At 45.0% G+C, this 72,089-nt stretch overlaps 2 protein-coding genes and 2 non-coding genes across 5 annotated transcripts; 2 read left to right on the plus strand and 2 right to left on the minus strand.

Moving 5' to 3' along the window:
• Window positions 1-25,108: 25,108 nt before the first annotated feature.
• LOC123424637 (trichohyalin-like) lies at window positions 25,109-30,784 on the plus strand. Of its 2 annotated transcripts, XM_045108273.1 has the most exons (4): window positions 25,109-25,411; window positions 25,634-28,530; window positions 29,126-29,939; window positions 30,407-30,784. In XM_045108273.1, the coding sequence occupies exons 2-4, from the start codon at window positions 25,648-25,650 to the stop codon at window positions 30,637-30,639; spliced, it is 3,930 nt and encodes a 1,309-aa protein (XP_044964208.1). In that variant the 5' UTR covers window positions 25,109-25,411; window positions 25,634-25,647; the 3' UTR covers window positions 30,640-30,784. The 2 variants fall into 2 exon arrangements, with proteins under 2 accessions (XP_044964208.1, XP_044964207.1); XM_045108272.1 differs by lacking the exon at window positions 25,109-25,411 and having other exon boundaries at window positions 25,478-28,530.
• Window positions 30,785-33,425: 2,641 nt separating this feature from the next.
• On the plus strand, window positions 33,426-34,225 carry LOC123429405. The gene is made up of 2 exons (XM_045113447.1): window positions 33,426-33,864; window positions 33,963-34,225. The coding sequence occupies exon 1, from the start codon at window positions 33,596-33,598 to the stop codon at window positions 33,836-33,838; it is 243 nt and encodes an 80-aa protein (XP_044969382.1). The 5' UTR covers window positions 33,426-33,595; the 3' UTR covers window positions 33,839-33,864; window positions 33,963-34,225.
• A 654-nt stretch (window positions 34,226-34,879) lies between these two features.
• On the minus strand, window positions 34,880-34,952 carry TRNAA-AGC. The gene has a single exon. It is a non-coding gene; the product is annotated as a tRNA-Ala (tRNA).
• A 4,397-nt stretch (window positions 34,953-39,349) lies between these two features.
• TRNAA-AGC lies at window positions 39,350-39,422 on the minus strand. The gene has a single exon. It is a non-coding gene; the product is annotated as a tRNA-Ala (tRNA).
• Between the last annotated feature and the right edge of the window lie 32,667 nt (window positions 39,423-72,089).

Genomic DNA, 72,089 nt, shown 5'->3' on the forward strand with positions numbered 1-72,089 from the left:
AGTCCCCGAGTGCGACGTTTAGTGCACACTCGGAGAAAGTTAGTACTTAGGCGATTCTGGATCGCAGCTAAGTCCCCGAGTGCGACGTTTAGTGCACACTAGGAGAAAGTTAGTACTTAGGCGATTCTGGATCGCAGCTAAGTCCCCGAGTGGGACGTTTAGTGCACGCTCGGAGAAAGTTAGTACTTAGGCGATTCTGGATCGCAGCTAAGTTCCCGAGTGCGACGTTTAGTGCACACTCGGAGAAAGTTAGTACTTAAGCGATTCTGGATCGCAGCTAAGTCCCCGAGTGCGACGTTTAGTGCACGCTCGGAGAAAGTTAGTACTTAGGCGATTCTGGATCGCAGCTAAGTCCCCGAGTGTGACGTTTAGTGCACGCTCGGAGAAAGTTAGTACTTAGGCGATTCTGGATCGCAGCTAAGTCCCCGAGTGTGATGTTTAGTGCACGCTCGGAGAAAGTTAGTACTTAGGCGATTCTGGATCGCAGCTAAGTCCCCGAGTGCGACGTTTAGTGCACACTCGGAGAAAGTTAGTACTTAGACGATTCTGGATCGCAGCTAAGTCCCCGAGTGCGACGTTTAGTGCACACTCGGAGAAAGTTAGTACTTAGGCGATTCTGGATCACAGCTAAGTCCCCGAGTGCGACGTTTAGTGCAAACTCAGAGAAAGTTAGAACTTAGGCGATTCTGGATCGCAACTAAGTTTGTTTTTTTTGAGACCGGAGTCTGTGACCGCGGAAGAATTCTGAATCTGCAAAAGCTCAATCTGCTTTATATTATTTCATCAATACTTGTTCTTTACATCGCTTCAGTCGACGATCACGTGTAGAAGCGCTTCAGGAGATCTCCGTTCCATGCTCGCGGCTCGTCTGTCTCCCTGTCGATGTTGTAGAGTCTGTATGCTCCGTTATTCAGCACCTTGGAGATGATGAGGGGTCCTTCCTAGGCAGGAGCCAACTTGTGAGGTCTTTGCTGATCCACTCGGAGCACCAGGTCGCCTGCTTGGAACGCGCGACTCCTGACGTGGCGTGCGTGAAAGCGCCGCAGATCTTGTTGATAAATGGTTGAGCGAGTCAGTGCCATCTCGCGCTCCTCCTCTAGAAGGTCCACTCCATCTTGCCTTGCTTGTTCTGCTTCAGCTTCGGAGAAGAGTTCGACTCGTGGAGCACTGTGAAGCAAGTCACTCGGAAGGACTGCTTCTGCTCCGTAAAAAAGGAAGAACGGTGATCGCCCTGTAGATCTGTTCGGGGTTGTGCGGAGACCCCAAAGCACTGAAGGTAGTTCGGTGACCCATGCGACAGCGGCATGTCCCACCTCTCGCAGGAGTCGGGGCTTCAAACCTTGCAGAATAAGTCCATTCGCCCGCTTTGCTTGTCCATTGGATTGAGGATGCGCCACGGAAGCAAAATCCACTCGGATACCTTGGCTTGCACAGAAACCTTTGAATCTGTCCGAGTCAAAGGTTGTCCCGTTGTCCGTGATTATGCTGTGAGGTACACCGAATCTGGAGATGATGTCCCTGACAAACTTGATGGCTGTTAGGGCGTCGAGCTTCTTGATGGGCTTGGCTTCAATCCATTTTGTGAACTTGTCGACCGCCACCAACAGATGTGTGTATCCTCCTTGGCCTGTCCTGAATGGACCGACTGTATCTAATGCCCATACTGCAAACGCCCACACAAGAGGGATTGTCTTCAACGCAGATGTTGGCTTGTGGGACTTGTTGGAGTAGAATTGACAGCCTTCACATCGATCGACCATATCTTTAGCCATTTCGTTTGCCTGCAACCAGAATAAACCAGCTCTGAATGCTTTGGCGACGATCGCTCTCGAAGAGGCGTGATGACCGCAGGTTCCCGAGTGAATATCTTCCAGGATTAACTGTCCCTCCTTTGAGGAGATGCATCGTTGAAGAACGCCTGAAACGCTTTTCTTGTACAACTGGCCATCAATGACAGCGAACGACTTCGACTTGTGGACTATATGCCTGGCCTGGACTTCGTCTTCTGCTAATTCCTGCCTTAGGATATATGCAATGATCGGCACAGTCCAATCGGGGATGACAGCAAGAATCTCCATGATCAGATCAACCACATCAGGTACGTCGACTTCAGTCGGATCAATCGAGCTCTTTGGTTGTGCTGGTTCCTCTGTGAAAGGATCTTCTTTGACTGAGGGAAGGTGGAGGTGCTCGAGGCAGATGTCACTCGGGACTGGTCTCCGAGTGGATCCGAGTTTTGCCAACTCATCAGCTGCTTGATTCTTCAGTCGTGGAACATGGTGGAGTTCTAGACCTTCAAACTTCTTTTCAAGCTTCCTCACTGCATTGCAGTATGTGGTCATGGTGGGGTTCCTGACGTCCCACTCTTTCATCACTTCATTAACCACCATATCTGAATCGCTATAGACCATCAGGCGACGGACGCCGAGTGCGATGGCCATACGCAGTCCATAAAGGATAGCTTCATACTCTGCCTCATTGTTGGAGGAATCAAAGTGTATCTGCAGCACATATTTGAGTTTGTCGCCCTTTGGCGATACGATCACAACGCCAGCGCCGGAGCCATTCAACATCTTGGACCCATCAAAGAACATTGTCCAATGAGCCGAGTAGATGTGGGTCGGTTGTTGTTGCTTTACCCATTCTGTTATGAAGTCAGCCAGGGCTTGAGACTTTATAGCTTTCTTGGCCTCGAACTTGATATCGCAGTACAACATCTCCATTGCCCACTTCGCCACTCGGCCTGATGCGTCCCGATTGTGGAGGATTTCCGACAACGGGGCATCGGAAACAACAGACACCGAGTGGTCTTGGAAATAATGGGCCACCTTCTTCGCAGTCATGTAAATCCCGTAGATAAGTTTTTGATAGTGGGGATACCTCTGCTTGGAAGGAGTCAAGACTTCGGAGACGTAATACACTGGCCGCTGAACTTTATATGCTTTGCCTTCTTCTTCTCATTCGATTGTAAGAACAGTGCTGACGACTTGATTTGTAGCCGCGATATACAGAAGAAGGGGCTCTTTACTGAGCGGAGCAGTAAGAACCGGCTGGGCGGAAAGTAGGACTTTGAGGTCGTCGAATGCGACTTGGGCTTCATCTGTCCACTCGAAAGTATCTGATTTCTTCATGAGTCGGTACAGAGGAAGTGCTTTCTCGCCGAGTCGACTGATAAACCTGCTCAAAGCCGCTAGGCAACCAGTGAGCCGTTGAACATCGTGTATTCTGACCGGCCTCTCCATTCGGACGATGGTCCCGATCTTTTCAGGGTTGACTTCGATCTCTCGTTCGGAAACGAAGAAACCGAGTAACTTTCTGCTGGGAACGCCGAATGAACACTTGGCGGGGTTGAGCTTGATATCGTACCTACGAAGGTTGGCGAATGTTTCTGCCAAGTCAGTCAGCAGATCGGAACCCTTGTGTGACTTGACTACGATATCATCCATATACGCCTCCACATTCCGACCGATCTGGTCGAGGAGGCATTTTTGGATCATGCGCATGAAGGTAGCTCCTGCATTCTTCAAACCGAATGGCATGGTGATGTAGCAGAAGCACCCGAATGGGGTGATGAAGGCTGTTTTTAATTCATCGTGGCCATACAGACATATCTGATGATAGCCCGAGTAGGCCTAAAGAAATGACAGACGCTCGCAACCCGCAGTCGAATCGACAATTTGATCGATGCGGGGGAGCGGAAAATGGTCTTTCGGGCAGACCTTATTAAGGTGTTTGAAGTCGATGCACATTCGAAGCGACTTGTCCTTCTTGGGCACCATGACAACATTGGCCAGCCACTCGGAGTGGTGAACCTCGCGAATGAAGTTGGCTGCCAACAGCTTGGCCACCTCTTCTTCGATTACCTTCCTCTTATGCGCGGCGGACCGACGCAGGCGTTCTCGGACAGGCCGAGCGGTGGGATCCACATGCAGTCGGTGCTCAGCCAACTCCCTGGGTACACCTGGCATGTCAGAAGGTTTCCATGCGAAGATGTCCCAGTTCTCACGGAGGAATTGGGTGAGCTTGGCTTCCTATTTAGGATCGAGGGTGGTGGAGATGTCCGTCGGGGCAGCAGTGGCGTCCGTCGGGTGGATGCTGACCTTCTTCGTCTCTCCCGCCGACTGGAATGCAGATTCCGAAGCTGGCTTCTTCGAACGCATCAAGTCAGCGGGGTCGACTGTTTTCTTGTACTCGTCAAGCTCGAGGACGGCCATCTGCTGGTCGGCGATTCTTGATCCCTGCTGCAGACACTCTTCGGCCCGCTGTCGATTGCCCGTGATGGTGATCACACCTTTCGGACCTGGCATCTTCAGCTACAAGTATACGTAACACGGACGGGCCATGAAGCGCGCATACGCTGGGCGGCCCAGAATTGCGTGGTAAGCGTTCTGGAAGTCCACCACTTCGAACGTCAGCTTTTCCTTGCGGAAGTTCTTGTCGGAGCCGAAAACGACGTCCAACGCGATCTGGCCGAGTGACTTGGCCTTTCGTCCAGGGACGACTCCATGGAACTGCATGCTGCTCTCGCTGAGTTTGGACATCGAAATGCCCATCCCCTAGAGAGTGTCGGCGTACATGATGTTCAAGCCACTGCCGCCGTCCATGAGGACTTTGCGCAGTCGGACTCCCCCCACCACCGGGTCGACGACCAGAGCCTGTCCTCCTGGGTTGGGTATGTGTGCCGAATGGTCCGACTGGTCAAAGGTGATCGCAGTCTGAGACCATTTGAGGAACTTGGGGTTGGTAGGGGTGGCCATGTTCACCTCCCTGTTCACCAGCTTCAGTCGACTCTTGCTCTCAACGTTAGCAAAAATCATCAGTGTTGCATGGACTTGGGGGAACGGATCCTCCTTATCCTCCTCATCCTGTTCATTGTCCTTCTCACTCGGTTGCCCTTCGCTGAACCCCTGGATCAGGAGGCGACACTGTCGAGTGGTATGCTTCGCATATATGGGGTTGCCCTCTTCATCCATCTTCGTATGAACCGGACATGACTGGTCCAGGATGGGGTTATTGAACTGCTTCTTTTTGGGGGTGAACTGAGCCTTCCCTTTGCCCTTGAACTTGGCATTGGTTACGGCTGCAGCTTCTGCCTGCGAAGCGGACGGAGCTTTCTGCTTCTGCTTCCGAGTGTTATTCCCATCTCCATCGGCGACTGTTTTGTGTTTGCCGCTTCGGATGCGGTCCTGTTCTTCGCCATTTGCATAGCGTGTTACTATCTTCATCATCTTGCTCATGGAGATGTCGCCTGTTCGGCCGAATTTCAGGTACAGATCCCTGTACCGCACGCCTGCCTTGAAGGCGCAGACTGCTTGATGCTCCATGACGTTCTCCACCGTGTGGTAGAGAGTTGTCCAACGCTGAATGAAATCTCGCAGGGGCTCATTCTGCTTCTGGACGCAGTGCTGGAGCTCCACGAGGCCAGCAGGGCACTTGCACGTCCCTTCGAAGGTCCTGATGAACAGTCGGGCCAGATCTGCCCAGCTGTAGATGCTTGAGGGGGCCAACTGGTTCAGCCACGCTCGCGCCGAGCCGTCGAGCATCAGAGGGAGGTGCTTCATGGCGACATGGTCGTCTCCTCCTCCGATCTGGACTGCTACTCGGTAATCATCCAGCCACGTTTCTGGCTTGGACTCTCCTGTAAACTTGCTAATTCCCGTCGCCAATCGGAAGTTGGGAGGGATGTCAGCCGAACGGATGGCTCGACTGAAACACTCGGGACCAGAAACGATGGTCCTGCTTCCACTCGGACGGTCAATATCGTAACCATCGCGGTGGGCTCGGCCCCTGTCGACCCTCCGCTGGGCGATATGCCCCCTCGCGTCGGGCCTTGGGTCGTAAGTGCCGCCGACTGAACGTCGATCATCATGATGTCGGGGCCCGTAGGGCCCACCCCGCAGAGGGGTGCGCGAACGGCGATGATCTTCGGGATTTATGAAACGACTGCCTCCTCTGTGTCGCTGATGAGAACCAGGGCTATGAACTGACCGATGCGTATTCACATGAACAGAACTATTGTAGATCCTGTTGTGCGACTGGGAGACCGCCGAATTTTGCTGCTGCGCCGTGTGCAACAGGGCGCGGATTTGCTTGATCTCCCTGCCAACCTCTGAATCAGTCGGCTGAAGGGAATCGGCTATCTTGGCAGCCACAACCAAGTTGAGGAGGGGTGTGCGGAACAACTCCACGTTGCTTCGCCGAGTGTGTCGACTGGCAGAACGGCGAGGCGGACGACGCGCACCGGACGTTTCGCCGATCTCGTGCTCGTTCCGGCCGGCTTGACGGGGATCTTCATGGGAATTGGCCATGTGTACTTCTGCTGCAGGCCCGCGACCCGCGTACTCGGAAGGAAACTCAGTCGGAACCGAGCCCGAGTGCTGGGACGGCGGGGCAACCACAACTGACTCTAGAACCGCCACTTGTGAAGACGCGTTCTGGCGCGCCTGGGCGTGTTGCACCCAACGCTGGAGCCGCGGACGGCGGGACCACTTGTTGCGGCGCGTGACAGCGGTGTAGGTCGACACCGGAGCCGACTGCTGGAGAAGAAGAATGCCGCGGGCGCCGGCACGGAAGTGCGTAGCCCCGCGGCAGGGAAGCGCCTCGACGTCGAGAGGGGCGTCCCGAAGCCACGCCGAATCGTCGACGACGAAGGAGAGAGCGCCGAAGAGGATCTCGTGACCATGCTCGAATCTCCGTCAGACGACATGACGAAGTGATGTAGTCGCAAACTCGCCGGAAGTCGCTTAGACGCCAGCCCCACGGTGGGCGCCAACTGTCGTGGGTATAAGCCTGACAGTAGATGTGTAGGGTACGAAAGGAATGTGCAGAGCCTTAGCTACGGCGAGGTTGTATGAGTTTAGGCCCCTCTACGGTGGAGGTAATAGCCCTACGTCTCAGTGCTCAGGGAGCTAGTTGTCGAGTGGAATATCGAATACAGTGAATTACTAACCCCCGCACCAGTGGGGGTGGCTTATATAGAGTGCGCTGCCCTCCACAACGGTTCGGTGCACAGGGGTGGAGTAGTGGCGAATAAATGTCTACGTTACAGGTAACGTACGTCTTAAATGCTAATAAAGGCACATGGAAACGTATGACCGTTTCCCTCCAGGGGGGTTACGATGCACAGAGTGGAATCGAGTCGGTTAGCTTGATAAACTCCGAATGCTAATCTCCGACTGGACGGTCGAGGATCTGTTACCGACTGGATGGAGGGAACTCCTTAGTTCAGTCGAAACTGACTAAGGGTCTTATCCCTTATGAGGGGTAGTCCTTGGGTTGGACCTACAAGGCAGACCTATAACCCTACCCTAGGACTATGACCCCATCAGGTATATTACTACTTATGGTTATTCCTTATGTTCTAAGTGTATTTTCCTACTTTGATTTTTTTGGACTATTAAGGATCAGTACACCTTTGCTACGAGCTTGAATTGCCTGATGCTGCTCACAACACAGGTTTTTGTGGCAAGATCGTTTTCCTTGCCCCAAAATAGTATTATTGTGCACTATTTTCCGTTCTTATTTTTTGGATCTGCTCGAGATGCTCTCTTAGCTCTTTTTGATACTTTCCTCACTTCCTGCAAACTATGCATCAAGCATACATTGTTGATGTACAGTGATGCTCCTTATATGGTGATTTGTTTTCTGGTTGTGCCTACTAGAATCAGGATCACTTTTATGATCAGAACATGCCTATAATATCAGTCGCCCTGTGTTTCCATTATACTCCCTCCGTTTCTAAATATAAGTCTTTTTAGAGATTCCACTACGTACTACATACGGAGCAAAATGAGTCAATCTACATTCTAAAGTATGTCTATATACATCCGTATGTAGTTCATAGTGAAATCTCTAAAAAGACTTATATTTAGGAACGGAGGAAGTAGTACTAAATCTTCTAATCTTTGCCTCTTTGAAATTTTGATGTACTTCTAGAAAAGTTAAGCTGGCAAAGACATCACCGTATGACGCTTTCAGGTTTTGTTGCAGACTATCGTGCACTGCGCTATGTGAATGTTGAATACACATTTTGCATTTAGCTAGAAGACTCATTTGAGTCATTTCCTATTTGGTACAACATATATTAGGATTGTATGTTAAGTGTTGAACCATTTAACATGTATCACTAGATTTCAGCTGGGTGTAAGATGATGTAACTGACATATCAGCAGAATGTCTAATTTTTATATGAGGTACTTTTAGGAAGTATTTATTCTTAATATTGATATATCAAAGTAAATATTGCTGATTTCAAACACCATCTACAATGACCTGGATCCAATATTATTTGCATTGTTCTCTTTTCGAATTCCTCTTCGAATGACAGAAAATTATGGGACACTATCTTCATTGTCAATCCATTTCATGAGATAAAAGTCCCTACATGTTATGAATTTTGATCATCTTGTTTGTTTTCCTGTTGCCTCACCTTTTATGTTGATCACAAGTTTGTCGCTCTTATAGAATCTTTTGGTACCTCTAAATCTCCAATTGGCATAGTCGAACTCATGTGAAACTACATATATGTCGTGTAGGATACTTGTATTCATGCTTTGTGCAAAGTTCATCTTTTTATTTCATGTTTTTTAAAGCATGGTGTGGCTTCCACATGTGCGATTGCTGGCAATGTTTTTGGTCCTTCGGTTTACAGTTTTCATGGCCTTAAGCAACACATTTAGATAAGGGATTAGCTTGCAATATTCATAAGAATTACTCGTTCCGTTCCATAATATAAGGCGTTTTTACAGGCTATGTTAGCTTGCAAAAAAATTCTTATATTACAGGACGGAGGGGGGTATATTTTTAATGTACACTTCTTTATTGTAATTAATCGATACATGCATTGCATGTGCACATCTATTGTGAAATAATGATCCATTAAAACAATGCTACATGAGATAATATGTTCAGATTTCTTTCGTTATTTGTTGACGTTTATATATTGTAAATTGTGGTTCTGGGCATCCCGAAGAAGCTTGTTATGACAATTCGAATTTTCTTGGACCACCGCCACAAGAACATGTCACTGCAGGGTCCAGAGCGATTACATGTCCATCACTCATGATGGCAGGATGCGCATGTATACGGTAAGCTTCGTGTGGAGATGTCAAACCAACACCAATTGGGAGCCCGGATGAAGAAGGTTGCCGACGGGAGAATGAGGAAAAGTGATGAGATGTTTATGGTAGCTAATGAATGATGTTATCTTAGTTTGTGAATTTTGTTTTGGTCGACCCAGAAACCTTGTTTGGTATCTGAAGATCCCCTTTTGCCAACTGTTCAAACCACCCCTTCATTATTTTTGTGTAAATGATCAAAGTGCAATTTAAATAACTAAGTTAGTCCTTTCAAAAATATTTTGCAAAAAAATGTATTTATTATCTGAATCGAGACGTGCATTGCACGTACAAGCTTACTAGTTTCATAAGAAAGTGGTGACAACAAGGAAAATGACGAGTTCTCTCTATTTCCGTAGGTGAGACCGACCGTGTGCTCCACACTGGTTGGATATTGCATTCCTCTCGTTTGTGTATTTTCCCCCAAATAAGCACAAGCCTGTGTATCTTTCTATTGATAAAAAGAAGTTGGAATAGTTAAAGAGATGATTACATTATATGACATACACACGAAAACAAGGACTAGCTACCTAGAGCACATGAACATGGGATGCTCACCCCAACTACCACAAGTCTAACTCCCACATAAAATGTTGTTGATCCCATTGGTACTAACATGCGTCAAGAGTCGTACGTCACCCTGGATAGTCTGCACAAGGTGAGTGTCTGAGAGGTGTTGGCCATCGAAGATGCATTCATTGCAGTGCTTCCACAGACCAAGATGTGAGTAGATAATGGAGGAGAGTCCATGGTGGTATGAGGTGGAGGAGTGGGAGCAAGAGGATACCCACTAGTTCGATAAAGGGACCATCAGATCGGGTGGCGCAGTCACGGATCAACACCAAGAAAGAATCTCATGTGAGACCCCGAGAGAAGGAACAACCTACAAGAAAATGATGCATGTCCTCATGGGCGAGATTCACACAGAACTCATCCTGGGGAAGACTACGATGGTTAAGACAGTCGAGAGTCCAACAGCAACCCAGCAGGGTGAGCCAAGAGAAGATCTTGTAAAATGTAAAAGAGAGAAGGGAACAAATGATGGAACCGTTGCTTTCATTGATGGATTGAGAGTATATATACCCCTGATACAAAGGAAGTTACAAAGAGGCAGTTGCTACAAGTAGCAACCGACATAGCAGGGATTAACCCTTTAATTAATCTAATTAATTTATTTCTAACACTCCCCCTAATCAATGCTTGTCTTGGATATTTATTATCTTGATGAAGACTCCTCTTTGTATGTGCCTTTGAGAATGTCCATCATCTTCGTGAAAGCCTTTGTATAATCTTCAAAGTCTCTCCCAAAAACCATGTGGGAAAAAATATGAGGAGAATAGTGTAGATATGTTGCTAAAACTCCTTTAAACCTGGTGGAAAAAATAATAAGGAGAAAATAGTGTGACATATAGATTATTGTCTCTTGATAACTCAATCGAGGAAACCTTTGAAGAAGAAGAAAATCATTTGTGAGTTTAGAGAACAATTAATATGTCTTAAATACTTCCTTTAAAAACCCAATAGGGAAAATAGAAAATATGACATATGATTTTTGATAATATATTGTCTCATTAAAAATCTTTTTATGAGAAAGCTGATGCAAAACTCATAAAGGAAAAGAGTAAAATAATTATTATCTTGTGATAATTAATGGGTTATGATTCTAGGAGTTTCTCCCCCTGAAATTTGCAAACCTCGAAAACGTCTCATACCAATTCCATGAATATATTTCTGGAATGTTGAATTTGGTAAAGACTTTGTGAACAAATCTGCTAGATTGTCACATGATTTGGTTTGCAAAATATCAATTTCTCCATCCTTCTGTAATGCATGAGGATAGAATAACTTAGGAGAAATGTGTTTTGTGATATTACTTTTCACATAACCCATTTGCATTTGAGCAATGCAGGCTGCATTATCTTCATATATAATAGTTGGTGATCCTAATGAACCAACACCACATGAAGTTTGAATATGGTTAATCATCCTGCGAAGCCATACACATTCCTTAGATGCTTCAAATAATGCAATAATTTCAGAATGATTAGTGGAAGTTGCTACGAGAGTCTATTTTGTTGACTTTCATGAAAAAGCAGTTCCGCCATATAAGAATACGAAACCTGTTTGTGACTTGACATTGTGAGGACCGGATAGATAGCCAGCGTCAGTATATCCTACCATAGTCATATCTTGGTTTTTCTGATAGAATAAGCCAAGATCTTTTGTGCCATGTAAATATCTAAGGACATTCTTTACTCCCGTCCAATGATGTTTTCTTGGAGCAGCGCTATGTCTAGCTAGTAAATTTATCGCAAATGCAATATCAGGCCTGGTGCAATTTGCAAGGTACATTAGCGCACCAATGGCACTAAGATATGGGAACTCAGGTCCTAATATCTCTTCGTCATCATCCCGAGGTCTAAAAGGATCTTTATTCATATCAAGGGATCTGACAACCATGGGTGTTTTGGTTGGATATGATTTATCCATATTAAATTTTTCCAAAACCTTTTGAATATAAGCAGGTTGGTATACTAAAATTCCTGAGGGAAGATGCTCAAGCTGTAAGCCTAACCAGAATTTGGTCTTTCCCAAATCTTTCATCTCAAATTCCGTCATTAGATGATTGTGTGTTTCTTCTATATCAGGTGTACTCCCAATGATATTGAGGTCATCAACGTACACTGAGATGATGCAAAATCCATTTAAGGATTTCTTTATAAATACACAAGGGCAATCATCATTATTTGAGTAGCCTTTTTGACTAAGGAACTCACTCAATCGGTTATACCACATTCTACCTGACTGTTTTAAGCCATATAGTGACTTTTGTAATTTTACACAATATGCGTTGCGATTTCCTTTTGGATTTGGCATTTTAAGTCCTTCAGGGACCTTCATATATATGTCTGATTTGAGTGACCCATATAAGTATGTTGTCACTACATCCATCAACTGCATAGATAAATTCATTTGTACTGCCAAAGATATTAAGTATCGAAACGTTATTCCACTCATAACACGAGAGTATGTATCATCGTAATCGATGCCGGGTCTCTGCGTGAACCCTTGTGCTACAAGCCTTGCTTTGTATCTCACCACCTCATTGTTTTCATTCCTTTTTCGAACAAAAACCCATTTTGCTCTAACAGGGAAGACATTGTGAGGAGTAGGTATTACTGAGGAAAATACCTCTCTTCTGTTGAGCGAGCGCAGTTCTGCCTCAATTGCTTCCTTCCATTTAGGCCAATCAGGACGCTTGAGGCACTCCCTGACGGTCTTTGGTTCTGGATCCAGTTGAAGGGTTTCAGCAATTTCAGAGGCGAAATATATGTCGACAATTGTAGTCTCTCTATTATATGATTCTCCTGATTCTGTATAGTTTATGGAAATTTCTTTTATACCTTCAGACTCTATGTGATTTCCCACAAAAATAGAATCATGGTGTTCCGATGTCCTAGCTATTATGTTTTTATGCGCATTTATGCTAGGTACAAGATGTTGAGCATCTGGTTGGTGTCCTTCAACTTGAGGTTGAATTGCATTTACTGGTAGAGGATTTGATTTCCTCTGTTTCCGCAGAGGCTTTTGAGAAGCTATATTCCGACTAACCAGATTTCTCCCCCGCTTACTCTCATTTGGGGTTTGAGTGGTTTTAGTTGGTACCTCCACTCGTTCTGGTGCATTAACAACGGGAATATGTGATTTAGTGACACATTTATGGTCAGTAAATGCATCTGCCAGATTATTTGCAATGTGTTGCAAATCTATGATCCTCTGAACTTCAGTTTCAGATTCTTTAGTACGTGGATCTAAGGACTGAATGCATGTTACATTTCAATCTATTTCCTGGCATTCTTTGTGGTTTGATTCTCCCCCTAATGCCGGGAAATGGTCCTCATCAAAAATAGAATCAGCGTAACAGGCAGTAAACAGGTCCCCTGTAAGAGGTTCAAGAAATTTTGTTATTGATGGAGAATTATAACCCACATAGATCCCTAGTTTTCTATGGGGGCCCATGGATGTACGTTGCGGTGGTGATATCGGTACGTATACTGTGCAACCGAATTTTCGCATATGGGAAATACTTGGCTGAGTGCCACGTACTAGTTGCAACGGGGAGGTTGTATGATATGCAGTTGGTCTGATTTGTATCCGATCTGCGGCGTGTAATACCGCATGTGCCCAACAAGATGTTGGTAATTTACAATTATGTAATAGTGGTCGAGCAATTAATTTACTCTTTTGATGAGAGATTCAGCCAAACCATTTTGAGTATGAACATAAGGCACAGAATGTTCTAAATGAATGCCCATAGCCATGCAATAGTCCTTGAATGCACGTGAAGAAAATTCAGCGGCATTATCCATTCGAATTGTTTTTATCCTATTTTCAAGATGATTTGCTCTTAATTTGATAATTTGAGCAATTAGCTTGGCAAAAGCATGATTTCGTGTGGACAATAGACACACATGCGACCATCTAGTAGATGCATCTATGAGTACCATGAAATACCTAAAGGGTCCTCATAGTGGTTGAATTGGACCACATATATCTCCTTGAATGCGTTCAAGAAAATTTAATGACTCATTTTTAACTTTAAGATAAGATGGTTTTGTAATTAATTTTCCAGTTGCACATGCGGTTTTTTTAGTTGGAAGGTTGTGACCAATAGAATTGTTAATAATTTTTCTCATCATCCCTATCCCAGGATGACCTAGGCGATCATGCCAAGTCTTGAATTTATCAAGGTCTTGAAAAATTATTTTGTACGCAACATGTGATACACGCTTTATATAACTGTAATATAATCCAGATGAAAGTGAGGGGAATTTCTCAAGAATTTGTTTCTCAGACCCATTACTCTTTGTTAAAAGCAAATGTTCAGAATTATTTTCAGATATTGTTTCCAAACGGAAGTTATTTGATCTAAGGTCTTCGAAACTTCGAAGAGTGCGTGTAGATTCAGGATACAATAATGCATCCTCAATTACAATTATAGTACCCATAGGTAGAACGAGTGTGGCTCATCCTGAACCAATAATCAACGCATCGCGACCGGCGATGGTCATAATATTCCCTTTTCTCTTAGTTAGAGTTTGGAAATATTTTTATTTCCCTTAATATTGTGTTAGTGGTACAACTGTCCACCAAACATAATTCTTCTTTCATTGGATTATTTTCCCGTAAAATCTATATAGAGTAAGAGAATATTTTAGAATGAAACTTTATTCATATTACTCACATATAAATATATATATACAAAATATTCATATTACAGTTACAAATATAAATATGATATTATGTTTGAACTACATAATACGATTGGTCCGTAGGACTTTATTCTACTTAGAGTTATACAAATTATAGCATCCATTATTACAATAGAATAGCTGATAACATCGAATGAGTGATGTGGAGATTATATGAGATCTCCATATGCGTCTTGGGTGTATTCCATCATCATGTTGTCAACATCAAGAAGATCTTCATCCTTCTGCCTTGTTTCCTTAGGAGCGCTTTGAGAAGTGCTAGCTTCAACGTTTTCTTCTTGTTGTAAGGCGTTGAAGTGAGCTTCAGCTTTTCCATGAACTTGTTTGCCTTTCCCAGTGGATTTGATGTATAAATCCGCTAGATGCTTGGGAATTCGGCATTTACTAGTACGATGGTTAGTACATCCACACCTTTGACAAATCTCGGAGTTGGTGTTTCGGTCATTTTTCTTGAAGTGACATTTACCTTTAGATTGACCAAAGCTTTTCTGCTTGTTGTTCCTTTTCCACTTTCCATTGAATTTCTTGAAATTCTTTTTGTTGCCCCCATACTTTTTAGTAAACTGAGTGTTAGCATGTGCTTCAGGGAGTGGCATTGAGCCCGTTGGGCGTGTCTGATGATTCTTCATGAGAAGTTCATCATATTTCTCAGCCTTAAGTAAAGTGTATATGAGCTCAGAATACTTTTTGTATTTTTGTTGATGGTACTGCTGTTGTAGTACCCTCATCGAGGGGTGGAAAGTGCACAAGGTTTTCTCAATAAGATCTTCTTTGGAAATTCCTTGATTGCAAAACCTTAGTTTTGAGTTAACCTTGTGAACTGCAGAGTTATATGCTGCCACAGATTTGAAATCTTGGAACCTTATGAGGGACCATTCTCTCTGTGCTTCCGGCAGCATAACTGCTCTTTGTTGGTCATATCTCTCCTTGAGAGAGTTCCACAAAGCTAGCGGATCTTCTTCCATCAAATATTCCGACTTTAAGTCCTGGTGCCTTAAGAAACTTAAAGGTGTATATTTGGCTGCCGTGGGGATTTCTCCGGTGCCTTCAATGGGTGTGATGATAGTGGAACCGAGTTTACGGCTTTCAAGGGCTATCTTCGCATCCATTGCCCATGGTAAATACTTACTACCATCTAGTTCAAGTTCATGAAGTTCAATATGCATGACGCCAGCCATTTCCTGCATGGTATTATCATGCATAATTTAGTTTTACTATGAGAGTAAAATATAAGTACAACAAATGCTTGAAGGAAGCAAAATTTTCAAGTATAGCTGATGCTTTATACATATATGTGTAGACCTCATTTTATGTATATGACACTTTGAAGATAGTCACCATTGCGGTCTTGATCTCACAGTAATGGAGAGCATAATCTGGTTTTGACCCGTAGATGTTCATATGTCCATTACCTTGTGTCATACTATATTTTTTACAAAAACACTTTGAAGGTAATCATCTGTCAAAAGATTAGATGTAGACCTCACAACAAGAGTGGATAATTTGCAATTCTATGCAGTAGATCACACAATTACCTTGTGATTTGCGAGTATAAAATTCGAGGTAGTCACATCAATTTCACATGTTTGGGAGAGCACTCGAAGATAGTCATTTTGCCAAATAAATAGAAAAAGGCAAAATGTAGATATTTTAGTGATGAGTATAATCTGCAAAGTGCAGTAGATGTCTCATCTACCTTGTGATCCCAAATTTTGAATTGTAAAATAAAAATTATTGTACTAAAAAAATGCTGAGGCAATTATATAGAATATATACACATAGTCTGCGATTTTATTTTAGACGATACATAGTCTAAATATATACAAACTTACAATACAATAGTGACAGAATATAAACTGAGGTTCAAATACAATAATATATATCACACCGAACTAAATCAAACAGGCTCCTTTGCAATATACTGCTATGTACTGTTTTTTGATGAAAATGACAACACTAGCGGCCACTTTATTTAGGTACGTTTAGGATTACTAATGCAATCCTTGGTAGGTGAGGCCGTGAGGGATGTGGCTTGGGCTAGCATGTGCACGTATAGAGGATATGGATAAGAGAGAGGATGGCTGAGAGTTTTCCACCACACAGCGCGTCGCATCTCCCATTCCCCATTTTCTCCTTATGCAGAGCTCAAGCACCTCACCACTCGAGCACTCCCGTCCATGGCGTATTCTTTACGGGAGGCGGGGAGGTCCCCGCGCCGCCGCACGGCTGCTCGCCCCAGGGGCGCCGGTGAGGCCGAGGGCCGCCGGTGACCACGCGCCCCTGACAGCAGCGCGGTTCTGCGCCTTGGCCGCGGCGAACTGCCGCAGGATGCGGCACGCCTCTGGTGGAGGCGTGGGAGGGATGGGTGGTGCTGGAGGCGGGGACGGAGTCGCCGGTGATGGTGGAGGCGGCATCGACGACGAGCCCTGGCCCTCTCCTTCTTCTTCCATCTTGATGGCACCGTTCAGATCGGGAACATCGGGGTAACTGCCTGTTTCCGCTGCTGCCGGCGTCGAGGACGGCAGATCCGAGACGGGGCCGTATCCTGCGGGGAAGAGGTGCTCCGGCAGTTCGTCTGATGGCGTTGGCGACGGTAGCCGCGGTGGTGCGCCCGTACGCGCTGGGCACGGTCCGAACTCTTGTTGCATGCAGTACGGGGGTAGAGGTGGCGGCACGATTTCACAAGGGAACATCTCTTCTTCTCCCAGGAACGGTGTTGATGGCCCTGCAAGAAGCCAATCCATAGGAGGGGTGTTGAAGGCGGATGGCGGAGTGGCCGATACGATGTAGTCGCCGGCAACGGCCGGAGCCGAAGGCCCGGCCTGATGTATTGCAGGTATGTCTTCATTTGCAGCAGGGGTCGGAGCGGAGGATCCAGCCCGGTGCACCGTCGGTGCTTGCCCACGTAGTGGGTGGTTGCCTCGCCGGGCATAGCCACGGCGGCGGTTCTACCGGTGGTTCCTGGCGAAAAAACGGTGTCGAGGGCCACTCGTGACACCAAGTCCATGACGGCGTCGTGCAGCCTGGTGATGAGTGCGAGGAAAGCGACGGCAACGGCTTTTCCGCTGGATGTAGCGAGCGAAGGCAAAAGCAAGGGATGGCAGGCTCTCTCCTGCCATGTTCTTACCTTTTCCTCTTCTCTGTCGGCCTTTTTCTCTTGTCTCTGTCGGTAAAGCAAGTGATGATAACGTGTAAAATGTAAAAGAGAGAAGGGAACAAATGATGGAACCATTGCTTTCATTGATGGATTGAGAGTATATATACCCCTGATACAAAGACAGTTATAAAGAGGCAGTTGCTACAAGTAGCAACCGACATAGCAGTGATTAACCCTTTAATTAATCTAATTAATTAATTTATAACAGATCTTAACGCACAAGGGGGCTAGGTCTTTCAAGAAAGCCACCAATGGGGTCCCGGGATGGAACCTCGGAATAGGGCAAGGTAACAGGATTTCGCCAAATATTGTCTATAATTAGTTCAATGCCATCACGACTCATTAGGGCCATCCGAGAGTTGAAAGGGGCACAACGGTCGTTAGAGCTTCACATATTACATCATGATTGCAAGGGCAGATACACCATGAATTTAATGCCCCCAAGAACGTGCTAGCAACCCCTGTCGACCCAAAGAAAACTTCAAATATAATCTGAATGACCTTGGCGAGGATGACCCTTTTGAGCACCATATGGCGGTGACAAAGTGAATAGGCATATTGCAGAGAACATTATGTGCCAACACAAGCTGGTCGCGATAGATAGCATGTTAGTCTTTCGAGTAAGAAGCTTCTTCTCCAACCTGTTTACCAGCAGCAACAGGTCAGTGGTGGTGGCCTTCCGGATGAACAGGGGGATGCCTGAGTATTCCACTAGGAAAGTAGCAATCGGGTATGCCATCAATAAAGCAATGACGTCGATGCGGTCGTCGGAGAAGTAAATGGTATTATCGAGCACTTGGGTGCCATGCTCGCCAGGGCGGCAAAATATGATGATGTCGTTGGCGTAGAGAGACACACTCGAAGCCACGTGACAAGCAGTAAGGTGACATTAGCTGCATGAGCAAATTCAGGACGGATGAGCAAAGTGTAGATCATAAAAAAAAGGGGATCACCCTGGCGAAGGGGCCCCTCGCATGGTTGATCGGAGGTACGGGGGACGTGCGAAGAGGCGGAGGAGAGAAGAATGAAAATACATTCCCTCCAACATTGGCCGACACCCAAATGTCGAAGCGTCTGGAGGAGGAACGGCCAAGAGACCGAATTGAAGGCACGTGCAATGTTCCACTTGAGTAGCACCCAAGAAACCTTGAGGTCATGGAGAAGGCGCGCAGTCTGCTGAAGGAGCAAAAAAAGGTAAATACAGAAAATGGTGTTTCGAAGTCTGGTACGGCACCTAAATTTCGCCGACTGAATTTTTAGCTGTAGGTGGCTGTTAGGGCTGTAAATGACAAATAAGTGGCAGCCACAAGTTTCATTTATTTAGTTTTTCTAGCTTCATAGTTCATTTTCCTCAAAAAATTAAAATTTTAAACTACTAAATAATAAATGGGTTTAAATAGGATTAAATGGGACCCAGCTTCCATCCCTAGTGGCTGTGGCGGCATGATCGTGACGCGACGTTAGCGTCCGCAAAGTAGCATGGCCATGATCGTGAGATTGCGAAACCCCGGGGCTTGAGTTGATCGATGACGATGGTAATCTGCACGGTGGCTGCCAGCAGCTTGTGTTGCCGCGCGAGGGCGGCCACCGTTCCCGTTTACGCACGGTTCCGGGTGCGGCCCGCGGAATGAACCGCCCGCCCGCCCGCGCCTCCACTTCTTTCTTTTTCTGGGTCGCCGCTCGCGCGCGTCCTCGCACGGGCACAGATGCCGTCCCTGTGCACGCCATCCCCACGGTACGACACAGCAAGTGACCCTCACGTATCGCCTTCTTTGTTACTGCACCCGTTTACGTCAACTTGCCCGCAAATATATTCCACCTGGTAGAGCTCCCGTCCTCTATCTACTGAAAGGAATTGCTGCTGCCGCGAGATAGTTGGTGCTGTAACCATTTATGTGAGCGTATATAATTCTTTTCTTTATTAGGTAACAAGAAGTCAAGAACTCTCAACTCGAGCAAAGCAAAGTCGCCACATCGGTTTGTTACTACTCCAAAACCTCAAGAATAAAGGGAAACATTTGTCCACGACGCGTCGGCTAAACCGTTGCGCTGGACGCGTCCGACGCGTTTGATGAAGGGGCGTTCATGCGGCCGAGCGCTTGCCCATGTAGGCCCACCCTTATTCTCTCCTCGTTGTCTTCCTCTCCCATTTCTTCTTCGTATCTATCGGCACATTTTCATGACGTTCTCGATGTCAACCTCGCGTGTTTCAGCGTTACCGGCGAGCCTTTCATCATCTTTGCTGCACCGGCACACCTTCGCAACTACTCTAAGCTTTTCATGTCGGGTTTCTACAGCCGACGGTGGCGCTACAACGGACTACCCTTTTTTTTGCTTCAACCAGCATGGAAAAAGCTTCAACCGGCATGAAAAAAACTTTAACCGGCAGGTGAGATTGCTGCACAAGGACTTACAGGGATGGCGTTGCGAATGCTACAACCACGTACCACAAAAGCTACAAGCGTTAAAAAAGAGTACAACCGTTGATAAAAAAGCTACAACCACGTTCGTCAGAGTTGCTCCCAAAGTTCGTCAGAGTTGTAGCCGCGGTCATCCAGCGATTTTTACTCCAAAACCCCAAGAATAAGGGAAACGTTTGCCCACGCCGCGTCGGCTGAACCGTTGGGTCGGACGCCCTCGACGCGTTTGATGAAGGGGCGATTATGCGACCGAGCGCTCGCCCCTGTAGGCCCATCCTTATTCTCTCTTGGTTGTCTTCCTCCTCTCCCTTTTTTCTTCGTATCTGTCGGCGCATCTCCACGACATTCTCGATGCCAACCTCGCGCGCTTCAACGCTGCACCGGCACACCTCCGCAACTACTCCAAGCTTTCCATGTCGGGTTTCTACAGCCGGCGGTGGCGCTACAACAAACGACCTTTTTTTTGCTTCAACCGACATGGAAAAAGCTACAAACGGTGTGCGAAAAAGCTTCAACCAACATGAAAAAAAGCTTCAGCGGGCAAGTGAGGTTGCTGCACCAGGACCTGCAGGGATGGCGTCGCGAATGCTACAACCACGTACCACAGAAGCTACAAGTGTTCAAAAAAAGCTACAATCATGGATATAAGAAGGTGCAACCACGTCCGTCGGAGCTGATACCAAAGTTCGTCAAAGTTGTAGCCACGGTCATCCAGCGATTTTTGCTACAACCTTGTCAAATTTTTGCTACAACCATGTTAAATTTTTGCTACAACCGTTGACGGAAAGTTTGCTACAAGCGTTGGCATGGCCGAGATGCAACCATGATGAAAAAATGGTACAACCATTATACAAATTTGCTACATCCGTCATTCTATTTTATTGCAACTATATTGTTTTTATGCAACTGTATTTTGGCAGTGGAGTTCATCCCAGAGCTTGAGCCCAAATCCATGACAGCAAGTAGTTGATTTCGGACGTATGACATGGTTGAAGCAAACCCCAGATCCTGTGATAGATGGGGAAGACCCTCCTCGAGATAATCCTGTCGCTCGCAATAAAAATCCGGCGGATCCGCCCGTCGCCGCCGTGGATCGGGGACGGGCCGACGCAGGCGTATGAGGCTCTGTTTTTCCTCGTGCGTGCCTGTATGGGGTGAGGTTGCAACATTAGGTGCAACATTTTTTGCTTCAAGGCCTTCGATGGGATCACGCGCGGATCCAAGAGACATGGCTGACTGCATCCGACGGTCTGGACTGGACCGGCCATACTGTTGCGCCGATCAGCCGGTGCAGATCGCTGCCCCAGAATAAAACAAAAAATCTACTCGAAACAACCGTCACCTAATCCAAACGTGCACCCCGTTTAGTAATCGCCACATTAAACTTCGAGTCTAGCGGCCACACTTCAAGTCTAGGTCTATTGCCGCGCATCTTCAAATTGATCCTGGTGCTGTTAGAGCATGGTTAATAGTATAGGCATTGACATGTCATTTATAACTTACTTTTTAGCTAATATGTATAATAGTGGATTAAAAGAATGTATTATTTTTTATTATATTGCTCATCTTTCACTCTTACAAAGTACCTAGTAGTACGTGCTAGAGTTGATTCTTAACTAAGAGCCCGTTTACCTTATATCTTCTCTTCTCTTTCCTCCAACTAAGCAAAAGTATACTACTTTATTTCTTATAACAGTCGACCCAACTCTATTGTACTTACTATCACACTACTCACAATGGGGAGTAACTAGTTTAAGTTATTACCTCCAGAGTAGATAGTCACATAGGGGTAGTAACATTGAGCCTTTCATTTATTAGCTTAGGCTGTCTATAGTGGGGAGTATCATATAGTACTATCATCCATACGATACTATTGTATGATAATGCATAATAGTATCGTAAACTAGTATCATAGATGACCTCATTTATTGATATTCATGACACATAATAGCATATCATTTAACATGTTACGGTATCTATCTATGTCACTGATGACCCACAAGTGTAGGGGATCTATTGTAGCCTTTTCGATAAGTAAGAGTGTCGAACCCAACGAGGAGCAGAAGGTACTAACAAGTGATCTTGAGCAAGGAATAACTGCAAGTACTGAAAGGTAAATTTTTATGGGTTTTCTAGTGATAGCAACAAGGAAATAAAAGCAAGTAAAGTAAATGGTGCCAAGGTGCAGCAAGTGGCCCAATCCTTTTGAACGCAAAGGATAAGCCAAGGAACTAAACTTATAAAGACTAAGGTGTTCCTGAGGACACACGAGAGAGATAGTCAAGTGCTTTCGTCATACTCTGTCTAGTACTATGTTTTGTATTGATAAGTGTTATGTGGGTGGATCGTAACTAGTGCACTGTCTAGGCTAAGACAAGTACACTCTTATGATTAATCCCTCTTGCAAGCATCCGCAAATACAAGAGAGAAATTAAGTCAAAGCCTAACCATAGCAATAAGCTTTAGGATCCAATACTCCCTCATGCAAAAGTATGCGAACCGGGGTTCAGGTTTCCGTCACTCCAGCAACCCACCATAAGCATTCTTTATACACGATGCATTCCCCTAGGTCCTTAAAAAGGGGAAGTGTTATGTAGTCAACGTTCACATAACACCGCTAGAAGAATAACACCATAACTTAAATACCAATCAACACATATTACTTCAACATCATATGACTACTAGCATCTAGACTTTTCCCATGTCCTCAAGAACTAACGGAACTACTCATAAGACATAAAATAGATCATGATCAGAGGTGATGAAAATATGATTAACAATCTGGTCATAACAATAATTCTCCAACAAAACTCAATATCATTCACCACAAAAGAGTAATCAACACCGGTAGAGTAGGGGGGATGAATAGTGCAAGGTACAACTCCGATTGCAATGGTGAAGTAGATGGGATGAAGATGGAGATGATGCTGGTGATGGTGATGATGGTGATGATGATATCGATGATGCCCATGACGATGGTGATGACGATGAGGACGATCTCCCCTTCCGGGAGGAGTTCTCTCCGGCGGAATCTGCACGTTGGAAAGGTCTTTTCTTCTCTGTAGGTTTCCGTCGCGTAGCGGTGGCGGAACTGCGAAAACTCTTCTGTCCCCGTAACTTGTGTCCCATGCAACGTTCCCCAACAGGTCTACACATTATATGTAACCCGCACGCGTTGTTGTTGCATACCACATGAAAGAGGGACGACTATTTACGTGCACACACTGTTGACTAAAGCTAAAGGGGCAGTATTTGTGGGCGACATGAATCATTGATCAAAAACTTCTTGGACATTTGATTAATGTAGTCGAATTTAAGACATTGTTGTACTAGACTTAATTTGCATGATATGTATGGATGATTTGGGCTATTTCCTATCTGAACTTTGATGAATATCGTTCGATTTGCATTATTTTTGTGTGATTTGTTAAAATACGGGTTGTAATGTATGCATCTACTATTATATGGCGTCCTCCCGCATCCGTGTCTGTGGACTGGCCCCCCTCTTGGCGGACGAATGCGGAAGGAAATTTGCGGGTTGCCGTTGGAGATGCCCTTATAGCTCAACTGGCGCTGGTGCCGGTCCACTTTGTCCTTGAAAGCCTTAAGGCCATGGAGGCCCCAAGTCTTTACAGCCGGGAAGGATCCTGATTCATTTTCAATTCAAATGCGGTTTGTATTCTACTTATGAAGGCGAGATGATGGTGGCTTTCTGAAAATGAAATAAGATCCTTCTTACCTTGAGCCTCCAACAATGCATCTAGGGTCGTCGATAGGTGTGCAAAGATGTGTCTTTGATGAATCTCACATGATTTGGTGGGTAGTAATCTTTTGATTGAGCTGTTGGATCCCGTTTTCGTTTGTGTGTTTACACGTCGCATACTTCCTATCTAAACTTCTTTTCATCAACAAGAGTACGTTGTTTTGGTGCGCCAATACCATGGGGCCTTATTATGAAGACTTCCCGACTGTCTACTACAACAAAGTTTGCTCGACTTTAGTGAGAAAGGGGTGATAACTTGGCGTGCATATGGCTCATTCTGATGTTTGTAGTTGTCGTTATTTAGACTTGGATACAATTGTTTGTTACTTGTACTATTATTTGTACTGCAATTATATATGATGATTAGATCGGAAGCTCCCACCCCCACCCCAAATCAGTTAGGATGGAATCGGGGCGACGAAGCATAGGATGGCTGGAACCGGCATGGCGGTGGCGGGATGAATATTCATATCTGACTGTCGGGGCTTGCATGCTAGTTATTTTATGTTTTGGCTGATTATTACATGTGAACCAAATTTATATCACTTTTAGCAAAAACAAAAAAGGGACCAAAAAATGATTGGTCGCCATATAGATTTAGAGTTGTTGGATTTCTACTTTGCCCAAGTGACTGAGCAATTCCGACAGTGTGAGGCGCAGTGGAATGACTGAAATTAGATGAGATCTGGCGGCGATGCAAGCTCAGTGACGATGACCCCCACCCCTCTAGTGGAAGAGTGGCGATCGAAATTGGTCCGCACGCGGATGATGGAAGTTTAGAGAGGAACAATTGGGATTGACACCGTTAACTTTTCATCGACGACGACTGTTGTTCTGATGCACCTGTTCTATGAGCCATTAGCAGAACGAGAGGGAGGGGGGGGGGAGGAATGACGGCGGCGTGCATCATATAGTGGCGGATCTTCATGAAGGCCAACCTGGGCCATGCCCCTCCTCCCTCCGGCTCACAAGTAAACAACTATACATCCCCTTCCCCCCTCACAAGTAAACAACTATACATTCCTTTTTATTAGGCGAATTTTCCACAAAAAAAAACACCTTAAAATAAACAAGAACTCGAGCGGTGAGAAGGAATTGAAGTCGCCATATTATTTTCCTACTGGCCCAAGTTGAAAGTAAAATAAAACCAGTCAGTTGACAGACATCTAAACGTACGCACGCACCCGGTTTAGCAGTAACCGCCGGAGTAAAGTTCAAGCCCAGCGGCCGCCCGGCCCCACCACGACGCCCCCTCCCTCCTCGTGACGCCATGGATAAACATGCCAGGCCCACCGCCCCCCTTCCTCTCGCTTTCTCCGTTTCCTACTCTCCTTTCCCCTCCCCTCGCTTCCGTTCCGTTCCGTTCCGGTCCGCAGCGGCGCCCTACCCCACCAAACCACCCTCCCTTCCCCTCCCCTCCGTCTCCACCCCCCTTCCTTCCCAAAATTCCAACCCGATTCCATCCAAAACCACCGCCATCAGATCGTTCACAACTCTTCCAAGATTTGAATTCCACCGTAGCAGCAGCAGCAGCAGCAGCATCATCTCCTTTCCTCCGCCGGGGAAGGAAGGGAAGAAGGCAAGGGGAAGGGGAGCCCCGTTTCGAACCCGAGGGTTGCCTATTTGGGTGCCTTTTGTCGCCCACTGTTGGGTGCGCGGCTCCTCAATTCTCGTGCGGCGAGGCAAGTGTTTCCGCTCCTCCTCTCTACCCCGAAATGGAACCCCCCCTCCCCCTCCCCCATCTTCCCTCTTCCTCCTCCCTTTTCGTCTTTGCCTCTCCCCCCACTCTTCTTCCCCCTCCCCCGTAGTTAAATCCGTCCTCCGATTCGCGTCGCGGGGTTCCGATCTGCCGCTCCTGATGCTCTTAACTGATTTGGATTCGTGGCGTGCGTGCGTGCGTGCAGGGATCTGCCCGTACATGGTCGCCGGCGGCGGGGCGGTCCTGCGGCGGGCGAAGATGGCCGGCGGCGACGACGACGACGACGAGTACGTCGTGGACGAGGACGAGGAGGTGGAGGACGACGTTGAGTATCCGGCGGCCGCGTGCTCCGACGAGGACGCCGCCGAGGACGAGGCCGACCCGGAGCCGGAGGACGAATCTGACGCCGACTTCGACGGGGAGGCGGAGGCGGAGGAGGGCGACGACGAGGATTTCGAGATCGACAAGCCGCGCCGGCCCAGGCGCCCTCCCAGGCCTCGCGGGCGGGGCAGGAAGGCTAAGCCGGATGACTCCGACGAGGACTCCGACGAGGATTTCGACGGGGACGAGGAGGACGACGAGGATTTCGAGATCGTCGCGCCGCGGCCGAGGCGCCCGCCCAAGGCTCGCGGCCGAGCCCGGAAGCGGAGGCGGACGCGGGAGCCGGAGGAGGAGTCCGATGCGGATTTTGAGGAGGAGTTGGAGGAGATGGAGACGCCGCGGCCCAAGCCTCGCCGCCGGGCCAGGAAGGCCAAACCGCGCGACGACGACGACTCCGATGCGGATTTCGACGAGGACGAGGAGTTCGAGATCGACACGCCACGGCCGAGGCGTGCGCCCACGGCTCGCTCCCGGGGCAGGTCGAGGAAGCAGGAAGACGAGTCTGACGAGGAGTTCGACGGGGAGGAGGACGAGGGGTTCGAGATCGAGACACCGAGGCCTAGGCGCGCACCCAGGGCTCGCTCCCAAGGCAGGACGAGGGCGCAGGAAGTAGAGTCTGACTCGGAGGAGGATGGATTGGAGAACGAGGAGGTGGAGGTCGAGGTGCCATGGCCGAAACGCCCAGCCACGGTTCGGTTCCGGCGACGGAGGGAGGAGCAAGAGATCGAGCCTGATGAAGATTTCAAAGGGGAGGAGGAAGAACCGGAGAACGACGAGTTGGAGGTCGAGACGCCATGGCCGAAACGTACAGCCACGGTTCGCTCTCGGCGGAGAAGGGAGGAGCAAGAGATTGAGTCTGATGCAGATTTCAAAGGGGAGGAGGAAGAACCGGAGAACGACGAGTTGGAGGTCGAGACGCCATGGCCGAAACGTACAGCCACGGTTCGCTCTCGGCGGAGAAGGGAGGAGCAAGAGATTGAGTCCGATGCCGATTTCAAAGGGGAGCAGGATGAGGAGTTGGAGGTTGAGACCCCGCAACCAGCCATGGACCCCTCCTGGGGTAGGAAAGGGGAGCAAGAGGATGAGTCTGATGCCGATTTCGACGGGGAGGAGGAAGAACTAGAGAATGCGAAGTTGGAGATTGAGACGCCACTGTCAGCCAACTTCCGCTCTGGTGGCAGTAACATGAAGCAGGAGGACAGATTTGATGTGGATTTTGATGGGGACGAGGAGTTTGAGGATAAGGAAGAGGATGAAGAGTTGGAGATCGAGACGCCACAATCCGTCAAGTACCGCTCCAGTGGCAGGAATGTGAAGGAGGAGGATGAGCTTGATGCAGATTTCAATGTGGCTGAGGAGGAAATTGAGGATCAGGAAGAGGATGAAGAGCTGGAGATCGAGACGCCAGAGTCAGTCAAGTATTGCTCCGGTGGCAGGAATGTGAAGGAGGAGGATGATGATCTTGATGCAGATTTCAATGTGGCTGAGGAGGAAGTTGAGGATCAGGAAGAGGATGAAGAGCTGGAGATCGAGATGCCAGAGTCAGTCAAGTATCGCTCCGATGGCAGGAATCTGAAGCAGGAGGATGAGTTTGATGCAGATTTCAATGGGGCGGAGGAGGAAGTTGAGGATCAGGAAGAGGATGAGGAGTTGGAGACCGAGACGCTACAGCCAAGGAACCTGTCCGAGGCTCATGGCAAGGGCAGGAAGGTGAAGCCAGCGGGCTCTAGCCGGCAGAGGCATGAGGATGATGATGATTACGAGGAAGAGATCGAGGATGAGGATGAAGACTTTGATCCGGAGGTGGACGAAGATGACGAAGATGAGGAGGAAGATGTTGAAGAAGAAGATGATGATTTGGGGGATTATGCCCCAACTCGTGCCACAAAGGTTAAACCTAGGAACCACTTGGCCAAGCGGAAGCCAGCAGCTGGGCGCCAACACCGTAAGAGGAATAGTGGTTCCAGGGTTTCCAAGGGAAAGACAAGGAATGGCACGTCAGCACGTCGGCGTAGGAGCAAGCGGCGGGTGGCTGACGACTATGAAGACGATGAGGAGGAAGAAGATGATGATGATTTTGTTGTCAAGGACGATGTGGAGGAAGAGGTCAATTACCGGCCAAGGAAGAAGGCCAAAGTTGGGAGGAAGACGAGGGAAGGCACTGCAGAGCCAGTTGGTGTGGGAGAAGCATGGCCGTCGGTAGAATCCGACACATCAGAATTTGAGTTTGTGACATCTGAGGAGGATCATGCTGAAAATGAAGCACCAGTGGCTGAGCCTGTGAGGATCAAGAGAAAGAAGGGTAGGAGGAAGAGGGGTTCTGAGTCAGACTCGTCTTCAGATTCTGATTATGTCATATCAGAGGAGGAACTTAAGGATTTGGGGATGCCTAGGCCCCAAGAGGCTGTGCCACAGCTGCCTCCACCCCCAGCACGAAGGACCATTGCTCCTAGGAGGGTAGATGAGAAGGGAAAAGAGCCAGAGGAGGCTTTGAAACAGATATGTGGGATCTGCCTCTCAGAGGAGCAGAGAGCTACGATACAGGGTGTGCTTAATTGCTGCTCGCACTACTTCTGCTTCGCGTGCATCCTGGAGTGGTCAAAGGTGGAGTCGAGGTGTCCACTGTGTAAACGGCGTTTCAACACAATTACCAAGTCATCGGTGGCAGATCTAGGATTGGGGTTGAGGAATGCTCCTGTTAGGGTAGAAAAGCGCGATCAGGTAATGGTTTACTCTCTTGGTCATTATAAAATTACATATCCGCAGATCTAGGATTGGGGTTGAGGAATGCTCCTGTTAGAGATGAAATGCATTGATGTTTGAACTACCACTAAAATACATGAAATCCTGTCCCCGTAGGAATAGGACATACATTTTGCTGTTACTTATTATAAAAGTGTGCTGTGTTGTTTCTAGCGACCATCCAAAATGTCGATTAGTAGGTTAAAAGTGTTATAAGCAGAGATGACACGGAAATTTACCAATTTAGGAATAACAGATCCATTACATTCACTGTGCCATTCAAACTCAGGGTTCAATGATGTAAATTCATATTTCTGTAAATAAGAGCTGTTCTTGTTGCATTCACAACCTTGATATTGATGTAAATCTGGAGATGTTGAGAACTTTATAACCTTTTGAATTTTGGATTATGTTTCGCATGACAACAATTTGATGTTGAGAAATCTATAAAACCTCTTAATTCTTAGGATGCTAATTGAAACTTGTGCACTGGTTAACTTGAAAGTAATGTTAACAATAAACTTCGTGACAGTTTGCATGGTTGTCTCATTTGTTTTGTTTCTTCCTTGAACAGGTATACCAGCCCACTGAAGATGAAATGAGGCGTTGGTTAGACCCATACGAAAATGTTGTATGTATAGAGTGCAATCAAGGTGGTGATGACAATCTCATGTTGCTATGTGATATATGTGATTCGTCTGCACATACTTTCTGTGTTGGTCTGGGAAGAGAAGTACCAGAAGGCAACTGGTACTGTGGTGGGTGTAGATCCAGTGTGGAAGGGCCTTCTCATGCACAAACACAGGAAAGGGTGCTTCCCCGTGGAGAAAGTAATATGAACACTGCCGATAGCAGTTCTAGTTCATTTGGCAGATCTATATCAAATGGAGTTTTCCAAAGACCACCACCAATAAACGTTCAGCCTTCTTTGCAAGGATTTGATCTGAATCTCTCTCCAATAGAAACCCCTGAGGAAGATAAGCGAGCTGAGTCACACATCTCAGCTGAACCCGTGTCAACTCCTACTGGGAGGCACGCAACTCTTGATAGGAGGCGTGCCTTGAACCGGCGTATTCGTATTCTTCTATTTAGACCTAGGACTGCAACTAATCCTTGGCAGAATAGCATTCAGCATGACAGAAGCACACCAGGAGCAGAACAAAATCAACGGAACGCCTGCACTTCTACAGATGTGAGCCCATCCTGTTCCAGGGCTGATTTCATGCAGAGCCAGCAGAGTAGCTCACAATTTGTTCAGTCTGCAAGTAATCTTAATCAATGCACTGATGAGGGTGGAAGCAATTTCCGAGAAGTAGCAAATGCCAAGGACCAGCTGATTCCTATTGTCAAGAAGAGCATCAAGCACATTTGTGCCCGGTCCCCATTGGGTATGTATAGCGGTCTGAGCAAACTGTTTTAATTTATCAATTTTATGAGTTTAACATTTGGGTGTAATAGTTTGATTTTATCCATAACATATTAGATTGCCCAGATATTGAGTATGTTTTGCTCCGAAATGTTTTGCTCCGAAATTTCTGACATAGCCTTGTATTTGTCATATTTAAAATGGTTGTTTAGAGAAAATTATTCAGTTTATGGTAGGGCATCCCATTGTAGCAGCTGTGGTCCCAAAATAAATTAAGTAGCTACATCTATGGTGGAAATGTGTCAATGGTTTGTGGCTATTAGTAGCCTAAATAATAATTGCTTGTCCTTTTTATAGTCCTTTTTTCTGCTACTATGCTGTTGGCCATTGTACAGCGAACTAAATGGGAAGACAGCTGTGTTAGACTCTGCAGCCTTGCTGAAACATGGGTATTTAACTGGGACTAACCTGTCATTCTTCATGTTTCAGATCAATCTTCTTTCACGAACGTAGCACGGCGAGCGACACACACCATCTTAGCGTTGTCCGGGATTGCGCACAACAAGGATAGGGTTGTTGCAACACCTTTTCCTTTTCCTAGCCATTGTTGCCATGCCTGTGACGGCCGAGAGCCAGCGTTTCTCATGAGAACTATCTGCTCGTCATGCTTCAACTCATTCGTCGGTGATGTTGTCAGTCACATCGCCAGTATGTTTTCCTGATGTAGGTGGTCTTTTTAAGCTGGCATTTCTCTCTCTCTCTCTCTATTGGTGTCATTCTTTCAATTATAGACAGTTGGAAAGATTATACGGATACGAACGTGTTAATGAATGTTGGATAGCTTGAAATACAGTCATTTCTAAACCATGCACTTTCTCTTGGAACTAACTTCTTAATTGAGTTGTCACCAACCCCTATTGGCCAATGTCAGGTCTTCCAGTATCTTCCTGAGAAGGGGGGCACTGATGATCTCTTGTCTTACAGTATCTTCTATGAATCTAACTCATCAATGATATGGTGTCCTCTGATGATCTTTTTGTTACAAACTGTCAACTTTGTTTCCTTTCTTTCAGTTGTTTATGTCCTCCTCTTGAATACAGTTTGGAGTTTCAGTTCACTAGTAGGTTGATTTCTGGAATTATGCTTTATCCCGTCTCTTATTTATCACAAGAGAGAATACGGATGAGATTTTTTTGTTTTGAATATTTAATTAATATTTTGAGCATAACCTGGTAAACATTAAAAATTGAGAATCTGATATATAGGGCCAAAGTTTGTATATATACAAGGCCCTGTTTGGTTTCAATAAGTCAGGTGACTTAAAACCAATGACTTATAAGTCATGCCTGTTTGGTTGTCATCTGACTTATAAGTCACCTTTCATGTAAAAGTGGGTAACTTATAAGTTTCAAGTTGGGATGGAGCAACTTATGACTTATAAGTTGGGGTGACTTATAAGTTGAGTCTGTTTGGTTAAATAAGTCACTTTTTGCACTTTTCAACTTATAAGTTGGTGACTTATTTGGAACCGATTGCGGTGATACTTTTTGCTGGTCTTAATTTGTCTTTTGAGGGAAGGTCAAGCTGTCAAAGCCTATTTGTTTATCATGTGCTAGATTTGATGTACAGTTTGTACATCTCTGCAAAACATGTCATTAGGCAAAGCTTGTGTGCTTTTCACTTACTGTCCATGTGTACGGCTTGTGTAATTATGTTAAGATCTTCTTTATTTCACTGTCGATCGCACTGTTGTTACCTTTTCGGTCAGATTAACCCATCTTCGTAGTCCCCAGCTTGCTAAAGAGCTGACAGATTTGCAGTTGGCATGTGTGCAAAAAAATTATAAAAAATATGTGGAACGATGGAGTGGGTTTAATACTCCTTGAATTGTTCCTGCAAGATCTGCATGCAAAAATTTACTGGCATCCAGCAGCATCGCTCATTCATTGCCTGCCAAATGGACAGATTTTCCATGTCAATCAACCACCCTGTTTTTTTTTCTTGAAACTTCTGCTTTCCTTCTTTTTTGAAACTCAATCGCCAGCCATGTATGTCGGTGAGCGGCTGGAAAATCGTTGGAGACAATCTCAATCTTCTGTCATCAGTGGCATATTCGTGCATTTTTCTGTCATGGTGAGGTTCCAGTCACGGACTCTGGTGGTCCATGGAGGCTTTCAAATTCAAACTTCAAATTTCATGAAAATGCATGGTATAATATTTCAATTTTTTTTAAAAATACATAAATAGATGATGGTATAATAGATAAGTGTGTAAATTTTCAAAACTAAATACGTTGAAATGAGGGCTATGTAGAAAAGACAAATCTAAAGCTTTTTAACACATACCATTATTCATCTTTTCAGATCATGAATTTGTCTTTTTTATACAGGACACGTCTCAAAGTATTTTGGTCTGGAATTTTACACACGAGTCGCACATTTGTTTATTTGTGCAAATGTTTTTCAGAGTTTTTGAAATCATTTTTTTTGGATTTTGGATTTTTTTATTTTTTTTGGCTTTCATGGCTTCCGGGTGCCGAAACGCCATTCTGGGGTTTAAGTAACACTCCTTGAATTGTTCCTGCAAGATCTGCATGCAAAACTTACTGGCATCCAGACCAGTAGCATCGCTCATTCATTGCCTGCCAAATGGACATATTTTCCATGTCAATCACCCACCCTGTTTTTTTCCCCTGAAACTTCTGCTTTCCTTCTTTTTTGAAAATCAACCGCCGGCCTTGTATGTCGGTGAGCGGCTGGAAAATCGCTGGAGACAATCTCAATCTTCTGTTCGGAGCGGCTGGAAAATCGCTGGAGACATATTTTTGCTCAATCACCCACGACCCAGTTGCAGCAGAGGGGGTTTGCGACTGGCATCCCAAGCTAGCCCGGCGGCGTCGGAAAGGGATAAAGCAGCAAAATCCTTGCACAAAAGAAGAGAAAAAAATATACATTCTTTTTTGTAGACAGTAAAGCAGCTAGCACCCTAATCCCTAGTGCTTCTTGTATGAAGCAAGGTATGTGTACACAGCGGATATGCAGCCACGGCTGCTTGTCGTCCTCGGAGAGGAAAGATATCTCCGGTCTCGGTGCTTTCGGCTCCACTACGCGCCGCATCATGGTGTGGTTCCAGTCACGGAGCACACGCCATTGCTCGTCATCCAGCCTCCTCCATCCCCGTTCCGTTCGTGTCCGTCGACGAGCACAAGTTGAACATCGATCTGCTAACAATTTTTTTAAATACTAGACCTGTAAAATATTACTGTATTATATTATATGGTATGTATGGAATTGGTGAAACGGACACATTGCTTGTCTCGAGGTGACGAAAGGGACAGTCGTGTGGAGGACTTTGAGAGAGAGAGAAGAGGGCATGTGACGCGGAAAGGTATACAATGCGACTATCTATCCGGCGTGGCCTGTGGAGCGGCGTTTCCGAGGCATCAGATTCCCGATCGGACGGCCGTGGAGGCGACGGCAAGCGCCATATGAGCCGAGGTCCCGAGCATAGGATGCCGCTGGCCGCCAGTTGGGTCGCTGCGGCCTCTTCATATCACGCACAGCAACGGCCCTCTGCCTTGCGCTGCAGCAGCTAGCTGCCCTTCATTGTCGTCGTGCCGTGCCCCTGCCTGTACCTCCCTCTCCCCCGCGCGCGCTCCTCCAGCCTAGTGAGGGATAGATGGCGCCGACGTACCGGCCCTACGCCGGCGAGTACGGGGCGGTGGAGCGGAAGGTGGCGGGGGCGCGGTGGGCGGCGTCGGCGTCGTCGGTGGCGTGGTTCGTGGGGGACCAGGCGGAGATGAAGCGGCGGGGGAGGGTGGCCGGCTACAAGGCCTACGCCGTGGAGGGCAAGGTGAAGGCGTCCCTCCGCAGGGGCCTCCGCTGGATCAAGGCCAAGTGCTCCCACATCGTCCACCGCTAGCCCGGCCATCTCCTTCCTTCTTCCTGGTACAGCTTCTTCTTCTCCCCCTGCCTCCCTCCCTGCCTGCCTGCTGTTTCTTCGTCCACGCCGGCTGGTCTCATGGATTTCTCGCTCGCCGGATCAGTCTTGCAGGTGCGCCCTTGTTAGCCGGAGACGGACGATGGGTGGACGGTGGTGGTCACGACGGATGCGCGAGGGATGCAGCCAAGAGACGGACGGAGTCATCGACCATTCCTTGCGAGTAGATTAGTCAGTAGTGTAAGTCTGTAAGAGAGAGATCATCATGCATGGGTCCTTTTCTTCTTCTTCTTCTTCTTCTAGTTTTTCTGTTGTCGAGAGCGGGAGAATGTTTGTTTCCGGGGTATCAAGCAAAGTTGGCCGGCATCACACGCGATTCCTTTCTGCTTCAGTTTCAGATAATCTGCTCGTGCGCGCGATTCCTTTCTGCTTCAGTTTCAGATAATCTGCTCGTGCGCGCGATTCCTTTCTGCTTCAGTTTCAGATCACCTGCTCGTGCGATTCCTTCCTTTATAAAGGAGTATGCTACAGTTTGCCTCCGTTTGATGCCCTCAGACCTGAGTGCTTTGGAAAACAGATTAATCACCAACTGAATCCATCGTGCAATGACCGAGAACACGCGCGAGGGAAATCAATGCAACGGGCACACGAATGAGGATGGATCCCATCCAACGGCACACGCTCCAGAATCACGGGACATGAGCAAGGTCGGCCGTAAGGCAGAACGGTACTCAGAAAAGCTAGAAAAACTAGAAAAAGAAGAAGAACTTCAGATTTCTCTAGTTCGACCCTGTGGCACATGGCGCTGGTCGCCCTGCCACGTCGTCCTCCGCTGGTCCCAGTCAACGCGCCCAGCAGGTTGTCTACCCGGGCCTGGCTCACCAGCCCATTGCCGTCAGAGACCAGAGCCCATAATCAGCCATTTTTGGCGTCTGTTTCAGGCAGCGGACGGCCTACGGACGCGACAAAAGTAATTGCATCGTCCTTTGACGTGGCAAAGCAAAAAGAAAAAAAAAGGTATGTTGGAGAAGTGGGGTATCGATCCCCATACCTCTCGCATGCTAAGCGAGCGCTCTACCATCTGAGCTACATCCCCTTGTTGAGTATGCAATTTCTCTTCTATAATTTAACTTTGGCTTCATGGAATGTTGTTGAACCCCCAACTATTCCGAGGTCGACAAGAAGGCAAAACGGTACTCCTATATGATTGGTTCTAGGAATCATTTGCACTCCCTCTATCTTTAAATAAGTGACTCAACTTTGTACTAGTTTTAACATAAAATTAATATAAAGTCAGGTCACTTATTTTGGAACGGAGGAAGTATTATTTACAGAGAATGACCAATTTTACAAGTTATTACCAACAAGTTAAAGAATTAAAATAGATGCAAATGGCAAAGCTCCACCATAAAAAAACTAGATGTCACATCAAAGTACTTCAAATGACACATGCCAAGACTGATCGGGTCCACGTGACAATGGTTGCGGTAGTCGGCTCTTCTTTGATATGTTCATGGTTTTGTCTCGGTTTGTTTGTTGCTATGGAGTCGAAGCTGCGGCGACGGTGCCCTGTAGTATACGATGACTGGCTGTAGATAGCCCGTCTGGTGATCTCCCGTGGTGTCGGTCGTTCCTGATTTTGTCTTACAGAGTTCTTCGTCAGAGTCAGAGTTGCGTCGCCTGGCCGCAGGTGGTTGAGGTTTTGGCATATATCTTCATGCAGCTTTACGTGTCCGCTACAGTGCGGGTTGAGTCAACGATCGTCTGTGGCGGAGTCGGGTCGTTTGCTCATAGTGTAGGGATGACGATGACGCCTCTAGAGGAGGAGTGATGACGACGACGCGTGTGTGCTGTCTCGCCGAGGCCTTCTTTGGAGTGGTGCGCATGGACATTTTTTGTTGTGTGACGGTTGTAACAATTTTGCCCTTTTTTTATAATTAACTAAGCAATCTGGTTTCCGTTTGGTTTTCCTTAATTGACTGAGCAACCTTTTCTTCTTAATGAATGCAAGATAACTGTTATTTTGAAAAACAGACTGATCATGTGGGATGATCCTTTATCACCCATGTTATTCATATTCGTCATGGAGTGCCTCATTGCGCTCATATCCGCTGTCATCAATGCGTGTATGTTCAAGCCCATCGGCAGCCAATGATGTTGTGATCTTCATCGACTTGACGTCCACCGAGGTCTCCTCCCTGAAACGGTTGTTGAAAATATTTGGAGAGGCTACGGACATGCATAACAACTTCAAAAATACTTCCTTCGTTTTAAAATAAGTGACTCAAATGACTTAAATTTGTACTAATTATAATATAAAATTGAGTCATTTTTAAATCATTTATTTTGAGACGGAGGGAGTACTATTTATATTTATCAAATTTGACGTGAGTACAAAAACCGATCGGTGTTCACGGTTAATTTTAATATATTTTTCTGCATAAATAGACACTACCGATTCCATTAAGATAGTAGAATGATCAAGGAGTGTAAGATTATGTACATAACGATGAAAAAACTAAAGAAAAGATCTACATTACAATGGCCCAAGCCAACTTCCATTGTTCCTTCACTAGGTAAATGGCGTCCAACACGAAGAGGGAGGCATCCTAAAAATCCGACGGTTTTGCTCTTTCTAGACATTCCAAAGGATGCAAATCATAATTTTGCTTGGGTATGCCCTTGCAGACTTTTTTCAAGCTAAAGAAAGTTAACTTTCAAGATTTTCTCACGAAGTGAATAGATGGATTGGTCCGCATGTTGCTGGATGGGTGCTTGATCCTGGTCAAGCTCGACCTTTTTATAAAGAGGGTGGGTGGCTAGATGGGGATTTCTTTTGAAACTTGAAATCCCTCGAGCCCAACAGTGAAAGCAAACACATAAGTAGACAAACTGGAGATAAATTGGCTGCATTTACTCGAAAGGTAACAGAATAGAAGTAAATTACTAAGAAAACTATTTATGAAAGTCATTAGAGCAACTCCAACGCAGCGATCTAAATCGTTCGACCTTGTTTGTTTGGATCGGCGCAGACAAAAGTAGAGGCCCAACGTGTCGATCCAAACCCAAAACGCGTCCGCACAGATCCATTTCCAGTCCAAAACCGCGCATGAAATGCGTCGGCGCAGACACGAAGCAAACACAACGCGCGCCTTCTCATGTTCGCGTCTGTCCACACGTGGCGCCCGATCAAAGCGAGCGTCGTCTTTATTAACAATGACCTTCCATCGCGGGCCCATCCGTCAAGGATCCATAGGCATCCTTTTTTAATCTAACCGTGTGGCGGGACCGGCCTCATCCTCTTCCAGAAGCCGCCCCCATCCACATCTAGCCACCCGCTGCTCCCTCGCCAGCGGCAAAACCATAGCCATCGTGGATTTTTTCTCCAGCAAAGACAAGGGCAAGTCCCCGCCCGATGCTCCCGTCGCCGGCATCTTCCTCCCGTCAGCCTCGGCAGCGAGTGAGCGTACCATTGCACCAGGTGAGGTGGCAGCGAAGGCGGCGTACCAGAACGCGCCGGCGACCGTCCTGCGTGCAAGCGAGAAGGGAGCGCGTCTCAAGGAGGAGGAGGCGACCTACCAGAAGGTGCTGGCGGAGGCCATGGCGCTCTTCGCTGCCGGCGACTGCATCGTGCCTCCGCTGGCCCCGCTGGTCCCCGCCGAGCCAGGGTCGCTGGTCCTCTGGCCCGAGTTGTATGCCTGGGACGGGGTGCTGTGCGAGTGGGTCAACGTGTCACCCGTCTGATTGGTGCGACGTCGAAGCAGGAGGCGGTCTACGTGGAGCACTGGCAACAACGGCGGGTGTCGGAGGAGGACACAGAGACCCGACTGATCGAGCTGATGGAGTGCGAGGCCGAAGCTGAGGAGGAGGAGCGACATGCTGCCCAGCGAACGTCGGTGCAACCACCGGCGGACGACGTTACCCCTGTCTGGGAGACGGCCTTCCGTGGGATGGCCCGGCACCGACGCTGATCGACCTCATCGACCCGATGACGGCAACGAAGAGGACGTCTAGGACAGCACACCTCCTCGTTTTTAATTTATTTAATTTTATATTTAATGTAATGTGGACTATCGTCGGCCTTTCGTGGTGACATTAAATGTTTAATTAATGATTTCTATATATTTGAAATGTTTACTTATGTTTTTTTTGCGGCGCCTAAAATTAGACCGTGATCGTATTAATTAAACGCAAGCAGCGACCCAATTGCAAAAGCGGGTACAGATGTCTGTCGGACCGACCCAAACGGACAAAATGCGAACATAGTAAGCGTTTGTTTGGATCGGCCGGTTGGAGCCTGCTTGGTGTACTAATCGATAACATTCAAATAGACAATTGTGATGCAGAAAGATAACATCTCAAGCAGAATGACTATGTAAGCTCGATAGAAAATCACTGAAGTGCTACTAAGAAATATCCATCGATACAAAGTTCAGTTGAATAACTAAGTGAAATTAGAGGATCAACGGTCGAACATACAAGCATATGAATTTGAGCACAACAAACTGAAATACACAAAACAATACGCCCATGCCAGAAAATATAAATATATGCAGACAAGCGATCAAAGATCTCTATCGAAACATGTAGCACCGAGGATTAACTATTGAAAGAATTGCAGTAGAATAGAATGAACCGGTGATGCTCGATGGCGACAGATGACTTCTTGGTATTCGTCCTGCTCTGTCTCGTATGGATTTGGACTTTGGACTGCGTTATTTGCGTGCTATTCTTTCTCTGCCTTGCCTGCCTGGGATGTCTGGCCTGGTCTCATGGGTTTTTGGCTCGCCAGATCGATCTTGCAGGTGGCTTATCAGGCGGAGGATCGTTCAATGGCGGCAAGAACGAATGGGCGTGGGATGCAGCCAAGAGACGGACTCATCGAGCATTTCCTTGCGAGTAGATTAGTCACTAGCGTAAGATCATCGTGCATTACATGGCATGGCTCCTTTTTTTCTTCTTCAGTTTTTAAGTCTTTGTTCCTGGTGTTGCAAGCAAAGTTGGCCATCAATCCATCATCAGATCACACGCGATTCCTTTATGCTTCAGTCTGAGACGATCTGCTCGTACGTCCGGTTTCCTTCTGCTTCAGCTTGCTTCTGCAAAACATACCTGATTTGTTGCCCCCGTTTGATGCTCTCGCCTCTCGGCCTCTGTGTGCTTGCAGAACAACACAAATTAACAGCCGAACCCATCGCGCAATGACACGAGAAGAACACGCGCTAAGGGAAACCAATGATGGGCACACGAATGAAGATGAGTCGAACAGCAGACGCTCCAGAATCAACGCGGCCATTGCCGTCAGTTGTCAGAGGCCTCGGAGCAGCCATTTTTGGCGTCTGTTTCAGGCAGCGGACGGCGTATGGACGCGGCAAAAGTAATAGGCAGCGGACGGCGTATGGACGCGGCAAAAGTAATTGCATCGCTCTTTGACGTGGCAAAGCAAAAAAGCATCGCTCTTTGACGTGGCAAAGCAAAAAATAATAATTAAGTTGGAGAAGTGGGGTATCGATCCCCATACCTCTCGCATGCTAAGCGAGCGCTCTACCATCTGAGCTACATCCCCTTTGATGAAAAAAGGTTTCTCTAAATATTTTGTAACAATTTTCCATGGAATGTTGTCGAGTTCCCACCTGCTCCAAGGTCCACCATGTACTGCCCTAAAAAAAAAAAAGCACAGTCAACCATAAATCTGAAACCTTTAATCACATATCTCAAGGTCTAAATTAAGCATTAGCGAAACTAAACACGCTAACGAAACACTAATCCCATCGATAGAAAATAACGTCCCGGTATCACTTGGTCTCTCTCACCACTCATTGCGAACCGCCCGCTGAGCCCACACGGCCGCACGTCCACCCCCACATACGAGGCTCCACTGCCCAACTGCCCGAGCCCCGACCCCACTCCCAAACTGCCCAAGTGCCCAGCCACACCTTCACAGGGGCCTTCCCTGCCGCTCTCGTCGCGTCCCATCACCATCACCCCAAGACACCGTACTGCCGTTTCCACCGGGGCGGGCCAGCTATGGAATGGTGTGTGTAAAGCCGTTGAAGGCCTTAACCTCCATGCCGACCGTGCTGGCGCGCACGATGGCCGCGATGGGGCAGTCGGCGCTGTCGCTCGACCAGGCACCATACGCGTTCGAGAGCAAGCAGCCCGCGTCGCCGCAACGCACCGGCTGGACGAAGAGGGCGGCGGAGACCAGCGAGCAGAGCACGAGTAGGAGAAAAGCGGCCATCATTGTGTTTGCTTGAATATACTATAAGCATTGTGTGTGTGTGTATGTGTAACTTTTTTGGGCGGGTTTGATGAGCTTCACAGGGCCTCCTCGCACCCCTCGCCACACCTGGCGCATTCTCTGCCATGCTCACACCCCTGCCACCCCATGCCTATCGTCGTCGACGGCACGCTTCGCGCTGGCCTCCCTAAACTTCAGCAGCAGCTTCTGCGAGAAGACGCAAATCCGCATTCAGGAGAAGATGTGTGGTACACTCGGGCTCTTATTTGTGTGATTGATTGTTCTGTATGTATTCTATGATGCCATCCATAGTAGGTATTTCAGCCAAAATTATGCAAGGTGCTTGTGATGTACGCATGAGGAACGAAACAGAGCAGAGCCATGGTGGGGAGATCGGCAACGTTGTGGCTGTTGTGCTACCTATATGAGATTAGGTCTCCCTAATCTCGCATCTCCGTTGCTCAGTATTGACTAAATCCATAGGTACTTCTTCACCAATCCCACTTTATGTTTGTCATATTTCCTATATACAGTCGATTGACTCTTGCAACCATCCTTCATGAGCAATTGGACGAATCGGATCATTATCGCAGCATCGCTATGTGATTTGTTTTTATTTTTCAGTCCTCTTGACTTGATATGAGGTCTTTATTTTCAAAAGATGGCTCTATTTTAGTTATGGTTTGTATTATATGCAAATAAACAAGTAAAGTAAGAAGACACGAGGGAAAAATTACTCTTGATATCCTTTCGATTATGGTAATTAAAAAATAGAGGAGTTACATATAGAAGAGTAGACTTTTTCAGTTTTACTGTGGATTGTTAAAGGAGCACTTTAAGTTTATTATTTAGGTTGGAAATTATCAAGAATCTGCTTGTTCTGTTACCTCTTGTCTCTTTCACTCTTAAGGTGAGAAGACCTTTCGTGAATTAATTCCGGTATTGCAGAGCCTCTTCTATTTTCTTCTTTTGACATGGACAAGGATTCACATTTAGTACTATTATGTGGAGTACATTTCCGATCTTTATTGTTTTCCTATGCACATTTTATTGATGTAAAAATGGATAATAGTAGTTGAATGGTAGTTTTCGTTTTTTGCTTCGTCATTGTCTATGAGACAAATATGACCGCGTGAAAAATTCCTGTTGCATGTTGCATTGTGTGTTGCTCATAAATATCCTTCTTCACTGACATGCCTCTCTTACATTCACATGTTGCCCCCCCATTCTGTAAGTACTAAGTACATACCCCTCATTAAGTTTCATTTTAGCCATTACATGAACTCTATGTGACCATTCTTTCTTATTTTTCGTTCTTTCCCAGTTTGTTACCTTATAGATTATTCTCATTTCATATATTTCACGTTATGTGATTTGTAAGAAGAAATTTCAGTTTGTACTTCATTTATATTATTTTCTATAAAGATAAAGAGTAATATAATATTTATCTTTTCACTTCAATAAAATATTGAGCATAATTAATTTGTCTTTTGAAGTTTATTAATCATGTTGTCGTCCATAGTATATTTAATTGAAATACAAGATTGAAACCAAATTGCTTTTGGGGAAGTCAAAACAATTTAGTCTCTCCTTTTATTTGCATATGAAGCAAGTCTATCACCAATCGTTGTTCTTACTTTATTTTGCATCATGTATGCCACTTTTAGTGCTTGCACATGACTATTGTAATTTAATGCTTTCTCCATATAGTCACTCGGATTGGATGCATGATCATGTCATTTTCAAGCTTGTATAGTTTTTTTTGCAACACTGCAAGTTTCTTCAAGCATTTTATTTCGTTGTTCTCACCTGTGCAGTGAATCTGGAATTCGTACTTGGTAAATTGTCAGTTATCTCATTTCTCGTCCACAATTTACAATTCTATATATGTAGTTTCATTGATAGCGCCTCTTAAGTTTATTCCGTGGAATCCTTAGGCTAATAGAAATCGGTGGGCTTAGTCCCATCTGCACATTATCACCAAACAAGGGAGATGAAAATGTCCTAAGAGTCTGTGCATTAGTGAACTAACTCTGTTGTTCAGTAGGACCAGCATACCTTGGGTCAGCTTGATGTAGCTGATGAGTTATTTTTATTTCAATTGCAATGTTTATTTGACACTACTGAAATGTTGATTTAGTCTGTTCAAGATCTTGCTGTCAAGAGATAGCCACATAAAAATGATCTATTGGAGAATACTTTCTGTTATCGGAGAGGTACAGGGAACTATGTATAATGTCTGAGTTTCTTGATTTTCCATAATATGAGAACATGTGGATTTTCTTAATATATGAGCTATGGATAATCTGAGAACCCCCCAATTTGCTTTATCTATGATCCATCCATAATATGAGAACTTGCAACCTGTTTTTTTGGATTATTACATTTGCACGCATGCGTATTGTTGCATTTGCATGCGAGCGTGTAGATATCTATGAGGATTTCCTCGATGTTTTCTTGTGGTTTGGTCATTTCTGAGATGATGGTTGGCGGATCAGTAGGTTGGATTGGAAGGAGCAAAAAAACACCTCAATGAATGGATATACACACAATAATTTTTGTGTTGCCAATCTGCAGTACTGGTAAAGAGTAAATATATGTAACATATTACAGATTGCGTCCAGTATAAAATATGTGGGCCATGGAAAATGGTTATGTATTCATGAGGTTTTCAAGTAGTTAGTGATAGTTGTGATAGAACAAAATGTTAATTAGTGTTCTCTGATCTGGGGTGCTTGGAAACTTGTTATCCATGTGCTAGAACCATGAGTTGGTTGCGAGATCTTATCGGTTTTACCTCTAGCCTACCCAACTTGTTGTTTGGGAGTTTTGTTTTTAGCTATAGTCACATGTAGGATTGGTACAATAATTAGAAGGGAAAGCATGTCCAGCAAATAATAGTTGCAAACGTTAATTAGTGTTCAGTGTTCTTTTTTACCTATAGTCACATCTAGAAATCGTACTATAATTATAATGGAAATCATGTGTGGCGAATAATACTTACAACTAAAAATTGTTTTCATCCTGAAGATATAAATAATTCTTGTATTGAATGTATATCACCTTACTTGTTATTAATTCTTGAACATGGCTATTGGAAGAGCTCATATTCTAAAAAATGAATTTCTTCATTCCCGAATAAATTTTGTCCAACTAAAGGCCGTCAAAATGTAGTCTACTTTAATGATATGCCTATCTATAGGTGGATGCAGCCTTGGAGGCTAGAAATGAAGACTCAACTAGCTTGATCTCTACAACTGACATGAAGGTATGTAGATTTTTGCTAAAAGATTCAATGTTTGTTCCATCTGCCGTGTTCCAGAAAGGGGTAAAATAAGGTTGTTTTGGCATATTTAGTGCTTCATTATTAAATCCTTACACTGCCTATAGGAGTTAAGTTTAGAATGAATAGTGTTCTGCATTATATAGTTGGGTATGGAATCTGCAGGTTGGCAACATATATACTTGTTTCTTTTCTTCCTGCAGGTCCTCGATGACTGCTGCATGTTGGGTTATTTTTGCCTCAAGAAGTTAGGAGTATGCTAATCATGACAGCTACGTGATGCGAACCATGTTTTTTTTGAATCATGGAAATAGTTCAAAACATCTTAAGGTGTCCAATTCCCCTTCTTCATTTCACTATCAAATGTAATGCTTTACTAAGACATTTTTTTGGCTTAAAGAAGCCATGCAAATACTCCCTCCGTTCCTAAATATAAGTCTTTTTAGATATTTCAATATGGACTACATACCGAGCAAACTAAGTGAATCCATAGTCTAAAATACCTCTATATACATATGTTCGTAGTCCATCTTGAAATCTCTATAAGACTAGTATTTAGATACAAAGGGGTTATATAGTAAGTACTGTAACAGATATTGTATGTCTGAACCGTAATAGCACACCAAAAGAAGTTGTGAAAAACTGAAAACATGGAAAAATTGTCCCAACTACCGGTAGACTCTTCTAGCTCGCTAACAGTGCCTATCGTGGTTTCGTCACAGCAGATATCATCGTGAAAGGACTTAGTGGTGAGGCAATTGTCACGGTGTGGCGACTCGAAGGGGTCGATTGGGAAACGAGAGGCGGATTTACCCAGGTTCGGCCCCTCCGATGGAGGTAAAATCCTATGTCCTGCTTGGTGTTTGTATTGATGGGATCTCGATTACAAGGGTGCAGAATCACTAACCTAGCTCCCGAGATTTTCTTACTTTATCTTTCTAGGTTGGCGGTTCCCCTTTATATATAGGTAGATGCCCCAAGCTTACAACAGAGTCTGGTCGAATAATACCCGTGTACTGCTACAAATCTACCTTATCTTTCTTCAAGTTAGGAAAGCTTCCGGCGCCTCTTGTTTTACGCGTCTTTGAATCGTCGTCTTATGGTGATGGGCCGCTTGGTGGCCGGTAGGCTAAGTTCTTCGGCCCATATTCTCATGTTGAACTTGCAGCTTGACCTGCCCCCATAGGGCGGGTTAAATCTTGGGGTTATACCCCCAACATTAGGCCCCAAATTGACTTGAACTTGTTCACGTCAAGCTATTTTCAACAGCCAAATGAGCCGACGACAAATGCTGGGTCATTGTCTCTTTCTTCGAGACTGGTCATCCTTTTAATTTTAATTGTCGTGATGTCACCAGGCCTACTACTGTCGTCTTAAGTCATCATAATTGGTCCTACATGCATCCTTATCCCGAAAACCGAGATGTCGTCCCATCAATGTTTTTACTACAACTCCTCTATTCCCGCGCCTTGCAACTGTCCCTTCCGGTATTATAAAATGGATGAAAACCTTTCTTTTTCACTTTTACCTTCTCACCCCTTCTTCTTCCTCCAGCCCGAGCTCCCAGTGGCACCATTGCCATCGTCTTGCCTTTGACAACCGTTCGCCATTGTTATGATACCCTGCTCCTTCTTGGTTTCACTCAGGCCACTTTCACATCCCCGTTGATTGACAAGGTATGTTACTCCTTTTTCCGTAAGTTCATCGTCTAAATTATCCTGGGATTCATCGGAGACCTCGAGGAATCTTTTGTTAGTTCATCAACACTCCTACCTTTTCATGCTTAGAAACCTTCATTTCTACCACAACACGATAATAATCATGAACGGTTTCTTCTTCCTCGCAGTATAGTTCAGTTTCTCCCCAAAGCCTTCATGATACAGATTGACTTCCCCTGCCATGCCTCTAGGTTTTAATAATTTTCCTTTTCCAAATCTTTTCTAGATCCATGATTGTCGCAAAGTTTGGTGGAACCTGTTTGCCTTATATTCCATAGAGCTTTTCTAAAATAAAAACCTTTGGTTACTGGCGAGGCGCCTCCAAGGCTGTCGGCTTTACCTTCTAGGTTACTTTAACCCTCCATATGAATAATTTGTCTTTTGTCAATTTCTGGCTTAGCCTTGTAGTGCTTCCTTTCTTTATGATGTTCGGTCTTTGCTCATAATACGGATAACTGTTCGTAACTTTGCTACTGATGTCCAAACAGGTCATTATGTCGAAGACTTCCACCTGTAATTGGGTGGCTTCGCAAGTTTCAGAAGGTCTGTTTCAGGAATACGTAAATCAAGGTTTATTTTCTACTAAAGAAATACTCGGATGGCGAGCTCCTCAGGGAGAAACAAGGCCGAATCCTAATGAAGGAGAGGTTGTGGTTTTCATGGATCATCTTTTCAAAGGCTTCTCGCCTCCCGGTTCAAAATTCTTCCGAGATGTACTTCATGATTTCCTCCTTCATCCACATGACTTGGCACTCAACTCCACATCAAATCTTTGACAATTCCAAGTCTTGTGTGCGGTATATCTGCAGATAGAACCCACTGTTCCCCTTTTCTTAGAATTTTTCTATCTGAACCGCCAAACTGAGTGCACAGACGGGCTTAGCTAGGAATTGGGTGGAATCTCGATTCAAAGACATATAAATCGTGTTTTTCCCTTTGTTGCTTTGCCAAGCCATCCTAAAGGGTGGAACAAGACTTGGTTCTACTGTATAAACATTTCCCCAAAGAATGAAAATCCTATGCTGGTTACAGGCCAAGTCACCTTCTAGTGAATTTTGAGCTTCCTGGCTAGATTTCTCACGAAGAACGTGAAGAGGTTGCTTTTGTCTTCCAAAAATTGGCGTCTCCCAAATATCACGATCTAACTGGAGTAGATTTGACTCATTGCTGGGCATCCTGGATGATCCTTCCGTTGAGTCACCGGAACTCTATTATGTGCAAGTACTCCGGTCGTGAAGATGACCCTCAAAGGTATAACACAACCATTTTGACAAAAGACGATGTAAGTAAGGTTGTGAAAAAGCTACTTGGGGAAGCCCAAGTCGTCTATGATCAAGTTGGTTTGGAGCCTTTCAATGCTCTTAACCCAACTGCTCCAATAAGAATCCTATCTTATCATCTGAGTACTTATGCAATACTTTCTTGAACTTTCTTGTGCACATTTATTTAATTTGGCCAAATCTTGCAGGCTTCTTCTTTGTTTTGGAAGAAGAAAAGGAAAGTCCCGGCTAGTAAGCCAAAAATCACTTCTATTAAGAGGAGCAAAGTGGCCGATGCCGCCTCAACAGTCCAAGAGGAGTCTCCCTTAGCCGGTACATCTGATCAATCCGCTCCTCGACTACTCCAAGACAAGGTGCCAGATAGTCCAACTCTTTCTCATCCAGAGGCTGGTCTTTTTAAATAACCCCTCAATCATGCTGATTAGGATTATAAGGAATCACTTCCTTCGTTTGGCGACTCTTCTTCCGCGAAGCTGCCGCCTTTCATTGTTAACCAAGGGTACGCTCCCTCATTTTTGGTGATATATGCCTGCCTATATAGATTTTTCTTTAAAGTTTACTCTGTATTCTTGGTTTTATAGAGCCAGGTCCAAGACACAGAAGGTTCACAATTTTTCTATTACTCTTGAGCCGGAGGATTTAGATACGGCGACTTCTGCGGGCATCGGGCAAGGTGACAATTGTTAGGAAGCTCCTGTTCATCTACCTCAGCCTGAGGTTGAGAAATATATTGCTTTCTCTCTGGGTGTCGAAGATGACTCAACTATCCCTAATCCTCCTTCCCAAGATATCCCTTCTGATACTGCTACAGAAGTAGCTATCCTTGGGTCAGACTATGTTGGTCCCGGGTCTTCTAATATTTTGGCAAAGCAAACCACGAAAGAAGGAACCACCCCAAGGGGAAAGCTAAACTTCAATCTCTTCCCCTTGGTGTTGAAGAATTATACGCTGGTTATCTTGAGCGTCTTTCTTCAAGCCGTCAAATGGAATCTGGCCTTGTGATTATGATAAAGATGAAGTGTGAGGTAAGATATGCACCTCATATACACATATTCTCTTGTAGCCTCCAAGGGTCGGCTCATCTCCTTGAGATGCACTACTAGGGAAAACCCTAGTAGTAGCGCCGGAAATATGCATAGCAGTAATGCTGGGCCAAGCGCTACTGCTATTGCGCTACAGCTAAACCCTAGTAGTAGCGCTCGTATGGGCAGCGCTACTGGTAGCTATAGTAGTAGCGCTTGTTCATATGGCGCGCTGCTCCTAAGCCGCGCTACTGGTAAGTATTACCAGCACTACTACTAAGTTTTACTGCTTTCACAGATTTGCACCCTCTATACTGCGATCATATTCTCACAAATCATATTCTCACACATGATATTCTCACACATCATATTCTCACACATCGTAAGACTTTGACTATTAATACTTGCTCGCTTCTCTATACTGCGATCATATTCTCACGCATCATATTCTACCTAGTACTTCTCTACTGCGATCCTTCACAATTTTGCCCCCAGTCTTTGACTATTAAGACTTGCTCGCTTTGAGAAATGATGAATGCACTCGTGTGCAATAAAGGATATCTTGGCCGTGAGCTAACCATTATCATGCGACCTTTAGACTCGATCCAATGAGGAACAACACTCATCGGGAGTCCCTGTTCAATACATAGATGTAACATACTTAGCAATGAAGTTTAGCTTAAAAAGTAATGTATGCAAAAGATGCACCGAGGACAAATAGTAAAAATCACTATTACTCAATAAATATGGTCGAGGAAATCACATATATATGAGGAACTTATATGACAGATCACTATTACTCAATATGCAACGGCAACATGGTGGACAACCCCTCACCGATTTTTCGACCGTTGATGATGGTCGGTACTCCTACTTCCTGAAAGTGCGTTATATTGACTAGAGGGGGGGGGGGTGAATAGGAGATTTTTAGAATTTCATCACTGAGGAAATTCCTTTTGAGGAAATTCCTCACTGATGACTAACTTACAGCGGAAACAGTAAAGGATCAGAAGTGCAAAGTTTCACAACAGCAGTTTTTCAGAATGAAGAATGTGAAAACAGATTGCACAGTGAGCAGGCACGCAGAATACAGATGAGGAATAACTAACGTGAAGAATTTGGGGTTGAGGAAATTCAGAGAAAGTCTTCAGCAAATTCTTCAAACAGTCACAATGAAAGTCATCAACACATAATACGGGGAAAGTTAAGAGTTGAGGAATTAGAACCCGTTTCTCAGTGAAGACAGTCGTTGATGACCCAGTTCCAACTGCTGTGACAGTCGTACATCTGGTTTGGAGCGGCTTGGTATTGAAACCAAAGGACACCTAGTCCCGGGACACACAGTCCCTACCGTATTCTCCTTGAGCTAAGGACACACAGTCCTCGCCCAACACTGGTGGTAAGTCTTCAGGGCAGACTTCCAAACCCTCACAAACTTGGTCACCCGACGATCCACAATTGACTGCTGGAAAACTCTAGACCTTGACGCCTAACCGTCTGGAGGATGGACAGTCCTCAAAGGTAAAAGGCTTCAGTCCCACACAGGAACAACTTCTTCAGTGATGCTCAATCACTAGGTTTGGTTTGTGGTTTCGGTGGGTGGTGTATTTCCTCACTGATGAATTACTCTTGAAGACTCTGAGGAATTGGGTTGCTCTTATGACAAGTGTCAGTTTCTAGCGGAGCAGCCAACCAGCTAGTGGTTGTGGGGGGTGGCTATTTATAGCCTGGGAGCATCCCGACATGATTTGACACTAATGCCCTTAAATAATATGACCGTTGGAGTGGATAAGACCAGTGACTTGGCGTGGCTATCAAAACGGTCGGAACCCTCAACTGTGAGAGTCCTCATGTCACTCATATTCTTCACTTGAGGCTTTTGGTAGGATTAGGCTTGGGTTGAGCATCATGAGGAAATTCATTCCATAGTGTAACTTCGACCCCCTTTAACAGTACGGTGTTCCTATTACTCGAATGCGAAGAAAGTAAAACAGAAAGTGTAAATCTTCATGCTTCAATTCTTCAGAGTGATTTTCTTCAGGAACCACCAGACTTCTCAATATCAATATCTTCATGAGGAATATCAATTTCATCGCAGATTCCTCGCGATTCATTTCTTCAGCTTGAGACCAATTTCTTCAACTGAAGACATATATTTTTAGGGGTCGATATTCTTCAAATATCCCAAACTCCTCAATGACTTATAGATCCGGTGTACACTCACAAACACATTAGATACTTAACCTATAAGTCTTCAAACCACCAAAATCACTAAGGGGCACTAGATGCACTTACAATCTCCCCCTTTTTGGTGGTTGATGACAATTAGGTGAAGTCTTCAACAGGGATCAAAAAATACGAAGTGTAAATACTCATTTGAGGAATCTGAAATCAAGATTCAGAGAGATTCCCCCTGAAGATGTGCATATCTTGAGGATTTTGCTTTTTACAGCAAATGCACATTGAGGATTTATATCATGGAGATCTCCCCCCGAGTCTTGTAAATCATGCATACATATAACATATCATATGAAGAAAATGAAAATGCATAATGAGAGATGGTATCTGACGAATTCCAGCATGCGTGCATTAAAACTTGAGGAATAAGCATGCGAACAAAAACGTTCAAAAGCGTCAGAGTACCATCGGGCTTAAGTTACAACTCATTACAAAAAAAAACTTCAGAAGAGCCAAGAGTTTGTAACTTAAATATAGTTCGTAAGCCCCAAAACTATCCCGCTTGAAGACTAACTCTCAAGTTTCTCCCCCTTTGTCATCAAGTGACAAAAAGGGACAAACTGAGGACTAACGCCCGTGAAGACTTCACTCCTTGGCGGTTGAGGAAGAGCCGTGATGCTTCTTGGGGGTAGTCTTCTTCCTTGGACCGGTAGCAGTGTCGAGTTGTTCTTCATCAGATTCAGCAGTGCGGAATGAAGAAAAGGAGTTGTCTTCAAGGTCTGACACTGGAATAGGCCTGAACTTCTTCTTGGGAGGCCACGACCATTCAAAGTCTCGCTCAAAGTCCATTTCTTCAAGCTCAGTCTGAGTCTTCAGATGTGCAAGTGTAGCCCAGGTGCGATCAAAAACCTCATGCAGATAGTGATGGTTGAGCTTCACAGAGTTCTGTGTTTCAGTGAGGGTTTTCACAATGGCGCCAAACTGGCGTTTGACCCACTTGTGATTGCGATCCACCTTCTGGTGGAGACTGAGGAGGAGCTCTCTGGTATTCATCACGCGAGGAGGAACGAGGCTTGCCGGACGAGTCTCAGTATCATCCCATGAGGAATAAGCTTCTGGCTCTCTGAACTGGCCATCAAGGGGCCTACTGCCTTCTTCAATCACAAATTTTCCTTTGCCTTCAATGGACTCGAAAGTCTTCTTGTTGACCCGGATAGGAGGCATATAACCAACATGGTTTTGGCACTCAGCTAGAAAGTTGATGCCTGTCCTTGTCCTGATGAATCTCATGATCCATGGGGCATATATCTTGTGATCAAAAGGACACATAGCATTGTCGGCCAAAGTCCTCAAGAAGAAATCATGGATGTTGATAGGAATACCATGAATGATGTTGAAGAGGATATTCTTTATGAGGCCTACAACATCTTCTTCGTCGTCATGGCCTTTGATCTGTGCGAGCACACTGCAGAGGATTCTGTAGACATACCTGGGTGTGTACTTGAGCTCGTGGACGAGGAAGGTTGTTCTCGGAGATTTTCCTTCAGCCAAAGGCTTCATGAGGACTTCCATCATTCCATTTGGCAGCTCACGCTCACCATAAAGCTTCACAGTCTCATCTGAGGGAATTGGTACGGGCAGTTCTTTGAGGAGTTCAGTAGCAGGAGCCTTGTAGTGAGTGTTTTGGGTCATCCAATCAAAAACCCATGTGTTAATGTCTTCAGGGTTGCCAGATATGTGAAGAGTGGCATAGAACTGAAGAATTAACTCGCTGTTCCAGTCAGATATGTCGGAGCACATTGGGAGTAAACCTGCATCATGAAGGACACTAAGGACTGGCTCCAGGCATGGTATTGCTTCAAGCTCAACATGAGGAATATGCCTGTGCTGGAATATCTTGTTTCATCCACAGAGCACAGAGGCATAGTAGTTCATCTGAGTCCTAGTACAAAACTTCAGATGCCTCATTTGAGGCTTGTCATAGGGGTTCTCTCCGATGAAGTACATGCATTCTTCAAAGAATATTTCCTTTTAAAACTTTGGACGCTTGGAGAACGGCTGACGCTGAACTGGCTGAAGATTTTGCTGAGGAATAGGAGGGGAGACAACAATAGCAGTCTCTGGGTTGAGCACGACGAATGCATTTTCTTGGGCAGGTGCATTCTCTTCAGCATGTCCCTCAGGGTGAGGAATTTCAGCAGCTGGTACTTCAGGCTGAGGAGATGGTGCTTGCTGGGCGTCAAGCTGAGGAGATGGCTCTGGCTGTGCTTCAGGCTGAGGAATTTCTGCTTCTTGCTTAGTTGGAGGAGTTGGATCAGCCTGTTCCTCATCTTGAGGATTCTGCTCAGAGTGTTGAATTTCATCAGCTTGAGGATTTTCAGTTTGTTCTTCCTCAGCTGGCTTGGTGGCAGAGGCAGTTTCATCAGCTGGTGCAGCTGATGCTTGAACATTGTCTGTTTGAGGATTGAAAGGTTGAGGACTATCGTCTATCTAAATTTCCTCATCAGTGTGTTCCTCAGAGGCGACATCTTTCATTTCCTCATCTGCCTTTTTCGTTGGATCATCAATGATGATCATTTCATAGGAAGGAGCGATATTCAGTGGCACAAGGTCCAGAGGAGTAGTTTCTTCAAGTGCTTTGAGGCGCTTGGCCTCTGTTTCTTCTTCTGCTAAGGAGGCCTTTCTCTTCTTGGCTTCCTTCTCAGCAGCCCTGGTTTTCTTCACGTCTGATGCAGATGGAGTCATCTTCTTCACCGTTGAAGCTTTTGGTGAAGGGGTTTTCTTGACAGATTATTCAGCTGGTATTGAGGAACCAGCTGGAACAGAGTCATCAGCTTGCTTTGGCAAAGCAACTGGGTCAGGGGCAGTCTCATCAGCTGCAGCAAATTTATCAGCTGGAGTTTCCATGATGATTTCTTCAATAGCCGGTTCATCAACACGGCGCTCTTGGTGTACTTCCTCAGCTTGAGGAGTTTCCTCATCATGAGGAGATTCATCTACTGGCTCCTCAATCAAGGGCTGAGGAGTTGGTGCTGGGGGTGCGGCTCTCTTGTTGTAGTCATCAACAGCACTAGTGGCCAGCTTGATGAAATTGCTCTTGAGGCTTTTTCGATCTGACAGCTTGGCGTACTTGTCAGTCAATTTCTTCAGCTCTGCCTGTGTTGTCACCAGTGCACCAGGAGTCAATTTGAGGAGATTCTGCCTGAGGAATTTCTCTTTTTTAATCTTTGCAACTTTGGCCTGCTGTTCTTTCCACTTGGCTTCATTTATGAAAGTGGCCACCATGTGGCTGATGCCAGGGGGAAGTTTCAAATCATCAAGCGGAGTGTTTGGGTCCTCATACCAGATGTTGATGTAGTCAAGGAGGACCTTGGGGGTCCATGAACAGAGGAATGACACTGCCTGATGCTTGAGCTACTCTTTCCTGCTTGTTTCTGATGATGGCTTGCAGGGTTTGATCATCATATTCATCACTTTCATCTGATTCAGATGGGACGGTGATGATTTTGCTGGGGTTTGGCAGAGTTGCATGTTCAGCAGTTACCAAAGTCTTTGCAGGAGGTGGTGAAGACTTTGTCTCCGAGCTGGTTGCAGCTGGGAGTGAGGAGCTGGAGCTGGCGGTCGTAGGTTTGATGACCTGCTTCTGTACTGGTTTCTCTTGAGGCTTTGGAGGTGGAGCTGAAGATTTTGGTACTGAGGAGATTGGTACTGAGGGCTTTGATGCAGATGGTTTTGGTGTTGAAGGTTTTGATGCTGAGGGTTTTGTGACTGAAGCCTGAGCAGACTTCTCTTGAGGCTTTGGAGCCCTTGGCTTTGACGGCACATAGTGTGGTTGAGGAATTGCTGAACCAGAGGTCTCAGCACGAGAGGAAGTAGCAGCAGCTGAGGATTCATTGAATTTCCTCACTGCAGCTTCTGCCTGCTTCTTGAGCTTAGCCAGATGCTTTTCCTTCTTATCTGGATAGTCATCAATGGTCTTGAGGCTTGAGGGATGTGCTACTTGATGATCCTCAAGTGGGGCCCGTCTGCCAGGGGGCATCAGAGCGAATTTCTTCGCATACTTGGCAGTCACAAACCTGTATTCCTTCCATTCCTTCGCCCATCAACGTTCAATCTTCTGCAGCCGTATCTTCCTCTTGGCCATTGTCTCATTTTCATCAGGCATGCAATAGTCCAAGTAAATATCCTCAGGGATATCCACAGCTGTGTTTTGCTCAAGTTTCTTTCCTCCCTTCTGTTTTCTGTCATCCTCCATTTTCTTCAGTTGAGGATTTTGCTGATGAGTTTGAACTCTTGAGGATTCTGATGAGCCTTGAAGAGTTTCTTCCAGAAACGCTGCAAATGAGTTAATGTGATGAGAATCGAGAGATTCATCAGCTGACATGTGTGTACCTGTGAACAGAGTATAGTTGCGAGGAATTTGGAAAGGTCATATGCGTTCTCAGATTTGAGGAAAATGAAAAAGTTTGACAGTTTGAGGAATATAACCAGTGGTTGAGGAATTTTCCTAAGCATACTGTTCTTGGGTTCCAGAGTTGTACATATCCGAAAATTCGCACAATTGAGGAATCTTGTGAAAATCTTAGATGCTTAGCATAGTTCATCAATGATGTGGTGATAGGCAGTGTTTGAGGAATCAAGTGCTTATCGTTTCTTGAGGAAAAACAGATTTCACATAGAAGATGTAAAATTTTAGATCTAACTTGCTGTAAAAATGGGATTTATTTACCCTGGAAGGTGCGCACGAAGAACACAGAAAGTTGTATGTGGAGAAGCTCTTCGGTCGCGTGTCCAATGCACCCTAACCCGGCGAAAGAGGACGTCTACGGCGGCAGCGGACGAAGATGGTCCGACTCCGGCGTAGTTCCGGCGACGGAGAAGTTGAGGCAGTGAAGCTCTTCCTCACCGGCGACGAGACTACGAGCGATGGCGCTAGGGTTCGGTGGTGTATGCTGTGGCAGGAGAGCGATGGAACGAAGAAGAGTATGCCTAGGGGGATAAGGACATATTTATAGCCAAAAGTTACTGTTGGCGCGAAAATTTCGGACAAAACCGCCCCTGCCTCTACGTCTCCGCAGGACACGTGTAGCTCCCGAATAGTGTGGTGGAGATAGTGGAGATAGTGGTTATCCGATCGTGGGAAGTGGGGTTCAGTTACTGTGTATTAAAGAAACAATTTTTGAAGATTTGAGGATTTTTGTCAGAAAATCATCAGCTGACACGGACGCAGTGAGGATTTTGAACAAAGTTTCGAGTAGAACGCATATGAAGAATTGAATAGACTGGATGAGTATAGCATAGAGGGAATGTAGGGTCCAATCACATTCACTTAGCAAAAATATCAACTTGAATAAATAGCAATAAGTGAATGCTGTTGAGGACTTGAAATCATAGTCTATCTAGTCAAATGAAAGTCATCAAGTGTTTCTGAAGATTTTGTGATAAATCATCACACTGAAGAACAACTGTTTTGAAGAAAAACACATTTTGAGGAAATTGATCATTTGAAGAAAATCAACTTGAGGAATTTCACATTGGGCGGTGGTGTGACCCACCATATAAGAATGTTGATTACAGACGCCGCGTACAATTGTCGTAGGGCCCTGAGAATCAATTTCTTCGTTAATTTCTTCACATTCAGAGTGACATTTTTCATCAGTTGAAGAAAATCGATTCATCATGTGTTGCACATCTAAGTCATCAACTTTGCATAAGTGTTAGGATGTGTGCATGTTTTTACAAAACATTTGAAGATTCTAAGATATTTAGCTCACACCGCAACTTGCAAAACCTTTTCTCATCCAAGGGCTTAGTGAAGATATCTGCCAGTTGATCATCAGTCTTCACATGGTCGATGAGGATATTGCCCTTGAGGACATGGTCCCGAAGAAAATGATGACGAATCTGGATGTGCTTGGTCTTCGAGTGGTGTACTGGGTTGTATGCAATCTTGATAGCACTCTCATTGTCACAGTAGAGAGGCACATTCTTCATGTTGATGCCGTAGTCCTTGAGGGTTTGCTTCATCCATAGCAATTGAGCACAGCAAGAACCAGCAACAATGTACTCAACTTCGGCAGTGGAGAGTGATACACAGTTCTGCTTCTTTGAGGACCAGCAAACTAGTGATCTTCCGAGGAAATGGCATGTGCCAGAAGTTGACTTGCGATCCACACGGTCACCAGCATAGTCTGAGTCAGAATACCCTACCAGATGAAGATTGGAGCCCTTGGGATACCATAATCCTAGTGTTGGTGTGTGAGCTAAGTATCGAAGAATATGTTTCACAGCCTTATGGTGTGATTCCTTCGGTTTTTCTTGAAAACGTGCACACATGCAAACACTAAGCATTATATCTGGCCTAGATGCACATAGATACAATAAGGAGCCAATCATAGAACGATATACCTGCTGATCGAAATCTTTACCATTTTCATCAGTGCTGAGGTGGCCGTTGGTAGGTATTGGAGTCTTGGCACCTTTGCATTCATGCATGTCGAATTTCCTCAAAACATCCTTGAGGTATTTCTCCTGTGATATGAAGATTCCATTGCTTTGTTGACGAATTTGAAGACCTAAGAAGAATTTCAGCTCCCCCATCATGGACATCTGATATTCTTCACTCATCATGTAAGCAAATTCATCACTGTATCGTTTGTCAGTACAGCCAAATATGATATCATCGACATATATTTGACACACACATAGCTCATTATCATAGGATTTAGTGAAAAGAGTTGGATCGAGTGAACCAGGTTTGAAGCCTTTCTTCATGAGGAATTCCTTCAATGTATCATACCATGCCCGAGGGGCTTGTTTGAGACCATAAAGAGCCTTTTTGAGTCTGAAGACTTTGTCTGGATTCTTTGGATCCTCAAAACCTGGGGGCTGAGCAACATATACTTCTTCCTCAAGCTTACCATTGAGGAATGCACTTTTCACATCCATTTGATATAAGATGATGTTATGATGATTAGCATACGCAAGTAGTATTCGAATAGCTTCAAGTCTAGCAACAGGTGCAAAAGTTTCATCGAAATCTATTCCTTCAACCTGGGTGTAGCCTTGGGCTACAAGTCATGCCTTGTTCCTCACCACTTGACCGTCCTCATCTTGCTTGTTTCGGAAAATCCACTTGGTGCCGATGATATTGTGCTTGCGAGGATCTGGTCGTTTGACGAGCTCCCATACGTCATTCACCTTGAATTGAAGAAGTTCGTTTTGCATAGCTTGGATCCACTCCGGTTCCAGAAAAGCCTCATCAACTTTTGAGGGTTCTGTGATGGATACAAAGGAAAAATGCCCACAAAAGTTAACTAAGTGTGAAGCTTTTGAGCGAGTGAGTGGACCTGGCGCGTTGATGTCGTTGAGGATTTTGTCAAGTTCTACATCGTTTGCAATCCTTGGATCAGCTGGTTGAGGATTTTGTCTGGGCTGAGGAAGTGGTGCTGGTGCAATTTCCTCAGGAGCATCTTCTTGATTTTTATAATTGATGGGGATTGTTTCTTCATCAATTTCCTTAGTGGGGACAATGTCTTCAGTAGGCTTGAGTTTTATTGCTTCCTCAGGAGACAGCTTATCTGGATCAGAAGGCAATTGCTCTCTTTGCGAGCCATTAGTTTCATCGAACCGCACATCTACAGTCTCAACAACTTTGTTGTGATAGTTGTTGAAGACTCTGTAATTGTGCGAGTCCTTTCCATAACCGAGAATAAAACCTTCATGTGCCTTAGGTGCAAATTTTGAGCTATGGTGAGGATCTCTAATCCAGCATTTTGCACCGAAAACTTTGAAATAACTTACATTGGGTTTCTTGTCAGTGAGGAGTTCATATGAGGTTTTCTTGAGGAATTTGTGAAGATATACCCTGTTGATGATATGGCATGCAGTGTTGATTGCTTCAGGCCAAAAGCGACGAGGAGTCTGATATTCTTCAAGCATAGTTCTTGCCATTTCAACCAGAGTCCTGTTCTTCCTTTCGACGACACCATTCTGCTGAGGAGTATAAGGAGCAGATAATTCGTGAGTAATACCAAGTTCATCAAGATAGTCATCAAGACCAGTGTTTTTGAACTCGGTTCCATTATCACTCCTGATATGTTTGATCTTGATGCCAAAGTTCATCGAGGCCCTTGAAGAAAATCGTTTGAAGATTTCCTGCACTTCAGTTTTATACACTATGATATGCACCCAAGTATATCTGGAATAATCATCAACTATGACGAAGCCATATAGAGATGTTGCATTGGTTAGTGTGGCGTAGTGAGTAGGTCCAAATAGATCCATATGAAGCAATTCGAATGGACGTGTAGTGGTCATGATAGTCTTCGAGGGATGCTTGGATCTGGTCATTTTCCCAGATTCACAAGCACCGCAGAGATGATCCTTGAGGAATTTGACTGATTCGATGCCGATGACATGCTTCTTCTTCGCGAGCGTGTGCAGATTCCTCATGCATGCATGACCTAGTCTTCGGTGCCACAACCATCCTTGTGAGGTTTTTGCTAGTAAGCAAGTGGCTGGTTGAGGACCTGTAGAGAAATCAACAATGTACAAATCCCCTCTTCTTACACCTTCGAAGACTTTGGATCTGTCAAATTCCATAATGACTTCACATCTATATCTACCAAAGATAACAATCATATCAAGATCACAAAGCATCAAGACTGACATGAGGTTAAAACCAAGGGATTCAACAAGCATCACTTTGTCCATATGCCTATCCTTGGAAATAGCCAGTTTGCCAAGTCCCAATACCTTGCTTTTACCTTTGTCAGCATATGTGATTTGCTTCAGAGGTGATGGAGTTAGTGGCATATTCGTCAGTAAGCTTTTATCACCAGTCATGTGATGTGTGCAGCCACTATCAAGAACCCACTCAGTATTCTTGGGTTTGTCATCCTGCAGATGAATTAGTACAGCTTACCATCTCATATGCTTCAGACTTGAAGAATATGATACTAATTTCATCAGATCAGTAATTTCATCATAACAGAAATGTAAGGACGTGTGAAATATTTCTATTTCATCAATCATTAGCTTGCGTCCTATCAAGCATTTCCTCAGGTCTCCAGCAAATTCTTCAGATGATGATTTTCATCTGGAGACCTGACCTGCAGAAGTGATTAGTTCGACTTCTTCACCACCCACATCTGAAGGGGTGGCAAAGCATTCATCATCCTGCGAGCACCATATGAGAAAGGTGGCATTGAGGCCAATGCACTTCTCTTAACAGTAGGGGGATTAAAGTACTCATATGAATATGCAGAGAACTGGTTTGAGGATTTATGAACATAATTATTTGAGGAGTAACGCTCATATTCATATTCCTTGTAGTTTCCCTGCATGTTAGACGCATTAGCACGGGTACGAGCATAGTTTTGACTAGTTGAGGATTTTGATCCTCTTGAAGACTTTGGTCCTCCTGAGGAATTTGATCCGGGGTTCTGATTCTTCAGTGGTGGTGTCATAAGGACTTTCACCTGAAGGTTTTCGAGACAGCTTTTGGGAACCCAGATTTTCCTCAAGGGAGGGCCATTCCTGCAATTAGTTCCAATATATCGAGCAAATACTTCACCAGATTGATTTTTGAACAGTTTATAGTTGGAGTCAATTGACTCGTCTGAGGAATAGGATAATTCACATGAAAAGCCAGTTAGATTAGATGGATCAAAAGGAGGCCCAGTAGCAGCAACCCATGAGGTTTTGGGATACTGCTCAGGTTTCCAATAAGATCCATCAGCATTTAATTTCCTCTCAAAGGCAATTCCTTCTTTCCTCGGGTTCCTGTTCAAGATCTGATTTTTGAGCACATCACAAAGGGTTTGATGTCCTTTGAGGCTTTTGTACATGCCTGTTACGTACAATTCCTTCAACCCTGCATTTTCATCAGTAACATTTGTGTTTTCCTCAAGTGAGGAAATAGACACAACAGGTGCAGTTGAAGAATTTGTAGCCATAGTAGCATTTGATGATTCTGGTGAGGAATTAGCAGTTTCACGTTCAATGCATTTAAGACATGGAGGAATGAATTCAACTTGACCAGCGCTGATCTGTTGAGCTAGTAATGAATCATTTTCCATACGAAGATCATCATGAGACATCCTCAGCTTCTCAAGATCAAGCTTCCTTTGAAGAAATTCATAGAAAGCTTCTCATGATCAGTGAGGAGTGTATCATAACGATCCTGAAGATTATCAAATCTAGACTGAAGACTTTTCACATCTTCAGTGAGGATTTGGGTAAGATTCATTTCATCATTCAACAGATCATCACTTTTATCTAGCAGTTTCTGAAGCTTTTCCAGAGCAGTTTGTTGTTTAGTGGCAATGATAGCAAGTTTACTGTAACTGGGTTTCTTATAATTATCAGGTTCACAGTCACTTGAATCAGAGGAGGAGGCATTATTTGGTACCTTTGAACCTTTTGCCATGAAGCAATAGGTTGGAGCGAAGTCATCAGCATAGTCATCAGTATGGATAGTGCAATTATCTTCTTCAAGATTGAAGATTGACTTGCTCATGAAAGTGGTTGCCAGTGCAAGACTAGCCTGTTCGGATTCTGAGTCTTCATCAGAACCCTCTTCTTCATCACATTCCTCTGATTCTGCCTCGGAGTCCATTTCCATGCCAATAAGTGCCCGAGCCTTTCGGAAACTAGTCTTCTTGTGCGATGAGGGCTTTGAAGATGAGGATTTTGAAGATTTCTTCTTCTTCTTCGAGTCATCAGAACTGTCATCCTTGTATTTATTTTTCTTTGATTCCTTTCCCCAACGAGGACAATCAGCAATGTAATGACCTGATTTCTTGCACTTGTGACAGGTTCGTTTCTTGTAGTCCTCAGATGAAGATTCTGATTTCCTCATGTCTCTTCTTGAAGATTTACCGAACTGACCACGTCGTGTAAATCTCTGGAATTTCCTCACGAGCATTGCAAGCTCCTGTCCAAATTCTTCAGGGTTACAAATGCTGTCATCTGTGTCTTCGTCTTCAGATGAGGAAATTGCTCTAGCCTTCAGTGCACGTGGTCTGGAATAGCTTGGTCCATATAGATCTCTCTTTTCTTCTAGCTGGAATTCATGAGTATTTAGCCTTTCTAGTATATCAGCTGGATCAAGCATCTTGTAATCTGGTCTTTCTTGAATCATCAGAACTAAAGTATCAAATGAAGAATCCAGAGATCTGAGCAGTTTCTTCACAACTTCGTGATCAGTGATGTCTCGAGCTCCCAGTGCTTGCAGTTCATTTGATATGTCAGTGAGGCGATCAAAGGTGTCTTGGCAGCTTTCATTGTCATGTCTCTTGAAGCGATTGAAGAGATTGCGAAGAATATCAACACGAGAGTCACGCTGGGTTGATACTCCTTCATTTACCTTGCATAGTCTCTCCCAGATCAGTGTTGCAGAGCCCAAAGCACTTACTCTTCCAAACTGGCCTGGGCTCACATGGCCACAGATGATTTTGTTCGCTTGAGAATCGAGTTGCTTGAATTTCTTCACATCAGCAGCAGAGACACTGGCAGAGATGATGGGGACGCCATGTTCCACAATATACCTGAGATCATTATCTATAGCTTGTAGATGCATTTGCATTTTGTTCTTCCAGAAGGGAAAGTTCTTTCCTTCGTAGGTAGGACATGCTGCAGTCACCTTAAACATGCCTGCAGTCGACATAACTAAAACTCCAGGTGGTTAAACCAAAATCACACAGACCAAGGGAGTACCTTGCTCTGATACCAATTGAAAGTGCGTTATATCGACTAGAGGGGGGGGGGGTGAATAGGAGATTTTTAGAATTTCATCACTGAGGAAATTCGTTTTGAGGAAATTCCTCACTGATGACTAACTTACAGCGAAAACAGTAAAGGATCAGAAGTGCAAAGTTTCACAACAACAGTTTTTCAGAGTGAAGAATGTGAAAACAGATTGCACAGTGAGCAGGCACGCAGAATACAGATGAGGAATAACTAACGTGAAGAATTTGGGGTTGAGGAAATTCAGAGAAAGTCTTCAGTAAATTCTTCAAATAGTCACAGTGAAAATCATCAACACATAATACGGGGAAAGTAAAGAGTTGAGGAATTAGAACCCGTTTCTCAGTGAAGACAGTCGTTGATAACCCAGTTCCAACTGTCGTGATAGTCGTACATCTGGTTTGGAGCGGCTTGGTATTGAAACCAAAGGACACCCAGTCCCTACCGTATTCTCCTTGAGCTAAGGACACACAGTCCTCGCCCAACACTCGTGGTAAGTCTTCAGGGCAGACTTCCAAACCCTCACAAACTTGGTCACCCGGCGATCCACAATTGACTGCTGGAAAGCTCTAGACCTTGACGCCTAACCGTCTGGAGGATGCACAGTCCTCAAAGGTAAAGGACTTCAGTCCCACACAGGAACAACTTCTTTAGTGATGCTCAATCACTAGGTTTGGTTTGTGGTTTCGGTGTGTGGTGTATTTCCTCACTGATGAATTACTCTTGAAGACTCTGAGGAATTGGGTTGCTCTTATGACAAGTGTCAGTTTCTAGCGGAGCAGCCAACCAGCTAGTGGTTGTGGGGGTGGCTATTTATAGCCTGGGAGCATCCCGACATGATTTGACACTAATGCCCTTAAATAATATGACCGTTGGAGTGGATAAGACCAGTGACTTGGCGTGGCTATCGAAACAGTCGGAACCCTCAACTGTGAGAGTCCTCATGTCACTCATATTCCTCACTTGAGGCTTTTGGTAGGATTAGGCTTGGGTTGAACATCATGAAGAAATTCATTCCATAGTGTAACTTTGACCCCCTTTAATAGTACGGTGTTCCCATTACTCGAATGCGAAGAAAGTAAAACAGAAAGTGTAAATCTTCATGCTTCAATTCTTCAGAGTGATTTTCTTCAGGAACCACCAGACTTCTCAATATCAGTATCTTCATGAGGAATATCAATTTCATCGCAGATTCCTCGCGATTCATTTCTTCAGCTTCAGACCAATTTCTTCAACTGAAGACATATATTTTTAGGGGTCGATATTCTTCAAATATCTCAAACTTCTCAATGACTAATAGATCCTGTGTACACTCACAAACACATTAGATACTTAACCTATAAGTCTTCAAACCACCAAAATCACTAAGGGGCACTAGATGCACTTACACTTCCCCTAGTGCATAACAAATATCTAGCACAAGGAGAAGGAGGAGAAGCGACCCCCACGACAACAGTCAACATTCCTCTTCTCTCATATATGGTGGACACTCCCTCACCGATTTTTCGACCGTCGATGATGGTCGCTACTCCTACTTCCCCTAGTGCATAACAAATATCTAGCACAAGGAGAAGGAGGAGAAGCGACCCCCACGATAACAGTCGGCATTCTTCTTCTCTCATATATGGTGGACAGTCCCTCATCGATTTTTCGACCATCGATGATGGTCGCTACACCTAATTCTCCTAGTACATAACAAATATCTAGCACAAGGAGAAGGAAGAGAAGCGACCCCCACGTCTGTTGGGGAACGTCGCATGGGAAACAAAAAATTTCCTACGCGCACGAAGACCTATCATGGTGATGTCCATCTACGATAGGGGATGAGTGATCTACGTACCCTTGTAGATCATACAGCAGAAGCGTTAGTGAACGCGGTTGATGTAGTGGAACGTCCTCACGTCCCTCGATCCGCCCCGCGAACCGTCCCGCGAACAGTCCCACGATCTAGTGCCGAACGGACGGCACCTCCGCGTTCAGCACACGTACAGCTCGACGATGATCTCGGCCTTCTTGATCCAGCAAGAGAGACGGAGAGGTAGAAGAGTTCTCCGGCAGCGTGACGGCGCTCCGGAGGTTGGCGGTGATCTTGTCTCAGCAGGGCTCCGCCCGAGCTCCGCAGAAACGCGATCTAGAGGAAAAACTATGGAGGTATGTGGTCGGGCAGCCGTGAGAAAGTCGTCTCAAATCAGCCCTAAAACCTCCGTATATATAGGTGGGAGGGAGGGGAGGAGGCAGCCTCAAAACCTAAAGGTTTGGCCGAAATTGGAGGTGGAGGAGTCCTACTCCAATCCTACTTGGAGTAGGATTCCACCTTCCCACTTGGAAACTCTTTCCACCTTGTGTTTTTTCCTTCTCAAACCTTATGGGCCTTAGTGGGAACTTATTCCAGCCCACTAGGGGCTGGTTTATCTCTTCCCATAGCCCATGAGACCCCTTGGGGCGTGACACCCCTCCCGATGGTCCCCGGCACCCCTCCCGGCACTCCCGGTACACTACCGATGAGCCCGAAACTTTTCCGGTAATGCACGAAAACCTTCCGGTAACCAAATGAGGTCATCCTATATATCAATCTTCGTTTCCGGACCATTCCGGAAACCCTCGTGACATCCGTGATCTCATCCGGGACTCCGAACAACATTCGGTAACTAACCATATAACTCAAATACGCATAAAACAACGTCGAACCTTAAGTGTGCAGACCCTGCGGGTTCGAGAACTATGTAGACATGACCCGAGAGACTCCTCGGTCAATATCCAATAGCGGGACCTGGATGCCCATATTGGATCCTACATATTCTACGAAGATCTTATCGTTTGAACCTCAGTGCCAAGGATTCATATAATCCCGTATGTCATTCCCTTTGTCCTTCGGTATGTTACTTGCCCGAGATTCGATCGTTAGTATCCGCATACCTATTTCAATCTCGTTTACCGGCAAGTCTCTTTACTCGTTCCGTAATACAAGATCCCGCAACTTACACTAAGTCACATTGCTTGCAAGGCTTGTGTGTGATGTTGTATTACCGAGTGGGCCCCGAGATACCTCTCCGTTAGACGGAGTGACAAATCCCAGTCTCGATCCATACTAACTCAACGAACACCTTCGGAGATACCTGTAGAGCATCTTTATAGTCACCCAGTTACGTTGCGACGTTTGATACACACAAAGCATTCCTCCGGTGTCCGTGAGTTATATGATCTCATGGTCATAGGAACAAATACTTGACACGCAGAAAACAGTAGCAACAAAATGACACGATCAACATGCTACGTCTATTAGTTTGGGTCTAGTCCATCACATGATTCTCCTAATGATGTGATCCCGTTATCAAGTGACAACACTTGCCTATGGCCAGGAAACCTTGACCATCTTTGATCAACGAGCTAGTCAACTAGAGGCTTACTAGGGACAGTGTTTTGTCTATGTATCCACACAAGTATTGTGTTTCCAATAATACAATTATAGCATGGATAATAAACGATTATCATGAACAAAGAAATATAATAATAACTAATTTATTATTGCCTCTAGGGCATATTTCCAACAGTCTCCCACTTGCACTAGAGTCAATAATCTAGTTCACATCACCATGTGATTCCAACGAATCCAACACCCATATAGTTATGGGGTCTGATCACGTCTTGCTCGTGAGAGAGGTTTTAGTCAACGGTTCTGAAACTTTCAGATTCGTGCGTTCTTTACAAATCTTTATGTCATCTTATAGATGCTGCTACTACGTGCTATTCGGAAATGCTCCAAATATCTACTCTACTATACGAATCCGTTTCACTACTCATAGTTATCCAGATTAGTGTCAAAGCTTGCATTGACGTAACCCTTTACGACAAACTCTTTAACCACCTCCATAATCGAGAAAAATTCCTTAGTCCATTAGTTACTAAGGATAAATTTCGACCGCTGCTAGTGATTCAATCATGGATCACTCTCTGTACCTCTCAACATACTTTGAGTCAAGGCACACTTCAGGTGCGGTACACAACATGGCATACTTTAGATTCTACGGCTAAGGCATAGAAGATGACCTTCGTCTATTCTCTTTATTCTGCCATGGTCGGGTTTTGAGTCTTACTCAAATTCACACCTCACAACGCAACCAAGAACTCCTTCTTTGCTGGTCTATTTTGAACTCTTTCAAAAACTTGTCAAGGCATGCATCTTGTTGAAACTTCTATTAAGCGCTTTCGATCTATCTCCATAGATCTTTGATGCTCAACGTTCAAGTAGCGTAATCCAGGTACTCCTTTGAAAACTTCTTTCAAACAACCTTGTATGCTTTACAGAAATTCTACATTACTTCTGATCCACAATATGTCAACCACATATACCTATCAGAAATTCTATAGTGCTCCCACTCACTTCTTTGGAAATACAAGTTTCTCATAAACCTTGTACAAACCCAAAATCTTTGATCATCTCATCAAAGTGTATATTCCAACTCCGAGATGCTTGCACCAGTCCATTGAAGGATCACTGGAGCTTGCATACTTGCTAGTATCTTTAGGATCGACAAAACCTTCTGGTTGTATCACATACAATGTTTGCTCAAGGAAACCGTCGAGAAAACAATGTTTTGACATCCTACGTGCAATATTTCATAAATAATGCATCAACAACTAACATAATTCTAACAGACTTTTAGCATCGCTACGAGTGAGAAAGTCTCATCATAGTCAACTGTTTGATCTTATCGAAAACATCTTTGCGACAAGTCGAGCTTTTCTTAATAGTGACTTATCACCATCATCGTCTGTCTTCTTTTAAAGATCCATTTTTACTCAATAGTCCTATGACCATCAAGTAGTTCTACCAAAGTCTACACTTTGTTTTCACACATGGATCCTCTCTCGGATTTCATGGCTTCCAGCCATTTTTCGGAATCTGGGCCCACCATCGCTTTCTCCATAACTCGTAGGTTCACTGTTGCTCAACAACATGACCTCCAAGACAGGGTTACCGTACTACTCTGCAGCAGTACGCGACCTTGTCGACCTACGAGGTTTGTAGTAACTTGATTCGAAGCTCAATGATCATCATCATTAGCTTCCACTTCAATTGGTGTAGGCGCCACATGAACAACTTCCTGCGCCCTGCTACACACTGGTTGAAGTGATGGTTCAATAACCTCATCAAGTTCTACTACCCTCCCACTCAATTCTTTCGAGAGAAACCTTTCCTCGAGAAAGGATCCGTTTCTAGAAACAAACACTTTGCTTTCGGATCTGAGATAGGAGATGTACCCAACTGTTTTGGATATCCTATGAAGATGCATTTATCCGCTTTGGGTTCGAGCTTATCAGACTGAAACTTTTTCACATAAGTGTCGAAACCCCAAACTTTCAAGAAACGACAGTTTAGATTTCTCTAAACCTCAGTCTATACTGTGTCATCTCAACGGAAATACGCGGTGCCCTATTTAAATTGAATGCGGTTGTCTCTAATGCATAACCCATAAACGATAATGGTAATTCGATAAGAGACATCACAGCATGCACCATACTAAATAGTGCATGGCTATGACGTTCAGACACATCATCACACTATGATGTTCCAGGTGGCATGAACTGCGAAACAATTTCCACATTGTCTTAACTGTGTACCAAAAACTCGTAACTCAGATATTCATTTCTATGATCATATCGTAGACAGTTCATCCTCTTGTTACGACGAACTTCACTCTGAAACGGAATTGAACTTTTCAATATTTCACACTTGTGATTCATTAAGTAAATACTCCTGTATCTACTCAAGTCGTCAGTGAAGTAAGAACATAATGATATCCACTGCGTGCCTCAGCACCCATTGGACTGCATACATCAAATGTATCACTTCCAACAAGTTACTATCTTGTTTCATCTCAATGAAAATAAGGCCTTGCTCATGTGGTATGATTAGCATGTCACTAGTGATTCAAAATCAGGTGAATATAAAGATCCATCAGCATGGAGCCTCCTCATGCAATTTGTACTAACATGACTCAAGCGGCAGTGCCACAAGTAAGTGGTACTATCATCATTACCTTGTATCTTTTGGCACCAATATCATGAACATGCGTAACACTACGATCGAGATTCAATAAACCATTGAAGGTGATTATTCAAGCAAATAGAGTAACCATTATTCTCTTTAAATGAATAATTGTATTGCAATAAACACGATCCAATCATGTTCATGCTTAACGCAAGCACCAAATAACGATTATTTAGGTTTAACACCAATCCCGATGGTAGAGGGAGCGTGCGATGTTTGATCATATCAACCTTGGAAACACTTCCAACATGTATTGTCACCTCACCTTTAGCTAGTCTCCATTTATGCCGTAGCTTTTATTTCGTGTTACTAATCACTTAGCAACCGAACCGGTATCTAATACCCTCATGCTACTAGGAGTACTAGTAAAGTACACATCAACATCATGTATATCAAATATACTTCTTTCGACTTTTGCCAGCTTCTTATCTACCAAGTATCTAGAGTTGCTCCGCCTCAGTGACTGTTCCCCTCATAACAGAAGCACTTAGTCTCCGGTTTGGGTTTAATCTTGGGTCTCTTCATTAGTGCAGCAACTGTTTTGCCGTTTCACGAAGTATCCCTTTTAGCCCTTGCCGTTCTTGAAACTTAGTGGTTTTACAAACCATCAACTATTGATGCTCCTTTTGATTTCTACTTTCGCAGTGTCAAAACATCATGAATCGCTCAAGGACCATTGTATCTATCCTTGATATGTTATAGTTCATCACGAAGCTCTCATAGCTTGGTGGCAGTGACTTTGGAGAACCATCACTATTTTATCTGGAAGATTAACTCCCACTTGATTCAAGCGATTGTCGTACTCAGACAATCTGAGCACACGCTCAACGATTGAGCCTTTCTCCTTTACTTTGTGGACAAAGAATCTTGTCGGAGGTCTCGTACCTCTTAACAAGGGCACAAGCATGAAATCACAATTTCATCTCTTTAGAACATCACTTATGTTCCGTGACATTTTAAAACGTTTTCGGCGCCTTGCTTCTAAGCCATTTAAGTATTTTGCACTGAACTATCGTGTAGTCATCAGAAACGTGTATGTCGGATGTTCACAGCATCCACAGACGACGCTCGAGGTGCAGCATACCGAGTGGTGCATTAAGGACATAAGCCTTCTGCGCAGCAACGAGGACAATCCTCGGTTTTACAGACTTAGTCTGCAAAGTTTGCTACTATTAACTTTCAACTAAATTTTCTCTAGGAACATATAAAAACAGTAGAGCTATAGCGCAAGCTACATCGTAATTCGCAAAGACCATTAGACTATGTTCATGACAATTAGTTCAATTAATCATATTACTTAAGAACTCCCACTCAAAAAGTACATCTCTCTAGTCATTTGAGTGGTTCATGATCCACTTACACTAGCTCAAGTCCGATCATCACGTGAGTTGAGTATAGTTTCAGTGGTAAGCATCCCTATGCTAATCATATCATCTATATGATTCATGATCGACCTTTCGGTCTCATGTGTTCCGAGGCCATGTCTGCACATGCTAGGCTCGTCAAGCTTAACCCGAGTGTTCCGCGTGCGCAACTGTTTTGCACCCGTTGTATGTGAACGTTGAGTCTATCACACCCGATCATCACGTGGTGTCTCGAAACGACGAACTGTAGCAACGGTGCACAGTCGGGGAGAACACAATTTCGTCTTGAAATTTTAGTGAGAGATCACCTCATAATGCTACCATCGTTCTAAGCAAAATAAGGTGCATAAAAGGATTAACATCACATGCAATTCATAAGTGACATGATATGGCCATCATCACATGCTTCTTGATCTCCATCACCAAAGCACCGGCACGATCTTCTTGTCACCGGCGTCACACCATGATCTCCATCATCATGATCTCCATCAACGTGTCGCCATCGGGGTTGTCGTGCTACTCATGCTATTACTACTAAAGCTACATCCTAGCAAAATAGTAAACGCATCTGCAAGCACAAACGTTAGTTATAAAGACAACCCTATGGCTCCTGCCGGTTGCCGTACCATCGACGTGCAAGTCGATATTAACTATTACAACATGATCATCTCATACATCCAATATATCACATCACATCGTTGGCCATATCACATCACAAGCATACCCTGCAAAAACAAGTTAGACGTCCTCTAATTTTGTTGTTGCATGTTTTACGTGGTGACCACGGGTATCTAGTAGGATCGCATCTTACTTACGCAAACACCACAACGGAGATATATGAATTGCTATTTAACCTCATCCAAGGACCTCCTCGGTCAATTCCGATTCAACTAAAGTTGGAGAAACTGACACCCGCCAGTCATCTTTGAGCAACGGAGTTACTCGTAGCGATGAAACCAGTCTCTCGTAAGCGTACGAGTAATGTCGGTCCGAGCCGCTTCGATCCAACAATACCGCGGAATCAAGAAAAGACTAAGTAGGGCAGCAAAATGCACATCACCGCCCACAAAAACTTTTGTGTTCTACTCGAGAAGACATCTACGCATGAACCTAGCTCATGATGCCACTGTTGGGGAACGTCGCATGGGAAACAAAAAATTTCCTACGCGCACGAAGACCTATCATGGTGATGTCCATCTACGATAGGGGATGAGTGATCTACGTACCCTTGTAGATCATACAGCAGAAGCGTTAGTGAACGCGGTTGATGTAGTGGAACGTCCTCACGTCCCTCGATCCGCCCCGCGAACCGTCCCGCGAACAGTCCCACGATCTAGTGCCGAACGGACGGCACCTCCGCGTTCAGCACACGTACAGCTCGACGATGATCTCGGCCTTCTTGATCCAGCAAGAGAGACGGAGAGGTAGAAGAGTTCTCCGGCAGCGTGACGGCGCTCCGGAGGTTGGTGGTGATCTTGTCTCAGCAGGGCTCCGCCCGAGCTCCGCAGAAACGCGATCTAGAGGAAAAACTATGGAGGTATGTGGTCGGGCAGCCGTGAGAAAGTCGTCTCAAATCAGCCCTAAAACCTCCGTATATATAGGTGGGAGGGAGGGGAGGAGGCAGCCTCAAAACCTAAAGGTTTGGCCGAAATTGGAGGTGGAGGAGTCCTACTCCAATCCTACTTGGAGTAGGATTCCACCTTCCCACTTGGAAACTCTTTCCACCTTGTGTTTTTTCCTTCTCAAACCTTATGGGCCTTAGTGGGAACTTATTCCAGTCCACTAGGGGCTGGTTTATATCTTCCCATAGCCCATGAGACCCCTTGGGGCGTGACACCCCTCCCGATGGTCCCCGGCACCCCTCCCGGCACTCCCGGTACACTACCGATGAGCCCGAAACTTTTCCGGTAATGCACGAAAACCTTCCAGTAACCAAATGAGGTCATCCTATATATCAATCTTCGTTTCCGGACCATTCCAGAAACCCTCGTGACGTCCGTGATCTCATCCGGGACTCCGAACAACATTCGGTAACCAACCATATAACTCAAATACGCATAAAACAACGTCGAACCTTAAGTGTGCAGACCCTGCGGGTTCGAGAACTATGTAGACATGACCCGAGAGACTCCTCGGTCAATATCCAATAGCGGGACCTGGATGCCCATATTGGATCCTACATATTCTACGAAGATCTTATCGTTTGAACCTCAGTGCCAAGGATTCATATAATCCCGTATGTCATTCCCTTTGTCCTTCGGTATGTTACTTGCCCGAGATTCGATCGTTAGTATCCGCATACCTATTTCAATCTCGTTTACCGGCAAGTCTCTTTACTCGTTCCGTAATACAAGATCCCGCAACTTACACTAAGTCACATTGCTTGCAAGGCTTGTGTGTGATGTTGTATTACCGAGTGGGCCCCGAGATACCTCTCCGTTAGACGGAGTGACAAATCCCAGTCTCGATCCATACTAACTCAACGAACACCTTCGGAGATACCTGTAGAGCATCTTTATAGTCACCCAGTTACGTTGCGACGTTTGATACACACAAAGCATTCCTCCGGTGTCCGTGAGTTATATGATCTCATGGTCATAGGAACAAATACTTGACACGCAGAAAACAGTAGCAACAAAATGACACGATCAACATGCTACGTCTATTAGTTTGGGTCTAGTCCATCACATGATTCTCCTAATGATGTGATCCCGTTATCAAGTGACAACACTTGCCTATGGCCAGGAAACCTTGACCATCTTTGATCAATGAGCTAGTCAACTAGAGGCTTACTAGGGTCAGTGTTTTGTCTATGTATCCACACAAGTATTGTGTTTCCAATCAATACAATTATAGCATGGATAATAAACGATTATCATGAACAAAGAAATATAATAATAACTAATTTATTATTGCCTCTAGGGCATATTTCCAACAACGTCAACATTCGGCATTCTTCTTCTCTCATATACGGTGGACACTCCCTCACCGATTTTTCGACCGTCGATGATGGTCACTACTCCTACTTCCCCTAGTGCACGGCAAATATCTAGCACAAGGAGAAGGAAGAGAAGCGACACCCACGACAACAGTCGACATTCTTCTTCTCTCATATATGGTGGACACTCCCTCATCGATTAAACTATTTCTGTTAAACACTTACTAAGTAAACTATTTCTATTAAACACTTACTAAAAACAGTAAAAATTCTACATTATACAATAACAGTAAAAAACTACATTATACAATAACAGTAAAAAAACTACATTATACAATAATAATGAGAGTAAAAAACTACATTATACAATAACAGTAAAAAACTATTTCTTCTCTCATATATGGAG

The sequence above is a fragment of the Hordeum vulgare genome, chromosome 2H (assembly GCF_904849725.1).
Source record: "Hordeum vulgare subsp. vulgare chromosome 2H, MorexV3_pseudomolecules_assembly, whole genome shotgun sequence".
NCBI classification, from domain to species: domain Eukaryota; kingdom Viridiplantae; phylum Streptophyta; class Magnoliopsida; order Poales; family Poaceae; genus Hordeum; species Hordeum vulgare.

Excerpts from the sequence above, each read along its gene's own strand:
- LOC123424637 (XM_045108272.1), top strand. The coding sequence starts at position 25,588 with ATGCTCTTAACTGATTTGGATTCGTGGCGTGCGTGCGTGCGTGCAGGG. Across the intron at positions 28,531-29,125 it reads GGGTAGAAAAGCGCGATCAG|GTATACCAGCCCACTGAAGA; the intron begins GTAATGGTTTAC and ends TTCCTTGAACAG. Across the intron at positions 29,940-30,406 it reads TTGTGCCCGGTCCCCATTGG|ATCAATCTTCTTTCACGAAC; the intron begins GTATGTATAGCG and ends TTCATGTTTCAG.
- LOC123429405 (XM_045113447.1), top strand. The coding sequence starts at position 33,596 with ATGGCGCCGACGTACCGGCCCTACGCCGGCGAGTACGGGGCGGTGGAG.